The sequence below is a fragment of the Nicotiana tabacum genome, chromosome 24 (genome assembly GCF_000715075.1).
Source record: "Nicotiana tabacum cultivar K326 chromosome 24, ASM71507v2, whole genome shotgun sequence".
In the NCBI taxonomy this organism is placed as follows: domain Eukaryota; kingdom Viridiplantae; phylum Streptophyta; class Magnoliopsida; order Solanales; family Solanaceae; genus Nicotiana; species Nicotiana tabacum.
In genome coordinates this window covers 36,581,979-36,654,067 of record NC_134103.1, presented here as the reverse complement: position 1 = coordinate 36,654,067, position 72,089 = coordinate 36,581,979, and the positions used below count along the sequence as shown (strand labels likewise).

The 72,089-nt window shown below is 37.0% G+C and overlaps 2 protein-coding genes across 4 annotated transcripts; one reads left to right on the top strand and one right to left on the bottom strand.

The window, feature by feature from the left end:
* The first annotated feature begins 20,735 nt into the window (after nt 1-20,735).
* Nucleotides 20,736-32,250, top strand: LOC107767284 (ubiquitin-like-specific protease 1D). Of its 3 annotated transcripts, XM_075248239.1 has the most exons (15): nt 20,736-21,098; nt 22,054-22,099; nt 22,464-22,558; nt 22,658-22,902; nt 24,429-24,477; nt 25,530-25,606; nt 25,705-25,737; nt 25,839-25,934; nt 27,675-27,777; nt 29,220-29,317; nt 29,747-29,869; nt 30,339-30,450; nt 31,419-31,526; nt 31,618-31,661; nt 31,744-32,250. In XM_075248239.1, the coding sequence occupies exons 1-15, from the start codon at nt 20,784-20,786 to the stop codon at nt 31,745-31,747; spliced, it is 1,548 nt and encodes a 515-aa protein (XP_075104340.1). In that variant the 5' UTR covers nt 20,736-20,783; the 3' UTR covers nt 31,748-32,250. The 3 variants fall into 3 exon arrangements, with proteins under 3 accessions (XP_075104340.1, XP_075104339.1, XP_075104338.1); XM_075248238.1 differs by having other exon boundaries at nt 20,737-21,098; nt 29,223-29,317; nt 31,618-32,250; XM_075248237.1 differs by having other exon boundaries at nt 20,737-21,098; nt 31,618-32,250.
* A 2,666-nt stretch (nt 32,251-34,916) lies between these two features.
* Nucleotides 34,917-56,516, bottom strand: LOC107767283 (methyl-CpG-binding domain-containing protein 9-like). The gene is made up of 10 exons (XM_016586219.2): nt 55,662-56,516; nt 45,394-46,027; nt 44,187-45,248; nt 43,496-44,089; nt 41,769-42,059; nt 41,343-41,678; nt 40,980-41,078; nt 39,907-40,341; nt 36,481-38,811; nt 34,917-35,799 (listed from the first exon to the last, which is right to left on the bottom strand). The coding sequence occupies exons 1-10, from the start codon at nt 56,111-56,113 to the stop codon at nt 35,458-35,460; spliced, it is 6,576 nt and encodes a 2,191-aa protein (XP_016441705.2). The 5' UTR covers nt 56,114-56,516; the 3' UTR covers nt 34,917-35,457.
* Between the last annotated feature and the right edge of the window lie 15,573 nt (nt 56,517-72,089).

The window sequence follows — 72,089 nt, the reverse complement described above, 5'->3', positions numbered from 1 at the left end:
TACATAAACAGAATTTAGGATTTAAAACTACCAAGGACCAGTGGTAGCTATATTCAGAAAGTATGTACATCTTCAATGCCATCTCCCGTCATACACAGCAGCATCAGCACCAAGATCTGCACACAATGTGCAGAAATATAGTATGAGTACAACTAACCTCATGGACTCAATAAGTAACAAACATAACCTCAGGGTGAAAGCAGTGACGAGCTCGGAAGATAGTCAGAATCCAACATCAAATAATTGATAATAACATGAGATATATAATGCAGGAAACAGTAACAACTCAGAAAAATATTATGCTCAACTCGATCATAATTATGGGAAAATAGACATGTTTTTCAAGTATGACAGTCAAAGTCCAAACCTTACCACCGAAATCAACTAAACATGAGTTTATCAAAAGAATTATATATTTTCAATTCACAATACCAGATAAGAATTTTTGTTTATCAATTAGCATGAGCAAAGTACATCTTTATGCCTACATGCCAGTATACATGTCAAGTCATTAATTATCATATGCCGTCTAGCATGAGAAATATACTTCTTTATGCCTATATGTTAAATATACATGTCAAATCCTCAAATATCATATTACTGTCTAGCATGAGAAATATACATCTCTATACCTACATGTCAATATACATGCCAAGTCATCAAATGTCATAAACTGTCTAGTATGAGAAAAATATATCTTTATACCTACATGTCAACTATACATATCAACTAAATATCATCACAGTGAAACCACCAAGAATAACCACACTTAGCACACTCACGGTGCCTGGCCCAAGGCCCTCACCATCACACACAACAACATTTATCATTGTATGGGTGCCTGGCATAAATGTCCATCACTAAAGTATGTATATAAAACATCGTGCCTGTGCCCACTGCTGGAATATCAGACACCGGAGGGGCGGATTCTGCCCAAGCGCTAATCATAAGCTAATATGGCATGGTGCACGCGTAGCATCAAAGTCAGTAATACTTAGCCCAATGTGGAGCCTAGTGTACGCGTCACCTCAATATCAATATAATCATTGCGGCGTGCAACCCGATCCAACATAACTCACAACACGGCTCTACGGCTCACATCAGTCATCAATCCTCTCAAGTCTCCATACATCAACATATCACAAAAACATAATCCAATCATATAACACGGAATACCACAATGTGCCTCAATTACAGCTCAACTCGTGTCATGTACAAAGACACCAATAACAAGTGAGATAGCATATCAAAAATACACAGAGGCAAAGATATAACATGCGGATATAACTATCATAACTAAAACCACTGTTTTAAAAGGCGTTTTCGGGGCGAGCCCCGGGGCAAGACGTACCAAAAATGCCTCAGGGCAATGGTGTGGGGCGAGAGTCTCAAGAGGCGTACGCCCGGCAATTTGGGGCGTACGTCCGGACAATTGGGGCATACGCCTGGGCGTTCGGAGGCGTACGCCCGGGCGTTCGAGGTACGTTTTTTTATTGAGGAGTAAGCCCGAGAGAATTTTTCAAATTAAAATAAAATTTGTTGAATAAGTCCTTCATATAATACCCAAATTCTCAAGAGTCAGTTTGATAATTACTCAAAAGGTTTAAAAAGGAACTCAAAAGTATTAAATTTAAAAGTCAAGACCTTTTTTATTGATTGAAGCCCTAATTCATAGTCTTTTCTAATTTTTTATCTTGTCCGCTAGTCTGCTAATATCTCCTAAAAGCAACGAATATTTAATTTTTTTTTACAAATACAAAGAGAACTACATTCTCCTTCATAGCAGCAAGTTCAAAGTTCAAATTGCACGTTAATAATCCTTTTTGTTCCTCCATGTAGAAAACCTTATTCTTTTTTACTCAAATTACTTGTGTTTATAAGTAGCGTATAATAGATTGTTTTGATTACTTTTTTGTGGGGATGGAGCATATATATATATATATATATATATATTTATAGTTTTCTTTAATTTTTATGCAATTTTACCTGTTTATAAATATTTACTGTCATTATATTATTTTATAAAATATTAAAAATTAAATACCTATGGGGATTACGCCCCGTGCCTCGAGGCTTACGCCTCGCTGAGGTATATGTAAAACGCTTCGCCTTACGCCCACGCTTTTTAAAACACTAACTGAAACAGTATGACTACGGCTAAGGCAATTAGTTTAACATGGAAAAATAGCTCTATCATGTCTCAACAATTAAGCAGGTGGCCTAGAAATGACTTCAAACATGAATAATATCTCATGTAGTCATATAAATGGAGAAAACATGATATTAAAGAAGCATGATAACAAAATAAGGCACATAATTGCCTAAGAACTACCCAGATCATGAATACCTCGGTGCAAGCACACACGCCCATCACCTAACACATGCATCACCCCCAACCCATCTCAAATATCATAGTTCTCAGGGATAATTACCCTCAAATCCAAGTTTAGATATGTTACTTACCTCGAACAAGCCAAATCAAATACTAAGCAAGCCAAACAATACTCTAGAAATGCCATCCCGCGCAATCGATCTCCAAACAGCTCGAAACTAGCCAAAAGCAACTCAAAATCGTCAATTAATGCCAAAAGAAACAAACCCAAACGAAAAAGGTCAAATATTTAATCAAATACTCAAAGTGAACCAAAATGTTAACTCGGGCCGCATCCCGGAACCCGGCAAAAATTCTGATAACCCATTCAATTATGAGTCCAATCATACTAATTTCACTCAAATTCAACCCTGAATCGATGTTCAAAACTCAATTAATCACTTTAGAGAAGTTTAGACAACCCCCCCCCCCCCATTTCTCTTTTAAATTCATCAATCAAATGCCAAAATCAAAGATGTAATCATGGAATATAATAAAAATCGAGTAGAAAATACTTACCCCAATCCATGTGGTAAAAATTCTCTCCAAAATTGCTCAAATCAAAGCTCCATAACTCAAAATGTGATAAAATGAGCTCAAGGTACGAAATAGAGTACTTATATACTCTATCAGTGATACCTCACGCGATTGCAGTTGTTCCCTAACGATCGCGATGCACAAAATATACTGCCACAAAATAACGCTACGCATTCGCGGAACAACCCTCGCGAACGCGAAGAACACAACTGCTAGACCATCGCAAATGCATAGACGCCAGCGCGAAGGCGAAGAGGAATCCGTCATAACCTACCTAGCCCAGTTCAACACTATGTGAATGCGAAGTCAGGGATGCGTACACGAAGAAGACCACCCCTAACACTGCGCAAACGCAAAAACAGGGACGCGAACGCAAAGAAGAAATGAAGCACCAGAAATCAGCATAACTAACATGGCCCAAAATGGTCAGAAACCCGTTCGAAACTCACTCGATCCCCTCGGGACCCCATCCGAACATACCAACAAGTCCCAAAATATAACACGGACCTACACAAGGCATCAAATTACACATAACAACATCAAAATCACGAATCGCACCTCAAATCAAACTTGATAAAATTTTAAACTTTTCACTTTCAAAACTCATGCTGAACCTCATCAAATCAACTCGAAATGACCACAAAATTTGCACACAAGTTCCAAATGACAACCTAGTCCAACTCCCGGAACAATAATCCGAGGCCGATAACATCCAAGTCAACTCCCGATCAATCTTATGAACATTCCAAACCTTCAAATTACCAACGTTCGCCAATTATGGCCAAAAACTTCTAGAAGTCTCCAAATACAAATTCGGGCAAATGTCCAAGTCCAGAATTACCATCCGGATCTAACGGAATCATCAAAACTCTGATCTGAGGTCAAATATACCAAAGCCAAACTTGGGCAACTCTTCCAACTTAGAGCTTCCAAAATAAAAATCATTCTTACAAATCAATCCTGAATCACTCAAAAACCAAAACCGATGATACGCGCAAGTCATAATACACAATATGAAGCTACTCATGACCTCAAACCACTAACTGAATGCAAAATCTTAAAATAACTGGTCGGGTCGTTACACCCCCCCCCCCCACTTAAACATACGTCTGTCCTCGAACATGCCAAGAGTCATTCCAAAGCCATCAAATCACTGTATAAACTCACCATGTGTATACACATAGGTGATCCCATGTCATTCCAATCCATATAAGTCTAACAACACAAACTAACTGAAGATCCTAACTACGACCTTAGTCCATAAGCCTTATAATCAAATCCTCAACATCCGAAACTCATTATAAGACCTAATTCGTGTATCTATATATTGTGCAAGTCTGGACAAGTTGTATCAAGCCATAACCATAACTCAAGATATAATCACATGCTATACCGCATAACTCAGGTACCCATAGCAATAACGTCCGACCATAATAACTGCTCAATAACAAACCTGATACCGTTAACAAACCTCATATTAAGTAAAACCTTGTTCTGAACCTTTGCACACTGCCAATGATGAATAAAACAAGAAAAAACTCATAATCACCCATCAGATCAACCAGCCATGGAGCATTCTCGCCCGATAAGAACCATTGCCAAATTATAAACTAACTTCTAATATTATTCTTCCAAACATACCTTAACCAAATCCGATAGTACTAATTCCAGATCCAATAACCTTATCTCGTCTAGTACGAGCTGCTAAATCTATATGCCACACCAATACCATTTATAGCCCCATACCGTGCAATCCGTGCACCAGACAAGCAACAACTCGAATATACCCAATGATGGAAAAAGAATTCAAATGAGAGAACCGTCCCGCAAGCTCAACATATACCACCACAAGCACACTGCTATAAACAGATCACACAAAGGAGAACCAAACCACACGAGATAAACATAAAAGGTCATATCCCAACATAACTCTGATGTGATGCGTGACCCAATTCAAACATCGGTCCATATGAAATACCTCGAGCCATGATGCTCATAATTAATAACTATATACATAACAACAACAAACATGTGAAGTGCACGATCATGACCATAGAGAAACGGATTACATAATATACCATAACAGGTAGGCCATAACCCAGGCGCAATCAATCATTCAACACCCCAATAACCATCTCGCCCAATTTTCGCCACAAGGCCAAAACAGAACCACGTCATATGTGCAACTAACCAAAATATCACAACCCATCATAGCATAGAAGAGTAACACGTAAAATATATCAGAACACGAACAAGCTCAACTCTAACCGAAAGACACAAACCTCGATAATAGCAGTGTTGGGTCAACAAATCCAACCCGGTGTAGAATACACATCCTCATTAGGCCTACTCATGGGTCCCCGAATCAACTCCGATCATCCACAAATAGATAAATAACCCTCCAAAATCCACAATAACCTATCCATAACATATATAATTAGCTATCTAACTTTGGTCATACCTTCACAGTCTGCAACCAAGAAACAATCTGCCTCCGAGAACTCCAGTCTCCAAATTCCTAGAATATACCAGAATGACGATATCTAATCCCAACTAGATCACTCAAGTGACAGACACGTCCCTCATACAGAATTATCCCACAAGAATTACTTCCATAATTCTTCCATGCCACAAAGAAAAATCTGAACATCAGTAGTCGATCAACCAGGCGATTAACGTAATACCAATCAAGCATCGACAAGTCAAAGCACAGTGCGCCTTCCTGAAATACATGCTCTTCTCAAGTGATACCAGATAGTGCCAGCATCATTCTACACATCAGAAACTGTTAATACTGTCTAGAACTCATTACTTTCTCTTCGAAACTGAAACGCAAACTTGCACATGCAAATCTCAATCGCGACTCACCGCCTCTAACATACAATCATATGAAAGCACGAGAATCCCATTATCAACTCTGAGTCACAAGTAGAATCCATACTCAATCAGCCATAAATCTTCCACTGGATCTCCTCCAAGAGAAAATCACTATGCACAACAAACTCCCCATGGATGTAGAAATATCCATCCCAAACCGTGGTCAACACTATCGAAAACTCTTCGAAACCATATGCACATATTCAGGCTATCAGAACTGAATTTCTCTTAATTCAACCAAGTCACGCGGGTCACCAAACCAAATAGTATTGCCACAAAACATCGGTAGAGGCCCACCACATCAAAATAATCAAAATAACCGATTATTTCTATTATCATGCTGATCCAACCTACTACCAAGTTGTCTTATTTCTCTGAGTTCTTTCTGAATTGCCTTCAAGATAACTCTTCTCATTGCCTGTACACTACGATCCCTAACCCAACGCTCACCTCAAGAGATCCTAGCATGAAGCCACGTCATCCTAAAGCCATAAGCCACTGTATTCTCTCTTAAACACCCCGTAGTACCGTAATCGAAATGCCCACTCTGAAGAGACCTTCTATAAATCTAATGTTGTTTCTCCAATCTCTTTGATGGTGAAATATAGAATCACAAATGATACAGAAATACCGCAAGTCCTGACACCGTCCAATGCAAATTTTAGATCTTAGCCATTTACAAATCCGAAAATTTCTCAAATACCACATATGATTCTTGAACCAATTAGAACCTTCTCGAGAGCCATCCACCCAATCCAAATCTCAAATGCACCGCCCAAACGAGCCGAACGACATATTCCCCATTAGCACAGCAACACCCAAAGAAGTAATTTCACCTTAATGCAACAAAGTGACTCTCTTTTCTTAGCACATTACATCCATCACGAATAACAAACCTAAACCATTCCAAGATCTCTATATATCCATAAAGTGTAATACATCAGGCATCCAAAAATTTTCTTGCTCAAGTCATCCTCAAAATCAACCTCTTCAAGTTATAATTGATCCACAAACCTGCCTCAGGCCGAAACTAATGTAGTACATAATCATGCAACCTAATCGTTGATAGAAAACTTCCCCACTTAGTTCAAAGCCATAGAACACAACATCTGATAACACACAATACCCTTACTTGATTAATGCCACAATCTCGTACTAGAATTCAACAAAACCCCTTCATACACTCACGTAGCTCTAATCATAAAATACCTCAAATCACCATCTAAGCACATATCCAACCTCGTGATAGTCGTGCAAATTCCTCAAGTGATCCAAACTCAAATTGTAACACATGTAACCCACCGATAGAAAGAAACTCTCCACGAAATCATCATAAGAATCACAAAACCTTAGAACATCCCGCAGGAGATAACCTACCTGCTTAGCCTCAAACCGATATTTCTCAATGCCCTTTCATGGCCACAACCACTATGCAATCACTAAATCTTCCAGAGTCTGAACTCGTCAACAAGACACAAAAATCTGCTTCATCTCACAAATGAACAACATGAAAGATCCTTCAACACACTCATAACTTGAGTTTGTACAACACATCAAGACAGAAATCAAGCAGCCATATTCCCTTTGCATCCCAAGCAAAAAATTTCTCGTTACATCTAAACCATCTAAGCACATTCTACATTCACATAATACTCATCATATAGCTATCCAACCACTCACCGAGCCATAAATCCCACTCCTAGGGGACACTGCCGGATATATAAGTCCAAAAGCATATACTTACACCACTGAAACTATCGAGTCCAAGTTGCGGTCTAAACCTGGCCTCAAGTCGTCCAGACTGGCACATCACCAAAATACGGAAAACACATTTTGCACCTCATCTATGTAATCATAAACCGTTGACGCATAGCTGATACCGAGCGCTCACATAACATACGAGTGAATGGAAGAAATTCAAGAGATACGCTTCAACCTGATAAGGAAAGAAAGATGGGAAAATTTCCTAAATGCCATATAGCCTCTCGAAGATAGGTATGAACGTCATCATACCGACCCGCAAGACTCTATTAGACACTTACTCATAACTCGTAGAACTTATGAACCTATAGCTCTAATGCAAACTTGTCATGGTCTAAACATCCACTAGTCATGATGGAACCTAACTCAACCTGCAAGGTAAGCCAAACAATAATTCCACAATTTCAAAGAAGATAAATAAAAACTCATTAAATGTATAACTGAAGTTCTATGCATTAACCCCAAGGATTGGTAGTACAAGTCACGAGTCACAAAGACTTAGATTTACAAAGCTGGTATAAAATAATATAACATCTATTTGGAATATACATAAATAGAATTTAAGATTTAAAACTACCAAGAACAAGTGGTAGCTATATCCGGAAAGCGGGTACATCTTCAATGCCAGCTCCCGCCATACACAACAGCATCAATATCAAGATTTACATGCAAGGTGCAGAAGTGTAGTATGAGTACAACTAACCCCACGTACTCAATAAGTAACAAACCTAACCTCGTGTTGAAATCAGTGACGAACTCAGAAGATAGTCGGAGTCCAACATCAAATAATCGATAATAACATGAGATATGATAATGCCGTAAACAGTAACAACTCAGAAAAATATTATGCTCAACTCGATCATAGTTATGGGAAAAAATAGACATGATTTTCAAGTATGACAGTCAAAGTCCAAACCTTACCACCGAAATCAACTAAACATGAGTTTATCAAAAGAATTGTATATTTCCAATTCAAAATACCAGATAAGAATTTTCTTTTATCAATTAGCATGAGAAAAGTACATATCCATGCCTACATGTGAATATACATGTCAAGTCATTAATTATCATTTGCCGCCTAGCATGAGGAATATATATTTCTATGCATATATGTCAAATATAAATGTCAAATCCTCAAATATTATATTATCATCTAGCATGAGGAATATAAATCTCTATACCTACATGTCAATGTACATGCCAAGTCATCAAATGTCATAAATTGTCTAGCATGAGGAAAATGCATCTCTATGCCTACATGTAAAATATACATATCAACTAAATAACATCATAGTGAAACAACCAAGAATAACCACACTTAGCACACTCACGGTGCCTGGTCCAAGGCCCTCACCATCACACACAACAACACTTAGCAGTGTACGTGTGCTTGCCATAAATGCCCCTTACTAAAGCACGTGTATAAAATAATGTGCTTGCGCCCATTCCTGGTATGTCAGACTGGAGAGGCAGATCCTGCCCAAGTGCTAGTCATTAGTCAATATGGTTTGGTGCACACGTAGAATCAAAATCAGTAATACTTATCCCAATATGGGGCCTGACGTACATGTCACCTTAATATTAATATAATTATTGCGATGTGCAATCCGATCCAACATAAGTCACAACACGGCTCTACTGCCCACATCAGTCATCAATCCGCCAAAGTCTCCATATGTCAATATATCACAGAAATATAATACAATCATATAACACAGAATATCACAATGTGCCTTAAGTATAAATCAACCTGTGTCACGTACTAAGACACCAATAACAAGTGAGATAGCATATAAAAAATGCACAGAGGTAGAGATATAACATGCGGATATAACTATCTTGACTGAAACATTACAACTGTAGCTAAGGTAATTAGCTCAACATGGAAAAATAGTCCTATCGTGTCTCAACAATTAAGCATATGGCCTAGATATGATTTCTAGCATGAATAATATCTCATGTAGTCATATAAATGGAGAAAAAATGAAATCAAAGGAGCATGATAGCAAAACAAGGAACATAATAGAATAAGAACTACCCAGATCATGAATACCTCGGTGCACACACACAGGGGCGGAGCTAGCCCATGGAGTACGGGTTCGGCCGAACCCAGTCATTTTGGTCCAATCCATATATTTGTCTTAAAAGATTCATGAATATGTACAAATTATTTATTTAGAGCCCAGTAACTTAAAAGGAGTAGAACCCCGAACCCACAAGATTTAAATCCTGGCTCCGCCTCTGCACGCACACATGCCCGTCACCTAGCACGTGCGTCACCCCAACCCATCTCAAATATCATAGTTCTCAGGGATGATTACCCTCAAATCCAAGTTTAGATATGTTACTTACCTTGAACAAGCCAAATCAAGTTCCCAAGCAAGCCAAACAATACTATAGAAATGACATCCCATACGAATCAATCTCCGAACGGCTCGAAACTAGCCAAACGCAACTCAAAATCATCAATTAATGCCAAAGGAAATAAACCTAAACGAAAAAGGTCGAATCTTTAATCAAATACTCAAAGTCAACCAAAAAGCCAACCCGGGCCCGCATCCCAAAATCGAAAAACTCACAAATTCTGACAACCCATTCAATTATGAGTCAAACCATACTAATTATTCAAATATGACTTCGAATCGATGTTCAAAACTCAATTAATCACTTTAGAGAAGTTTATACAAAAAAAACCCCAATTTCTCTTTTAAATCATCAATCCAATACCAAAATCGAAGATTGAATCACGGAATATAATCAAAACCAAGTAGAAAATACTTACCATAATCCATATGGTGAAAATCCTCTCCAAAATCGCCCAAATCCGAGCTCCATAACTCAAAATGTGATAAAATAAGCTCAAGGTCCGAAATAGAATACTTATATGCTCTGCCTAGTGGTACCCTACGTGATCGCGATGCACAAAATACACTGCCACGAAATAACGCTACGCGTTCACGGAAGAACTCTCGCAACACGAATACATAGTTGCAAGACAATCGCGAACGCGTAGACGCCAGCGCGAACGCGAAGAGGAATACATCATGACCTGCCCAACCCAGCTCAACACTACGCGAACGCGAAGAAAGGGACGCAAATGTGAAGAAGACCACCCCTAACAATGCGCGAACGTGAAGATAGGGACGCGAACTCAAAGAAGAAATGAAGCGCCATAAATCAGCACAAACCAACATAACTAACATGGCCCAAAATGGTCTGGAACCCATCCAAAACTCACCCGAGCCCATTGGGACCCCGTCCAAACATGCCAACAAGTCCCAAAATATAACACGGACCTATGTGAGGCCTCAAATTACACATAACAACATCAAAATCATGAATCACACTTTAAATCAAACTTGATAAACTTTTGAACTTTCAACTTCCAAAACTCGTGCCGAACCTCATCAAATCAACGCAAAATGACCTCAAATTTTGTACACAAGTTCCAAATGACATAACAAACTTATTCCAACTCATGCAACAACAATTCGAGGGCGATAACATCAAAGTGAACTCCCGGTCAAATTTATGAATATTCCAAACCTTCAAATTGCCAACTTTCGCCAATTATGGCCAAAACCTTCTAAAAGTCTCCAAATGAAAATCCAGGCATACACCCAAGTCCAAAATCACCATCTAGACCTAGTGGAATCATCAAAACTCCAATCCAAGGTCAAATACACCAAAGTCAAACTAGGTCAACTCTTCCAACTTAAAGCTTCCAAAATGAGAATCATTCTTCCAAATCAATCCTGAATCACTCGAAAATCAAAACCGACGATACACGTAAGTCATAATAAACCATATGAAGCTACTAATGATCTCAAACTACCGAACTGAATGCAAAAGCTCAAAACGACATGTCGGGTCATTACAAATCTCCCCCTACTTTCCTATCAGCTGCCTGGTATATAAGATTCTTCCATGATCAAATTCCTCTAATACCCCTCCAGCTCTTGGTATTTACCCTCTTTCAGCTCAATCTTATCTCTTTAGGAGAGTGGTTCAAGGGCTTGGGTCAAATCCAATAGACCACCTACAAGGTCAAAACCTAGTAAAATACAAGTTGGGGCATGTTAGTGACCCAACTGATAGGCTCGTATACCTCAAATACTCGAACCAAAAGTTCAAATCTCAACTAATTAAACAGACCCCAAACTGCAACATGCATATTAACAAGTTAAATGAAATCAAAACATAAAACGTTTATAGTTAACCATGTTTTTAACAATAAAGAGAAATCAACTACTTTAATTAACAATGTTGAATTGAATAATGCAATCAATTTTAAGCAACTAAATATCTTAATCGTTCTAACATGCAATCACAGGAAGACACAGAAAACCTAATAAAACAAAATTGGAGGACTAATGTTGACATACGAGAACAAATAAGGGTAGAAGAAATTAAATAGGAAAATGATCTAAGTGTTACATGTGGATGTTCAAACTAACCGGCAAAGAAAATTTCAGCCAACAGTGGTTATCGTTACATGACCACTGGCTTGGAATCTTTACGGTTTAGTCAGTGGTATATATCATGATAACCACTGTGAACCGGATGTATAGAAGAAAGAGAAATTCCAGCGACTCCTGGCTAGTCAACGGAGGTTTTACCGAGCTTCGGCCACCGCGAAATAACATGAATCCTTCTTCAATAGATAGACCTCAAAGAGATCTATCGATTGACGTAGGTTTTAAGGTTAATTAGTGGCCAATTTCATTCAAAATCAAAAGGGGAGAAGACATGCTAAGTTTTCCATTTGGGGTTCGATTTGGTGTAAAGGGGCAAATTTGAAGCTTGATTCTCATAGGATGGGGTAGAGGAGAGGGGAAAGAGTCAAACAAAGGTGGTTTGTAACGGAAAGGGTGGCGTAAAGGGTCTCTGATTGCTCAATCTCCTCTCAAATTCGGCGGAGACAAAAGAGATTTAGGGTTGAAGGTGTAAAAACACGATATTTAATATGTTCTTTTATTAAATAGAGGTCTTGTAACGACCTGGCCGATCGTTTTGAGTGTATTAGCCCCGATCCCCTATTTACTGTTTACCCAATATATGTTTCTGCTTATGTGACTTGTCGGGAGGTCTTATTTTTGGTTTCTGAGTGTTTTGGGACACTTAGTCCCTAAAACATAAGCTTAAGTCTTAGGAGTTTGACCGTAATTGGAATTATATGAAGACGACTCCGGATTGGAGTTATGTCGGTTTCTTAGCTCCGTTAGGTGATTTTGGACTTATGAGCGTGTCCAGACTGTGATTTGGAGGTTTGTAGTAGAAGTAGGCTTGAATTGGCGAAAGTTGGAATTTTGGCTATTTTGGCCGGCAATGGAAATTTTGATATCGGGGTTAAATTTGATTTCTGGGAATTGGAGTAGGTTCGTGGTGTCATTTATGACCCGTGTGTAAATTTTGAGGTCAATCGGATGTGGTTTGATAGGTTTCGGCGTTGTTTGTGGAATTTGAAAGTTTAGAAGTTCTTTAGGCTTGAATCCGGGTGTAATCAGTGTTTTGATGTTGTTTTGGGTGGAGTTCGTATTGATTCATATGACTAGTTAGTATGTTTGGTTGAGGTCCCGGGGACCTCAACCAATTTCGAGTGGTTAACGGACTTGATTTTGAGTTGATGAAGCAGCTGAAGTGATGCTGCTACTGGTGTGACCGCACTTGCAGAGTGGGCACCGCAGGTGCGAGCCCGCAGAAGCGGCCAAAATGAGTTGAGCAGAGGTCGCAGGTGCGAAGATTTTCCCGCACCTGCGATGGTCGCAAAAGCGGACAACTGGGCGCAGGTGCGAGTTTTAGCCGCATGTGCGATGGGTTTTCGCACCTGCGATAGGCGAAGATGTGGTCTTATAGCCGCAGGAGCGGAATCTGAGATTTCAAGTGGAATCTGCACCTGCGATGGATTTTCCGCAGGTGCGGCGTCGCAGATGCGATAATGGGTCTGCAGATGCGAAAAGTCTGGGCAGAAGGTTTAAAAGCAAGGGTTCACAATTTTAGTCTTATTTCACCATTTGAGACTCGGACTTAGGCGATTTTGGAGATATTTTGAAGTGAAAGTTGGGGGTTTAGGGCTTGAGAATTGGAGAATGGATTTTGGGGATTTGGAGGATCAAATGATGTCGGATTTTGATGAATTTAGTATGGTTAGACTCGCGAGTGAATGGGCTTTCAGGTTTTGTGAATTTTGTCGGATTTGAGGCGTGGGTTCGGGGGCCGGGTTGATCCTATTTCGGATTTTGGCTTACAATTTCGTGTTTTTCTTGTGGAATTGATTCTTTTAGCCTATATTAAGTATATCGTGTTACTTGTGGCTTAATTTGGGGAGTTAGGAGATCGATTCGAGGGGCAAAGACATTGTAAAGTAGGATTTTGCGCGGTTTGAGGTAAGTAATAGTTTTAGATCTGGTCCTGAGGGTATAAAACCCCGAATTATTTAATTATGTGAATATTTTGGAGGTGACACACATGCCAGGTGACAAGCGTGTAGGCGTGCACCGTAGAAATTGGGACTTGGTCCGTTTCATGAAATTGTAAAGTTGAATAACTTGTTGCTAGCTATATTCTCTCCATGTGTTATAGATATTTTGACTGCAAATCATGTTAGAAATCATGCTTGTGTGACTTGTCGGGAGGTTTTGTTTTTGGTTTCGGAGTGTTTTGGGACACTTAGTCCCTAAAACGGAAGCTTAAGTTTTAGGAGTTTGACCGTAGTCGGAATTGTGTGAAGACGACTCCGGAATGGAGTTATGTCGGTTCCGTTAGCTCCGTTGGGTAATTTTGGACTTAGGAGCGTGTCCGGACTGTGATTTAGAGGTCTGTAGTAGAAGTATGCTTGAATTGGTGAAAGTTGGAATTTTGGCTATTTTGGCCGGCAGTGAAAATTTTGATATCGGGGTCGAATTTGATTTCCGGGAATTGGAGTAAGTTCGTGGTGTCATTTATGACCCGTATGCAAATTTTGAGGTTAATCGGATGTGGTTTGGTAGGTTTTGGCGTTGTTTGTGGAATTTGGAAGTTTAGAAGTTCTTTAGGCTTGAATCCGGGTATAATTAGTGTTTTGATGTTGTTTTGGGTGATTTGAAGGTTCGACTAAGTTTGTATTGAGTCATATGACTAGTTAGTATATTTGGTTGAGGTCCCGGGGGCCTCAGGTTAATTTCGAGTGGTTAACGGACTTGATTTTGAGTTGATGAAGCAGCTAAAGTGTTGTTGCTACTGGTGTGACCGCACCTGCGGAGTGGGCACCGCAGGTGCGAGCCTGCAGAAGCGGGGAAGGAGCAGCAGAAGCGGCCAAAGATGAGTTGAGCAGAGGTCATTGGTGCGAAGATTTTTCCGCACTTGCGATGGTCGCAAAAGCGGGTAGCTGGGCGCAGGTGCGAGTTTTAGCCGCATGTGCGATGGGTTTCCGCACCTGCGATAGGCGCAGATGCGGTCTTGTATCCGCAGGAGCGGAATATGGGATTTCAAGTGGAATCCGCACCTGCAATAGATTTTCCACAGATGCGACAGTGGGTCTGCAGATGCGAAAAGTCTGGGCAGAACATCTAAAAGCAAGGGTTCGCGATTTTAGTCTTATTTCACCATTCGAGACTCGGACTTAGGCGATTTTGGAGAAGATTTTCGAGGGTATTATTGAGGTAAGCTTCTTGAACTCGTTTTTTTTTAATCATAAATCTTGATTCCCCACTGATTTCCCCACCTAATTAGCGAGATTTTGAAGTAAAATTTGGGTGTTTAGGTCTTGAGAATTGGAGAGTGGATTTTGGAGATTTGGAGGATCAAATGATGTCGGATTTTGATGAATTTAGTATGGTTAGACTCGCGAGTGAATGGGCTTTCGGGTTTTGTGACTTTTGTCGGATTTTGAAGCATGGGCCCTGGGGGCGGGTTGATCCTATTTCGGATTTTAGCTTATAATTTCGTATTTTTCTTGTGGAATTGATTCTTTTAGCCTATATTAATTATATCGTGTTGCTTGTGGCTTGATTCGGAGCGTTGGGAGATTGACTCGAGGGGCAAAGGCATTGCATAGTAGGATTTTGCGCGGTTTGAGATAACTAACAGTTTTAAATATGGTCATGAGGGTATGAAACCCCAGATTATTGGATTATGTGAGTATTTTGGAGGTAACGCACATGCTAGGTGACGAGCGTGTGGGCGTGCACCATAGGAATTGGGACTTGGTCCATTCCGTGAAACTGTAAAGTTCAATAACTTATTTCTAGCTATATTCTTTTCTTGTGTTATAGAAATGTTGACTGCAAATCATGTTAGAAATCATGCTTAGACTATGTGATGGTACTGTTGGGACCCACAGAGGTCGCGTACTTGTTGAATTACTTGCTAATTGTTGTCTTGTACTCAGTCATGGTTTTACTTGAGTATCATATCTCAGCCTCTTCTTGATTCTTGTTGATATACTATGTTATCTTTGTTGGGCCGATTTTTGTGATTTCCGAGAGCCCGAAAGACTAGAGAGGTTGATGATTGAGTGAGGTCGAGGGCCTGTCTATGAGGTATTGTTACTATGGCACGTGAGTTGTCTGTGCAGCGCGTGAGTTGTCCGTGCGGATCCGTATATTGATACTATAGCACGTGAGTTGTCCATGCAATATATAAATTATCCGTGCGGATATAATGCTTGGGCTGAAAAGAGCCCCTCCGGAGTCTGCACACCCCCAGTAAGCGCATGTACCTATTGAGTGTGAGTAGTGAGGGCTAAGAGCCGAGTGATTTGAGTTGTTGTGATGAGTTGAGTGACTGTTGCCCTGAGAGGCTGTACTTGTTTTTTCATTTGTTGATGCACTTAGTTGCTATCTGTCATTGCTGTGAAATTTCTGAAAGATTCTATATCTGGATTACCTGAACTTGAACTGTATAAAACTGAGTTGACTTAAACTGTCGGGTTTGAAAGCATGTCTATTCTTTGCTGGAACTATTGAAAATGAACTGTATTTGTATAACTCGTCACTACCTTCTCAATTCCTTATTTATTTTGTTACTTCCTGAGTTGGTTGTACTCGCGCTACACCCTGCACTTCGTGTGCAGATCCAGGAGTTCCCGGTCATAGCGGGTATTGATATTTGAGTAGCTGATTCCGGAGACTATCGAGGTAGCTGCATGGCGTTCGCAGGCCTTGGTTCTCCTTCATTATCTTATTCTCATTTCAGTTCTTATTCCTTAGATGTTGTATTAGACTGCTCCTGGTATAGATGCTCATGTACTCAGTGGCATCCCGATGTCGGGCTATTTTACTTCCGCACTTATGCTTTGGGTTTTACCCTATTTTTATGAAAGACTCCGGTTATTTTAAATATATTAATTCATTTCTGTTAAATATTGAAAGTGTTTTGGAGATATCGGCTTGCCTAGTATCACGATAGGCGCTATCACGATAGGTTAGATTTTGGGTCGTGACAGGTCTAGACTAAAACGATGTAGTTTAGAAGTCAACTACATCGTTTTAATCCTCTAAAAGTAATCTTTAGCAGACGGGTTCTGAATTGAACTGGGCTGAAACGAAATAGGCTGAGTCTTTGAACGAAGGCAAACCTCTTTCTCTTTCTCTTTTCTTTTACCCAATCAGCCACATTCCAACTTGAATTCCAATTAACACATTTTTTGCACTTTTAACCTATTTACCTAATAGACTACCTAATTAATGATTAAATCGTCACTTAACCTAACAAATTATCTAATTATGCAATTAACAATTCTTATGATGCAGAATGAAAGACTACTACATTTTTTGGTAATTTTATGATTTATAATGCACTTAAATGCCACTAAATGCCAAAATACAATTAATTATGCAGAACAAATAAATAAAAATTCATAAAAATCCCATAAAACTAAAAATAACTAAAAGACTAATCTAGAGTATTTTTAGGAGTAATTTTAAATAGGGCAAAATTTATATGCTCAAAGTTGTGTATGCATCTTCAAACCTACGGGTAAAGGTCATAAACCCCTTAGACGAGCAAAGGCACAAAGTTGGTCCCCCACGTCACACTCCGCCATTTCCGTAGTTCTACCGCCAAACCATTGGCTCTAATACCCGTTATTGGGTTAAAACGACCCAAAAGTACTCTTAATATGATGTGATATTGTTCGCTTTGGGCCAAACTCGCACGATTTTCTCCAAAAGGGCTCACACCATTAGAGTATCTAGCTCCTTATAAGCGACTTCTTTTTCTTTTCTACTTCCATGTGTGACTTTGTTCACACATACCAAATAACTTTTTGTATAATTTTTAAATGTTTGAATTTTAATTTTAAAATATTGAGTTAATTTGTTCCAATTTACCTTCGTTGACTCTTGATAAAGCGAAAAATACCATATAAATTGGGACATAAAGGAGTAAAAATTTAAAAATTACGACAACTGTGATTGAAGTATTATAAGTTATGATGACTTCAATATTTTCTTGTTTAGCATGTTGGCCCATGCTAGCACCCATACCCCAACCTAGTTTTGTTAAAAAAGCGAGGACGTTTGGTAGGGGAACAAGTTATCCCGAGATTATAATAATAAGATTATAATATAAGGAGTAAATGATGATAAAATTATATAGTGAATATATTTTTATTGGAAGATGTTTGATTTATTGGACTAGATATGGAATATACAAGGTATAATATAAATATGTGTTTGGCGTATAATAGATAAGTTGTGATAAACTTTAGTTTTAATTTTAACCTTGAATTGTCTAAAGACTTTGGGGAAGAGCCTTGAAGAAGTGCATCTTTGTTATTTTAGTGTTTATCTCGAAATTAATTAATTCCAAAATTATTATCCCGAAATTATTATCAATGTGGGATGAATAATACCCAACTGTAGGATTAACTAATCTTGAAATTACTACTCCTAAATTTAAAATTCAATGGAATGTGAGATAAAATAATTCTACATCTAATCCCGATATTATTTCCAATCCCACGTACCAAAAGACCCTGAGAGTTAAAGGATTGGTTTTGGCAAAACGGTACAAGTCCAATCTAAGGGTGTCAATTTGAACCCAAACCCATTCAACCCGCCCAACTCGCCAAGAGATTAATGGGTTGGGCTATAACATTTTAGCTCATGGGTCTATTTGGGCTGAGCTCAAGTTAACCCATTATTTTTTATAGCTCATTCTGACCCATGAAGTAGCCCAAATATAACCCATGAAGCTCACCCCAAAACAAAGAATCTCAACCGAACTTATCTAGAAATTTACTTAGTTGCCAAATCATTAATTTTTGTGTCTAAGTTTAAAAATGAGAATCAAAAAATTTAAGTTTTAGGGTGTGTTTGGTATGACGAAAAATATTTTTCGAAAAATATTTTTCCATTTTCCATTGTTTGGTTGCACAAAATCTCTGGAGATGCCTGGAGGCAAAAGGTGTGTCGGTTCCCTACATTATGGCGATTAAGGACATGTATGATGGGGCTAAGACTCGAGTTAGGACAGTAGGAGGCGGCTCTGAGCATTTTTCGGTTGTAATGGGGTTACACCAAGGTTCTGCGCTCAGTCCGTTCTTATTCGCCCTGGTGATGGACGCGTTAACACACCATATTCAAGGGGATGTGCCATGGTGCATGATATTCGCCGATGGCATAGTTCTGATTGATGAGTCGCGAGCCGATGTTAACGAGAGGTTGGAGGTTTGGAGACAGGCTCTCGAGTCTAAGGGTTTCAAGCTGAGCAGGACGAAGACGGAATACCTGGAGTGTAAGTTCAGCGCTGAGCCAGGGGAAGAGGGCGTAGATGTGAGGTTTGATTCGCAGGTCATCCCGAGTAGAGGCAGCTTCAAGTACCTTGGTTCGGTTATCCAGGGGGGATGCGAGATCGATGAGGATGTCACACACCGTATTGGGGTAGGATGGATGAAGTGGAGGTTAGCATCTAGAGTCTTGTGTGACAAGAGAGTGCCACTGATACTCAAAGGTAAGTTTTATAAAGCGGTGGTTAGACCGACCATGATGTATGGGGCTGAGTGTTGGCCCGTTAAGAACTCACATATCCAGAAGATGAAAGTAGAAGAAATGAGGATGTTGCGGTGGATGTGCGGGCACACTAGGATATATAAGATTAGGAATGATGATATCCGGGAGAAGGTGCATGTGGCTCCCATTGATGACAAGATGCGGGAAGTAAGGCTCAGATGATTCGGACATGTTCAGAGGAGAAGCCCAGATGCTTCGGTACGGAGGTATGGGCAGCTAGTTGTGGATGGCACGAGAAAAGGTAGAGGGCGACCTAAGAAGTATTGGGGAAAGGTGATCAAGCAGGATATGGCGAGACTCCAGATTTACGAGGACACGACACTTGATAAGAAGATGTGGAGGTCGAGTATTAGGGTTGTAGGTTAGGAGGTAGTTGAGTCATGCCTTACTTCGTACCATTGTGGGACTAGCCATATAGGGTTTTTGTCTAAGATAGCTAGTGGCAATGTTGTGGCTTACTATTTCGCTTTTCAGTGCATGTCCTATTTACTAGCTGTCATTTTTGCTTTGCATCTTTCTTCTAGATTTCATGGTGTTCCTATTTTTCTTATGATTGTTGTGTTGATACTAATATTTACTAATATTGTCTCCCTTTGCTTTGCATCTTTCTTCTGGATTTCATGGTGTTCCTATTTATCCTATGATTGTTGTTGTGATACTAATATTGTCTCCTTTTTGTCATTTTGTCTTTTTATTTTATTGAGCCGAGGGTTTTTCGAAAACAGCCTCTCTACTCCTTCGGGGTATGAGTAAGGTCTGCGTACACACTACCCTCCCCAGACCCCATTAGTGGAATTTTAGTGGGTTGTTGTTGTTGTTGTTTGTTGCACAAAATAGTTTGGAATTTTTTTTTCGTTTTTCTGCACCCTTTTTTTTTTTTGTATTTTCCGTTTTCTGTTTTTTCGTTTTTTCTGCATCACCCACCCACCCCACCAATTGTTTTTTTTTTTTTTGTATTTTCAATTTAAATACTAATTTGTTATTTAAGAAAATATATTTTGATTTTCAAAATATTAAGTATTTATTTATCTTTTACACATAGGTGTATAAATGATAAAATAATTTATTTATGCAAGATGAACATGATTCTAAAACATGGGTCATATTATACGGGTTGGGTTATGACAACCGTTTTGCAAAACGATACAAGTTGAGGTGTCATTTTAGGTATCAAACCTATTAATCAACATAGATACACACACTCGCTTAAAAATTGTAAATGTGTCACCTTAATCACATGCATCATGAAAAAAGGGTTACTTATTGACTGGAATAAGCTGATCAACGACGCCGATGACGAGCCTCCAGCAGAGCTCGTGGTCACCACTAAAGCACCGCCGGCGGCAGCGGCGGAGATACACCAACCGACGATTGCCGTTGACGGAGAAGAACAAAGTGACGAACTTTCGATATTAACGAATGCTGAACTAACCGACAAAATAGCCAGGCTCAAGAAGTTGCTTGGCTCCAGAGGCGCTATGTTACCTGATGGCGGTGAGAAGTTGAAGGCAAATATTAAAAAGCACGAGGATGAATTGGAGCGGAGAAAATCCGATAAGGTGAGACTCTGAGTTCTAACTAGTTTGGGACTTATTACTGTTGGTCGTACATTCACTGGATTTTGTTGATTTTCGAAGAAGAGAGTAAAATTTTGAAGAACCCTACATATAAGAGTGTTGCGGAGTAGTTGAATTATGGACTAATTTCTAAATTAAATTTTGCTTTAGAACTAGTACAAAAATGTAGTGGGAAATGTGTGCATTTGTTTTTCACGTGTACTTTGGCTCATGCATTTGCTGCATTTATTGGATTTTTGGTGAATAGGGTGACCATCTATAAACTTTATTAAAAAGAGTCCTTGCACCATTAACATGTTGTATTATTTGATCATTATCATTTTCTTATGACGGTGGTCCGGGGCCAACTTGTGCACGCACCTTGACTATTTCGTCGGGTACCTACTACCTCCCACTAGCACAAGTAACCGGTAACTCTACGCATCAAGGCTTGGGCAAATGAGAAAATGTTTTTTGCCTCCACTGGGATTTGAATCTGAGACCTCATGGGTCTCCTCCCACTTCATCGACCACTACCGCATTATCAACTTGAGGTAGTGTGATTTGCTTTTCCCAAATAAACCTGATTGTGAGTTATGTTGACCCACAATTCTTATATGAAAAGGTAAAAATTGTTGACCCACATTCGCATAGCAAATGGTGGGCTTTATGTTACTCTGGTATTGGTTGATAAGTGAAAGCTGCTTATAAGTATGTTTTAACTAATATGGCATCAGTGTCATAATTTGAGAGAGGGATTACAATACTCTAATGAAAAATCTATCACGAATAAAAGAGAGAAAAACTTTTTTCAATAACTTGTGTATAATCATAATGGTGCTGTCAATCATGCATAGTGATAGATCCATGTTTGGAATATGTTCTCTCGAACAAATGTGTCTTTTTCCTCTTTGATTGGTTATGTAATTGAGCATTATTGCTTACACCATTTTGACAGGAAAATGGATGTGCCTCATGGGGGAGGCACAAGTCTGGTTCTATTGGTAAGTCAATATTTTCTTTATGCATTTTTGGGACTATGTTAAGCCTTTCTCTGTTTTAAAAGAACAATTTAAGCTTTTCTTTTGTTACAAGTTCTTGTCTATACGAATTAAGGGAAGTTCCTTAGTGGGGAGAACAGATATATGCAAAAGAACTTCTAGCATACCAAGTGTACCCATGGTCCAGCTTGGAGAGGTCTACTGCTGACTTAGGCACTTTATGAGTTCATTACACGAGCATGAGTGCGACTCTGGTTTTATGTAAATGTATGCATGCAGCTACATGGGAATTAGATGGGCAAAAGATTTGAGTTGCTTTACAAAATATTTGTTTGAAAGAGAAGTAAAGGCAGGTGGAATTTTGTAGGTGCACTTGATGGCCTTGGGCAACGGTCAACACAATCAGCATCCCCTTCGCAATCTGCGTTTGCTGCGTGCTTTTCAAACAAGCTGGAGGAAAAAGTATAGCCCTACTTTAATAATAAATCTTATCTGAAAATAGTAAATGTTATTCTGCACTTACGGCAACATATATGTATTTTTTTTCTTACTGATTAACAGGCAGACACTAAGCCAGAAAATGCTTTCCAAAATGAATTACATGCTCTAAATCCATGTGGCCGCAAAAGGACATTAAACAGGCAGTTTCCTACAAGACAAAGACATAAGATAGCATTGTCTTCACGAGAAGAACCTTTTAAATTCCGTGTAAACATAGATGAACAAGATTTTTATGCTGACCGAAAGAGAAGAAACATTTCTACTCGTTATTCTGAAGAAAGTTTCTCTAGCTGTTTCCCAGAAAAGTATGTGATTTTTCTGTCTCCCTCCTTATTTTACCTAACGCTCCCAGAAGATTTTATTTTATAGCACTTTATTGTTGCCGTTGTTTTTCTGATATTACTGGAATACTTTGCTGTTGCTCTTATTTTCTTGATTAATGGAGTTAAACAAAATCTGGGGGTGCAACAACAACAACAACCCAGTATAATCCCACAAATGGAGTTTGGGGAGGGTAGTGCGTATGCAAATCTTACCCCTACCCTGGTGGGGATATCTTGTGTGCATTTTACTAAAAAAAGAATATTTTGTAAGATGAAATTTTTTAGATACACTGAAAGCTGAGACCTCTTTTATGATGAAGTACATTAGTTTCTTTAGAATTGATGGTCAAGCAATAAGAAGAGTAAGAAATATCATGCATTCCCATTAACCCTGTTCTCGCTGATCTTTCCGTGTGTATATTTCTTTCAGCTACTATCTTTTTGGACTATGCACCTTCTAGTTCCAAGTTTGATTTTATGAACATGTTCATACTTCAAAGATATTACTCAACAACAACAACAACAATGACCGAACTAGAATTAAATTGTCAAAGGGACAAATCTGAGGGGTTGTTTTGTTCTGTCAATGCTTTCATGGCCAAGACAAAGGTGGATTATATATTACCTACCTGCTTAGAGGGAGCGTTGTCACTTGTCAGCTAGTAAGGTGATTGTGAATGGGATAATACTTGGGGGAATTGGAATTATGATTGGTAAATTTTCGCAGCACATTTCTTTATGGATTAGGTGCGGAAATTTACGTGGGATTAACTTTACCTTTTTTAATCACATTTCTGTATCTACGACTAACCATATAAAGGATAAAGTAATAAAAATATATGGAGGGCTTGATTGGGGAAGATGTGCTGCTATGAGGATGGGTGTGTAAGGGGAAGAGTGTAAAATAGTATCTTTGTGCCTTGCTAGGAGTGACGGTATTAGATTAAAAATCCCCTGTTCCGCGGCACCCCAACAGATACACAAATGTAAATGTTAATCCCCTCATTGTAAGCCTAATGAATTGTTAGGTTGAGCTACCAATGCTGGACGTGAATCTGGATTATAATTTCTCCCTAACGAATTGAACCAAACTACAGTTCCGAAGGAGGATTTATAATCCCCACAATATTCTATTCCTTATGTGGCAACCACCCGCGGTGAGAGAAGTGCAGTTCCAGTGATGACATTTTGAAGATCCAGTCGTTTCCACATTCTAGTTCCAACACTACGCGGAAAATCAGTCTATTTCATGCTCTAAAACAGCACATCTGTACTCACAATGTATCTTTGTGTGTTCATTTGGGTAAAAAGCCGGAAGATTGCATCATTATATGTTCAACCGAAACCCATCTTTGTGCAAACGAGCCATGAATTTGAATTTGCTGACCATTCATTTGCTTCTCCCGCATCCCCTTAGTCTAACTTTCAACTTGTTGTTGGAGCTTTGTTATGAAATAAAGGAACAAAAGGAAAATGTGTTTGATTATGATTTGCTGCTACTTTCTCAGGTGGAAAGCTTCTCAAGCCCAATCTTCATGTACTTTGAGGCATGTGAATGTAAGATTTCCCTGTATCTTTCTTTCCTTTTGGTTTCCTCGTGTACATTCTTCATTGAGTAGAAAAATTGCGTGCGTTTTTGTTCCTATGTATGGATTAAGGGATGATAATGGCTACTTTATCCTTGATAGAGGAAACAATCATTAGTCATTTCCACTGCCTCTTTTCTTTTCTCCCTTTGGCGGTGGCGATGGTTAGTAGCATCGTGTATGCATGGATTCATTAGCTTATTCGAACTTCTACTTTATTTGAAGTGGTAAGTATTATTGATGTAAAAAAAACAGCACAAAGAAAGTGCTGATTACATCTGAAAGTACAGGCAAAAAACAGAAAAAAACTAGCAAAAAGAGCTAGTAACAAAGGGGAGGAGTGCCCAGTCTATGCTTTACAAAAGATTCTATGAACTGTAGCAAGGGCTCAGCCTCATTTACGCATTCCAATTTACACCAAAAGCCAAAAGTAGACAATCATAGGTCTTTAGTATGGGGTTGTTGTAGCCTTCAAAGCCTCTTCTGTTTCTCTCTTTCCATATACGCCACCAAATACAAGCAGGTATGGCATTTCCAATTTTTTTCTTTCCTTTAGGCAGTCCCTTCAGCATTGAATGAGATCTGCAGCTGACCTTGGCATGGTCCATTTTTTACCCAAAATATTCAGAAACATCTGCCAAAAGTTCTGCAGTGTAAAGACAATGCAAAAAGATGATTGCTGGATTCAGTCTCTTTTCCACACAAGTAACAGATTGTTGACAAGTTGGAAGCCCCTTCTTTATAAATTGTCTTGAGTTAAGCACACTTCTCTGATTACCAGCCATACAAAACACATTACCTTTGTTGGAGCCTTAGAATTCCACACTATGATAAATCTGGTACACCTTCTTGTCAATAAACAGTAACAAGACTTTACAGTGAATTGTTGTAGCCTCTCCCCCTTATTCAAGATAAAAATTTCTATCTTCAGTATGGTTCATGTTCGAGGTTAGAAGTGTGTCAGTCTTGTATTTACTCCTAATATGGTCCCGGGTCTCATTATGACGTTCTTTATTTTCTTAGGATGAGGCTGTTGTTCTAGTGGATGAGGAGGAACCTGATGTTGTTGAGATAAGGCAGCAAGTTCATGTGGTTGAAAGGTATTGAACTGATATATTTGTCTTTTCATGTGACACGTAAGCAAGCACCTAGTTTTAGTTCTGGTAGCAATTATTGATTACTCTTATACCTCATTCAGCACAATGGCAACCAAGATATACTATCCGTCGAGGTATGTCCTGAATGAGCATTTTTTATCAGCATCACTTATTACCTTGGGCACTATCTCTCATTTTTTATTATGATATCTGTACCATCTTTTACATTGATTAGGGATGATCCTGAATCAGTCGAAATCTGTTATTCAGACATGGAATCTCTTGCTCCTGAAGCATATCTGTCATCTACTATAATGAACTTTTACATCCGGTAAGTGAAAGAGATTCTGATCGACTAGTTACTGAATTGATTAGAAAACATAGAAGTTATATGTCTGGCATAGATAGATAATATGCACATCTAGCTGTCAGTCACAAAGTACAGATCCATTTTTGAATAGAAAGGTGTTCTTCAAACTGCTTTTTCAGCAATACCTACCATAATATATAAAATACGAACTGTAGCTGATTGAATAATTTGTTGTGACAGATTCTTATGTTTAGATATTACTATGTTAATGTTCTGTGGATATCTCAGATATTTTTGTACTCTATATCCTTCCCAGACAAGCAGATCGCATGTTATTCTACTCAGCTGCCTGTGAAAACAAACTAAGGGGTCGTTTGGTTGGCCACATAAGAAAAATAGTACAGGCATAAAATTCTGCTTACTAATACAACATTTGGCCTACAAGATAAAACTCTGCATTATGAATTTAATCTTTGCATAACTAATACAATGTTCAGTTTCCGGTATGAAACTCTCTTTAAACAATGCAACTTTGGTTTGTGGTATTGAACTCTGTATTGCTAATATTGGCATAATATGCAGCAATTAACTACTATTTATACAGGAAAAAAAATGTGAAACACAGATAAACGTATTAGCAACATGAATAAAGGTATCACGCCAACTTATAAAAAAAAAAAGGTATCACGCCAACTTATAAAAAAAAAAGGTATCACGCCCAGACTTCGATCTAAGTGGTAAGACCTATTTCTGGCCGCAAACAAAAACCCGGTATTTAAGTGGAGAAAGGTAGAGTGGTGGTTCCAATATCCACCGAGTTTTGAACCATGTGCCTGTTGGCCTTGGGGAATTTCTTGGTTATAAAAAACACGAATATGAGTATCTCAAGAAAAAATGCCCTTAAAGAAGGCAATCCATGCTTAATCATTCCTGTATTATTGTTCACCCCATAGCAGTCCTTACATATTTTTCACCGCATAACCATCCATCCATTATTTTTCACTGCATAACTATTCATGTATTATAATTCTTGCATAATTAATCCGTGAATGAAACAAAACTTCTGACTAACCTACTAAACAGTGTTGGATGACAACTTAATTTTTAGCAGCTTCTTTTAGATTGTTTCCTCCGTCCGTCTTTATGGAATTAAAGTAATGATACCTTTTGAATGCATGAACTTGATCAAATCTTAAGTTATCATTGTTTATGTTTTTGTCTTTCACAGCATTTTAATATCACAAAAACCACTAAATACAAAAAATATCTTTTCTTGAAACTTTTTAGTCCTCAGTGGCACTGATGCTGATGCAGGTATGCGATACTCTTTTAACCTTGATCAATGTTGACTCTGTGGAAAAGAATGATAATATTTTCTATCAAGTGATTAAACATAATTACTTATGTATGTATAGAAGTTCTTTACTAATCCTTCCTACGCGATGTATTGGTGGCTTCCCATTGACTACTTATGCTTCTTCAATTTGTTAGCATCATGAAATAATCACTCGAGAGATAATATTTGGATTAATTGGCGTTTAGATGATCATGGTAGCTTGATATCTTGGGAGTGTGAGAACTGGACCTTTTTGCCTATGAGACATACTCCTTGAGTTTGTGTGACACGACAACCTTGTTTTAGTAATCTAAGTTAGATATTGTTGTTCTATTGATTCCAAAGTCATCTGGTAGAGGATAGAGGATGCTAGACAATGACTTATTAAATCTGTTATTCCCTAATTGCCTTCTCTTGTTGGATAGGTACCTCCAGCAGACAAAGTCTCTTGCAGATGGTGAAAGGTGCGCATATCACTTTTTCAATACATATTTTTACAACAAGCTCAAAGAGTCTGTTTTCAGTAAGGTAATATTTCTTCTCTGCTAAATCCTTACTGTAAACTTAACTAACTGGTTTGTGTAATATAATGAATCCTGGTAGAACGGATCATAAGGAGAAGAAAACTTAAGCACTTAATCTCCATAGCAGCTTTTTTACTTATTGGACAAATATGGAGTTGGATTTTACATTTTTTAACAGTAAATTGATACACACGTGCATGAAAATGATTTAAGTTAAGAAGCACCTGTAATTGCTTGTAGACTCCATTTGATTCTCAGGTAGATGTTGTTTCTCTCGTCTTACTTGTGTGCTTTTATTGTCTGTTTGGATACCCTTATGAGAAACAAATATAGAGTTGCTATGGGATGGGTGGTGCAGGATAACTCTGTGCTTTGTACTTGTATTATGATCATGCAAATAAAATATACCAAATACTCCCCCATTTTATGTGACGGTGTTCGATTGGGCATGGAATTTAAGAAAGAAAGACTTTTGAAGACAGGCCATAAACTTTTGTGCGGCTATAAAATCATGTCATTAAGGGTAAAATGAAAATTTTAAAGTTAAAATGTTTCCAAAATGTAGAAGGCGTCATTCTTTTGGGGACAGACTAAACAAGAAAGTGTCACATAAAATGGGATAGAGGGAGTACTGTTTATTTATAGAAACCAAAATGAATTCTGAGGATTGCTTCTCTCTCTCTCTCTCTCTCTCTCTCTCTCTCTCTCTCTCTCTCTCTCTCTCTCTCTTCTTTTCCTTGCTCTTGCACTTATTCAACTATATCAACGACTTAATCAACTAAATCTTAATTCTAAATTAGTACCAGATGCCTATATGAATTCTCCGTATCATTTTGCTCTATTCAGGTTCATTTCATTCAAAAATCTTAAAGTTTCTCCTTAAGGCAAAATAGGGGTACTCCAAAACCAGTGGTTCTCTAAATCTTGCGCTTAGCCTAGTCACACATATAGTTCTCTAATCAAAATTAAAAGACTACTGACTAATACACCCTAATGTTAGTGTAACAAATAACTACTAAGCCTGTATCCTGCCTAATTGCCATTGCTTGGATGGATCCTTTGCTTTCATTGTGTTGTGTGCTTAGCTAAGTCTGCAGTGATTACAAGAGATTGTAAGCTTCTCAAGAGAAGTTTATAATGTGTGATTTTAGGTTTACCTCATCACTTTTTATCACTTTCAATCATCGGCACACCTGCTGTCTGGAGGTCTATATTAGATATGGCATTATCATTTCAAGCGACCCCTTATTTCATCCTTCGTGTGTACTATGTTCACTCCTTGTTAGGTGTGTTCGTTTCTAATTTTGTCTAATCTTGTATGACATCACACCCATCTTAACTTCCATTTTACATCCATCCTTTTTTTATCGGTAAATAAGAAATTCTTTTAGCATCCATCTTATATATGTAAATCTGAATAATTTTTGGTTTCCTAATTTTTAACAGCAGAATGACAAGGAAGCTTCGTTTGTCAAATTAAGGAGGTGGTGGAAGGGGGTGAATATATTTGAGAAAGCCTATATATTTCTTCCCATACATGAAAAGTAAGTTTTCGAGGTTGCATTTGCCATTTCATTGGTTCATGAGGATTCAGTACTTGGGTCAATTATGCTGTCCGCCGAGCTTTTATACTTGGCCTAGTTTAGCAGTTTTAATCAATTTATGAAACTACATTATTTAGGTCAAATTTGATGCTTGTTCAATGTGGATCATATATTGGGACTTGTTTACTTTTTCCGCATTTTGCTAAGTAATTGAAAAGATTTGAGTTTTTAATAGCCTCACTGGCTTTGCTCAGATTCTTTTTATTTTCTTTTATTTCTCCCTCTCTTCTCTCTCTCTCTCTCTCTCTCTCTCTCTCTCTCTCTCTCTCTCTCTCTCTCTCTATAATCTAAGATAGCTATTTGTTCTTTCCCACTAAGTTTCCTGGAGCTTGCTGCTCATATCCTCTTGTTTCTTTTTCTTTTCTGTAGGCTTCACTGGAGCTTGGTGATAATTTGCATACCAGATAAGGAAGACCAATTGGGGCCAATTTTACTTCACTTGGATTCATTGGGGCTCCACTGCAGCAGGTCTCTATTTGATACCATGAAAAAGTAAGCTTAGCTCTGTCATCGGCTGTTAAATAATAGGCATGCATGCATGCTACACGATTTACTTCTTGTGAAGTTCTAGTCTTTGCTTAATTATTATTAGCTTGTTCGGGACTGCAACTATTATTAGGGGTGTATATGAGCAAATTTTGGCAGATTTAAAGAAAAATCAAGTTAAAACCATATCTAGTGGTCTTTTAGAATTCAAGACCAAAATTACCCATCTGTAATGAAAACCATTTTTTTTGGTTTAAATAACTTCTGGGCAGTTGGTGCGCACCCTCGGTTCTTTACTTTTTATATACTACTTGTATATGGGGAGTTTCTCCCACATTAGTAAATTATTACTTCATAGAAAAGATTCTCAAGTCCTGGTGTAACATGATCATGAATGTTAGTCTAATATGACCGATGGAAACATCATTTACTCTCAGGAGGTTCATTTTCATTCAAAGTTTTAATTTTGGACCAGATTTTTGGTGGAAGAATGGAAATTCTTGAGACAAGGAGAAGTGGAAGATGTTCCTATTGCCGACAAAATATGGGATGATTTTCCACGGAGAATAGATGATATTATTATTCAGGTATCCTTCTTTTAGAGTTTTCTCGTCTCTTATTTCTAATCAATCTTGTGAACTTTTTTCATGCATATATTATATATATATATATAAGGTAGCAGAATTGGTTTCGGCATCAGATGGAATGCGAAATTTTATTTTCTGATTCATTGTGGCAAGGCCGGAAGGGGAGCCTTGGCGTAACTGGTAAAGTTGTTGCCATGTGACCAGGAGGTCGCGGGTTCGAGCCGTGGAAACAGTCTCTTGCAGAAATGCAAGGCAAGACTGCATACAATAGACCCTTGTGATCCGACCCTTCCCCGGACCCCGCGCATAGCGGGAGCTTAGTGCACCGAACTGCCCTTTTATTGTGGCAAGGCCGTTCAGCTGCACAGCTGGACATCTCTCTAAGAATTCATTTGTCTTATAAAACAAGATTCATTTGTCCTATATTTTCGAGAGCTTTAGCAGTGAATATATGCGGGCTTAAAAACTTTTCATACCTTACAACATTGCAATCAAGAACCACCATGTTACCGTTCAGTTGGTAGGTTAAACTTTTTCAGCAACATTCGATGTATACAACCATTTTAAACTGATATTGTTACAAAGAGAGCGGTTTTCACACTACACTGAAAATGCAAGTGGTTGTGTTCCATTGCAATGACCTCCAGTTTTATGTGTCTAGTTGTCTCAAGACTTGTGAAATTCTCTGCTAGATTGGCTCAGTCCAGCTTTTATTTTATTTTCCCTCTCTTTTTTGCTTTTATTCCCCTTATTCATTTTCTTTGCCTTTCTTTTTGGTTGTCTGAAAAGAGATCCTCCGAACACATACTAGGCCGAATTGGGGGCGGGGGGGTTGGAGTCGAAAATATTGGCTCAGTTTGTCAACTTGTACTTGAGTATTTTCTGCAATCGAAATAAGTAAACTTGTAAATACTTCATGATCACGTCTCTTCATGGTAATCTGCTTGTTCTGTCAACTTCTCTGACAGGTCCCACAACAAAGAAATGAGTATGACTGTGGACTCTTTGTGCTTTTCTTTATCGAACGCTTCATAGTTAAAGTTCATGAAAGGCTTAAAGAGAAGGATCTGGCAATGGTATTATTTCTTTTTCAATTATAGAATTTTCCATCTTTCTCTCCGATAATGCATCGGTTTCTTTGTTTGTAATGTTTTGTCCCATTTTCAGTTTGGAAGGAAGTTGTTCGAACCTGAAGAAGCGTCTAGTCTGAGGTGGAAAATCCGTAACATACTTAAGGAAAAATTTAAGAATTCTAGTGACAAATAATGTTTCTTGGTCACCTACCATCTGTAGATAACTGCTGCTCTTGACAAGCATTTCTTAACCGGATCAGGCATCAATGGAGCAACTGCTTATTACCACCACTCCTGAAGTGCCCGACTCTGTATAGCTTAACTGTTAGATATTGCTGTTGCTCACATGCCCCGATTCATTAGAGATTCTGGAACTTCTCTCTGCATTCTCTGTTTAGCAAAGTTTCTCACCAAACGCTGTGAAGCATAAGAGATAAATTGTAGAGATCCCTTTGGTAGAAGCTACATTTTACAGGAATCAGAAGATGTAGGAGAATTTCATATTATCTGACTATTTTCTTTCGAAAAAAGAAGCTGCAACAAGTACATTTGCCAAGATAATAGGACTTGGGATATTTCTGCTGATCAACATTCTTTTTTGCCTGCCCTTCTGTTTGGGTATAGTTGTTGAGGAAGTTGTGGGGTGGGGGGCGAATTTGTTCCCTTCCTGGAGCTTATACCGTTCATGTAAATGATTTCCTTCTAATGAGATGAAAGATCAAAGTTATATATGTGTTTCTTAATGCAGCATGATCTCATTACTTCTGCGAAATAATTACCCATTAATAAATAAATCAAAACCACCCACTGTATACATTCTACTATATGCTAAAGTGAATGCGACTAAATCCCTATAACCTGCTATGAGACTAGCTAAAGCCTCTTGAGTATAAATTTTATTCAGTCCAAGAAATTGATGAGCACAACCATTTTAAATTGATGGTAAATGTTTTGTACGTTGTGATGGTCTCTGGCCTCTTTTTCGTTCCAACATTGTCGATACTTTATAATATCATTTGATTTGTAATAAGTATCTCCTATAATAATGGGTTTACTTTTTATGTGCGTTGCCTTACCAAAATATTGAAAAGGACAATAATATCATAAATAACAAGGTAAAGCAAACTGAAAATCACTAGTATAATTACTTGAATTACAAGAAACACTTGGTTAGTTTAAGAGATTAAACATTTAGGAAACAAGTAATTACACCTACTTGAAGAAACTAGGTTTGCATTAAATAGAGTTGAAAGTTTCCATATTTGATCCATATTTAATGTTCCCTATATATTTCACAATATAATGCATTCAGTAAATTTTGCTACTCACCTTTCATACGCAGACGCAGAGTTTAGGGTTTTCTTCTTAAGGTTTTAGTAAACATGATGCTTTGTTCTCAGCCAAAACTTGCCGTCTGCTGCTGCCGTTGAATATTTAACTGTATAATGATGGTATAAGTCAAGTACCAATAAACATTTCAAATATAAATATATTACAAGTATGTATTTCTAATTATTAACTACATATCAATGGGAGGTCTTATATATTGTATAATGCTAGTATAATTAATAATGGTATTTTGATGAATGTGTTGTTATATAGTTGCTATGAATAACTAGTGACCGATACGTATGACCTTAATGAATGAAATTATATATTGGCAACGATGAATCGCAACGATGTAATTAACATGAATCGCAACGATGTAATTAACATAATTTGCAAGAAATATTGAATGTAAATTTTTTTTTTTATTTATGTCATAAATAATCATGGCAATAGTTTGCTTAATAACTATAATTATTTGTTATGATAAGATAATATAGCCACAAAATTCGAAGAGACAATAAACTCCGCTAGCATATAGTACTTTTTGTCATGCATTTACCATATCAATAGTATTATTTAACTACAATAAATAGTTAAATAAATATTATTCTTTGATTACCAAAGTCATTACAAGAGCTAGTCCAAAAAGAAAATAGAGATATTTTAGGAATAATGAATTTTAAATATAAAAGTTAGATTTTTCTAAAATATAAACTATTTAGTAATTGTATTTAATCAAAGAATTTACTAATTCTCAAATAACAAATTGTAAAATATAAAAATTAATCTTAAGCAATAGATCAGTATACTTAAGGCCTCAAAGCTTATCAACTGACTCCTTGACTTATCATATATATATATATATATATATATATATATATATATATTATCAACTGACTCCTTGACTTATCAAGCTCATATGTGCGTGTATGTAAGTTTGGTCCTTTAATATTTTTAAATAAGTATTTAGAGTAATTTCTTATATCTAAACTCTTATTTTATTAAATAAGTATTTGGAGTGCCTTTTTTTATATTTAAACTCTTAATTTAAGTATTTATATGGTGAAGACTTTATATATTTATTTATGTATATGTGGTCCTGAATTATTTTGAATAAGTACTTAAAATAATTTCATATATCTAAACACTTATTTTAAATAAGTACTCATATATTAAAGTTTTAGTGCAAGAAAAACTAATTTTAGTGGCTGATGACGTTTCCTAACTAATTATCTATGAAATAATGTTATATTTATGATTTCGTCACTAAATAAAAAGAAAATATATTAATTTAAATATGGATTTTTTTACAAAAAAAAAGTGAAATTCATCGCTAATATAGTGGCGCTAACATTTAGCAATGAAATATCGAAGCTAACAATATCTTATTATTCAACTTAATTTTTAATAACTATCTTTTTATTATTATATCAAATATAAAAATATATTTTCTTTACACTAAAAATTAAGAAGTATTATAACTCTCTTTTCTAAAAAGAAGTATTTTCTCTAAAAAAAAAATTTATATATATATAGATGAATATATTCAAAATATATACGTGTATACTACAAAAAAAGGATGAAAAAAATACATAAAAAGATTTTAAAAAAAAAAGGTTTATGGGAAAGAGGGTTTGCATGCTTGATATTTTCCATTGGGAAGACAAGCATTAATTGGGTGAGAGAGAATCATGGAGAGAAATTCAAACCTAGTGGTAAGGGCATTTTCGATATAAAGTTTGTCCATAAACCCTAATTTGGATATGATTTTACTTTAATAACCCCATTTGAGTCATTGTGGCCAAAAGTGGTGTGGCCCAAAGGAATTTTCCTTTGCTATAATACATTAGAATGATAATGATACGTTATATATATACCCGTCTATTTGTTTCTAAATCACTTAACATTACTGTAGAAGACAGTTACCTAAAATGAAATCAAATTGGACCTTCGAAAAGTAAAACACACAGGGGGAAATTAAGAAGCAGCACTTATCCATTTGCAGAATAACACTTCCAAAAAACTTCCTCTCTTTTTGCTAAGTCGAGATATATGATAGTATGATATCAGAAGACTTGTTGCCTTTTCATTTATCAGGAAGGTATCTGATGAACAACATCACTTGTCTATATAAAAAGCTTATTTACAAAATGGACTAACAACTGCTCAAACTTGCTTTTCTATGTACATCAGGTGGAACTGTTTAACACCCCCTCCCCCCAATCTGTATCTCAAGAGTATGATAATGCCCAAATGCACAATTTTATCAGCATAAAGGCCTTGTACATGTATACGAGGAGAGAGGCTGTGTGTCAAAAGAAGTCTCTGTTCCTCCTTCAAAGCAAGAATTTGGTCTCCCAAATCAAGAGCAAAACAGCATCTTTCGAGTTGCCAAACAATAGATAGAGTTAGTGTACAGCTGCTCCCGCATTTTTGGATAGAATTGCTACACCCCTTATGCAAGTCCTTTCTGCTTAAATCGTTTCAACTGCTGTACAGGCATTGGCCTGGCTGGTATAGATAAGGGTACAGTGAATTCCTTGGTAAAACTGCAGATCACAATGTTCTGCTTCATTTCCTGCAAACCTGAAGCCTGTTTCCAGTTTTACCCACCTGAATCTTTTCTCCTCTTGCTTGTCCTGGTGCCCTTGGGTCTCGAAGTCTCAGCAGGCTCTGAGTCGAGCAGCTTTTGCCTTGAAGGGCTGCCTGTGTTTGTGGGGACAGAATTATGAGGAGGTTCTCTTTCTTCTTTGCAATCTGTCTCTGAAGCATCTTGACATGAAAGTTTCTCGTACAAAACAGCAGAGTCCAAGACATGCATGCGGAGAGCGAGGCCTGAGAGTGTGGAGATTCTTGCTGCAGCTGAAGGTGATGACCAATACCACCATTCATTTCTCAAATACTCAGTTTTGATGGCGTCCTCTAGAATTATTGTGGCTTGGACCATCTGAAGGACATAAATGAGCAATCTTAAGTATGAGATTTTTGGGACCAAAAAGAAGAAAACAGAGAAATTCCCTGAATGAGATTTTTGGAACCAAAAAGAAGAAAACAGAGAAATTCGCTGAGAGGTTTATCTAACAAAGAAATTATTATGTGATTTAGCACAAGAAATATATTCTGTTTATATCTAGGAACACAACTTTTCTTCTTCTTCTTCTTCTTCTTCTTCTTCTTCTTCTTCTTCTTTGATAATCAAGAAATCTTCTGCTTCCAGCTTCGAAATACGGTTTGTAATGCTCCCTCTCTATCCATTTCTTTTAAATACAGAGAATCCAAACTAGTGACATATGCCTACCCCACATCCCATGCTGTATTACCTTTGCAATTGAATGGAACCAAAGTCCAGGGGGTCTATGTAGGAACGCATAGACTTAATGCTCAGAAAGCCTAAGAAAGGCAGTTGGGAGGGAGTTGAACTGCAAAATATAAGATAAATAAACTGTATATGCACACAGATTGCAGAATTATGACCTCATGAACTAGCACAGCTGAACATAACTTTCAAAAGGCTCACAAGTCTGAGAAAGCATTTTAGAGCACAAGAGCATCCTTCAAAGAAAAAGAATACGCACATACTCAATCTTATCGTACAATCTAATTTCAGTAGAAAGAGTGAAACATTTACCTCATAAATTGTAGCTGCAGATTTCACAAAAGCACGCCATGCACGTCTTCTCTCTGATTGTGACCTTGACACTCTCAAAGCTTCTACAGGTAAAGCCGCATCCATGTCAAGCAAGTTGATTTTAAGACACTGTAAAATTTCAGAAGCCCGACCTACTAAAGGATGTAGAGAGAATTCCGGAATAACAAAGTACTTATTAGCCCCAAAATCAAATATTTTATCCTTTGTAAAAGAAAACTGATCTCCCCCCCTCTTGGTTGCAGAATTTAGTCTCTCGGACATTGGTCCCACCTCAGCTAAGCCATTTCTAGTACAATTTGGATTGTCTGAGATATTTAAGTTATTAGTGCGAGAAATATTGGCTCCATTTTGTGATTCCTGCTCTGAAGACAGCAAATCTGCAGAATATCCTGCACATACCTGATCTTCCCTTTGGGAGATCAATCCAAGGGCAGGATCACTGAGATATAGGGATGCACATGGAACAAATGATGGTGTACCATTACATCCAATGAGTCCTATGTCCTTTACCAGCTCCTTCAGTGACCTCTGAGTGATGAACTGTCCTTTGATCTCCTCAAACTTAAATGGACAATCTTGTTTGGTTTGATTCTCAGCAGGAGCCGGTGCATTAACATGCTTGTCCCTCCTAGATGCTTCATCATTACCAAGCTTCTTGCTCTTGAAAGCTTGAGAAACATCAATATTGCTCAAAGAATCATCCTGCAGCGTTTCATTTTTTGCTATTCTTTTCCGCTTGGTGGGTCGTTCATTTGTTTCCCCCCTACCCTGAATGGTTGAACCAATCCTGCACTTGTCATTTGCATGCTTCAGGCGTTCTTCAGCAGTGGAAAACGTTTGGTGGCATGAGAGACAATGAGGTCTAGACGGCCATAATGGTTCTAGACACTCGCACCTGTACAATCCACCATCACAGGAGACTCTCACTTTGACACCCATATCCTTACAGATATCCATTTCCTCCTCTGCTAAACAACCACTAATTTTCAATTTAATTGCAGCAACGGCTCTGCTGACGAGAGAATCAGAATTGAAACAGGAACCAGAATCTTCAGAGGGCACAGAAGTGCTCTCTCTTACCTTGTTATGCATATGACTTTCCGAATAGCTGGATTCCTTGGTTCTATTGCTCCGCCACTGCAAAATATACTCTTTCAATTCTCTTTCTCTCACATCATTATCTCTTAGCCATCGAAGAAGTTTTTCAATCTCAGCATCAGATTGATAAGATGTCCACTGACCAAGATTAGGCACGCCCATATTCTCCCAAGGAGCAGATGAATCTAAAATACCACTTTGTCTTGAACTTTCTACACCATAAGACCACAAATGTCGAGAGGACTCTGGCTGGGTACTTGTACTTGCATTAGCTACTAACTGTGAAGAACTAGACCTGCCAAAAGTCCAGTAGAGTCTGCCCTCAGAATCCTGTCCCATGTATTTCTTCCTAACAGAAACCTCCTGAAGTTCTAATTCTTTGGCAGCAATTGAGTCCTCCAAAGCACGAATCTCATTCTTCAGAGCGGATATCTCAAGAAGGTACGCTTGGGCCAAATTTGGGTCAGCTTGTATGGAACACTGACGGCTATATTTTGTAGTAGGTGTGTGCTCAACCATATGGTTGCTGATGGAGCCTGACAAAGTATTGCCAGACACAAAGTGAGCAGCAGACGGCACCAGGCCGTTTGAACTATTTTGAGCCGACTCCAAACAATTGCCAGGAATTTGGTCATTTTCTTGTTGGGGGTTAGATATGAACAAGTCATTTTGCAAACTAGCTTCAGTGGCACCACATTTTGCATGGGATGAAGTATTCTTAGACCCAGTATTCTCCTTCACAGACTGCTGTTGATGTAAATGGTTGATCGAATCAGGAGAGTTTCTAATTTGATTGCTGCCACTTGCACAAGTTTTGTCCTGAATACTTTTTGAACCGTACAAGCAGGGTTGTTTGCTGTAATCATTACACTCATTTTGTTGAGTGCCACTATCCAGCTGTTTGCAACCACCAGAGATGGACGAGTTATGGCTGCCACTGTCAGGCTCCTGCACCTTCAGTTTACAGTCATTGGACCGTAGAGACGCTAATGCGTCTGATCCTGTGTCTCCACTGTTCCGAGCATTACTACTCAGTTTTGCAAGGCTTGCAGTCAAAATTTCCTGCCTGCATTTTAGAAGGTTCAGTTCAGCACCGAGGCTACGCAGTTTCTGCTGCAACTCAGCCGACAGAGAGGCGCTTTGGTCAATGTGATCACGAAGAATGGCTGAATTCAGCACCTCATCACACAAGAATTTAAGAAGGAAAATTCTCTGCATCATTGAGAAAAATTGTACATGTCAAATTAGGTTAGGAAAAGCTGCACATAATTCATGTACTACTTCGTTGTTAGGCTTAGTACGCAATCCTAGAATTTAACAAAATATTCATGCATGAGGCAGAATTCTCATCACACAGATAAATTAGAAGACTAGCATTTGCACATAAATTCATCAAATGAAAATTGAACATTAAACATGTATGTACGTACAAAGCTCAGTGGTCTAAGCAGAGATCAGAAGAGGCTAGGGAAGAACCTAAAGCAACTGGGAACAAAACAGGAGTGGCGAAGGACAAGCATGCATATGGTGTTACTTACATTGAAAATGAAGACTGCAAGGGAAATCATTTATTTAGTAGCCCTTCCTTCCGCCAAAACCCAAAAGCTGAATGCACGAGTGCCAGCAAGATTAAATGGAGAAGCTTTGAGCATACAGGAATAGCAGTGGAAAAATGTTCCTAAAATTGTTTGAGGGAGGCCTTTAAAGTTGTCCGAAGTATTATTCGGTGGTCATTATGCGACAAAAATTTTTTACTCCGCAGATCTTACACTTACGACTTCTCAAATGGACACCATCACCTCTTTGCACAAATTAGCTTAACTTGCTTTGTGGTGGAGACATCATTTAGGTTGAAGCCTTCTATCAGCATGCCAAGAAACAGTGCAAGCAAGTAAAATGTGCACAAGTTCCAGTGCAAACTGGACTTATGTAGACAAACCCATACAATTGTTTATGACACATGAATTTCAGATATCTACAAATCCTTCAGCACTTGTTTAACAATTCCATGCATTTTCTCATGTTATACAAATTTAACGAGTGACATGTCAACGGTCGAATACATTTTGAGACAAACTCCAATAATTACTTTAAGAAATTCTTCTACTACTACCAATATAATCTACGGGTCAATTAAATTTGGAAGACGTTTCAGAAACAAAAAGGAAGACATGTGAGACAAATGCTAATCCTTTCAAGGATCAAGCAATAATATTATTTCATACATCTTCCAACTGCAAACAGGGTAAGATAAAACTAACATTATGATGTCAACATATAAATACAGAAGAAAGTAGAAGAACGTACATCCTCCAGTGAAAGCTCCCAATATTCCTTCAACTCCATGGTTCTCGATAATTGAGAAAGTTCCTCCATAAACTTGTGAGTTAGTTTCCTGTGCAACCTCCTTTTAACGCATTGACGAAGAATCTGAAAACCTGAAGCATTCCGGGACTGTGATTCCTTCGTTTCACAAGATGGGCAATACCACTCCCCATCAGGAACTTTAATAAGTGGAGGATCTAAGCAATATGTATGGTACTCCGAATCACAACCATCACAAAGAAGAACATTGACATCATCTTTATCCATGCCACATACTTTGCAGAGTCCTTCCTCCCAAGGAGCTTTAGGAAGTAAGCTCTCATTCACATGAGCGAGGAGTTCATCTCTCACTTTTGCATCTTCACTGCTTAAACTACCGTCATTTGAACACTCAATTTTCTGGATTAAGGGAAGAACCTGGGGAGAAATGAGCAAGCCAAAGCTTAGTTAAACAACAAGAATGACAACACGACTACTAGTATAACCAAAGAAGAAGTTGAATCACACACTCAATGGAGCAAGGCTCAACTGCTCAACCAAAATAATAGGTTATAAAAAAACTGCACTGCATTGGATAACTTTCAAAATCAAATATCCCCAAAAACAATATCATATTCTATAGGTTTTTGAATCAAAGCGCGGAAAAAGCAAATGGACCAACTCTAGTACCATATGGCTCATCTTTTGCGGCTATCTCAAGAAGCATTAATCATTCATGCTAGGATATAAAGAAGACTAGCGAGAGGATCTTAACATATCGGGGACTGCCTCAACTGCCTTTCCTTTCGAACTGAACTACCACGACACTTTCAAACTGCATCAGATTTTTATGATAAAAGAAGATTAACTCTTGGAGCGGACTCCTTTCCTAAACTAAAGATTTGAATTACCTTCAGGCAGTATCATTTCGCTACTTATCTTAATGGGAACAAACATCATGCTTATCTAAAAGGGAACAAACATTATAAAAAAGTTTAAATGCAAAGCGATTCCTTACTGTGGCTTAAAATAATAGGATAACACAAGCCTAAGGAAAGGCTAGAAGACCAACAAACCTCATTTTCATAATCTTCCTCGAATTTCTGCAATAAGGATCCGGCTAACTCAAGCAAATTGGACTTATTGCAGTATGCAGTCCGTATATTATGCCAAACCTAAAAGAAACAAAGAATAAGCAATTTTGAAATATTGAAGGAAAACGAAAAGGATTGAACGAAAATCTGCAGAAACACTTGGGCTAATCATGCATCTTTCTAAGTAAAATGATCCAGCAAATCCCAGACATCAAAGAACATGGATGCCAACAATTACACAAAATTTCAAACTGCAACTAAAATCTTATTTGAGAAACCAGAATTGGATCTTCATATTCTCCTTAACGCATCATTGAGACCACACATATATGTTAAAAGCATTACCTCCCGCACATCATCGATGAAAGATTCATGTGATCCCCCATAGGATCCAGCAGCCAACTTTAGATCAATGGTCCTGAAGTCTAAAGGCCGAGATACCATTGCCGGATGCCCAAGAAGCCCCTCATCGTCATTATCATTAGGGTTCAGAACTGTTCTCCCCAAAAGATTGCAGAAGACTTTATCTTTATCTTCTTTAACAGCTCGCCGTAGTATAATCCGGCATTGTTTCATAATGATATCAGACACAGAGCTAGCACTCTTTACCTTTTCTTCCTTCTCAGGTTTGGGCGAAGTATTTTCGCGGTTAACATCAGCCAGGACAGAAATTACTGCTCTCTGCATTCAGTTAATATTGATTTAAAAAAATAAGTCGTTTAACAAAGCTGACACATTCAGTATATATTCAAGATATTCATCATGCAGCACCTTGGTTGGCCCTGATGCATTTCCCTTGTAAACTTCCTTACTGATAGAGTGCACCAATATTTTTCTTGCCCATTCAGGTGGATCTTTTTCCAAAGCCTCATTGATACATTTTCTAATTCGAGCCCCGACATTTGTAGGTAGCTTCCTTACTGGCTCCAGCGCCTTTGCCCACTCTGGGACTCCATCATCAGCACCAACTCCTTTGGCATCAGACTCTTTCTCATCAATGGCAACAAAAATGCTACCACTCTTAAGTGATCCAAATATTTTCTTTGTAGCCTCTGCAAGAAGCTGAAATCACGCACTTCAGAATATCTTAATTTTGACAGACCTCAGATAACAGGAGAAGCAAGTGTATTTAGTAAAGAAGAGACAGCACAGCCAAATGGGCTCGAAAATGGACACAACAAAGGCACTCTTCAAGTAGGGTATGAAACACAAAGCAGGTATGACAAGAACAAACGCATCAATTTAACATTGGCAAGAAGCTTAAACTATTAAGTTGACTGTAGTAAACCCTCAAGACTGCAGAAATAACTTTTGAGAGATCTCCTCTTTAGAGTTTTTCCATATGGATTAAAGTACCAACAGAATAATCTCAACTAAAGGATATATGTATTAACAACACTTACTAAAAGATTTATAAATCAATAGTATGCAACAGTTCAAGTTACAGATCACAACCGAAAAACAAACATTTGTAGAGGATATTATTGGCACACTACTGTTTCCCATACACTTTGGAACAAATATGATAACTGATATTGATGATTGGATGCTCTTTCCGGAGAATCACGTTTTCCCACGTCTTTTTTTTTCTGTAAGACTATATTTTCTGTATGCACCTTGTATGTGGGTGATTTTCCCCAACACTTCAATCAACTATCAATTTTTGTTTGATAAGCACACTTCAATAAACTATCATAGACAATACTTTCAGTATAGAGAATGAGAATGCTACAGCCTACATGCGACAGGCATAAACTTTAGCATTGCGGCTTAAAAGAGACATATTCTCATATATTACGGTTACTACATCACGTCAGAGATTGCACCATATAACAAGTATCTACTTCACAGAATGAGCTTATATTTGTTATTAACTTGTTAAACATGTAATAGCAATGCACATGAAATGGTAGATGTTTCTGACATACTTGCATGTTCTTAATGCACCATAATCAACTACTACTTCCACCTTTTTTGGGGGGGAACTTGGTTACTGTTTAGTGAGTCAAACAGATTCTTCTTTGACCAAGCTTTTTAATAACTTGAAATATTTTGTAATTCTAAACTGGTGGTTAGTAGTATTTCGCATTAAGTTTTCCAAGTTAAGATGTTTTTTTATTTTTGAAAAGTTAATTACTTGGTGTCCTTCACAAGTAAGAAAACCGACACCCTAAACACTTTTAAAGACTGACTTATGTTAGATTTTGCCTCACAAAATAGTTCATTTGCATTTCTTAAAAATTAATTACATCTTGAGATTCTGATAAGTCCAAAATACGGGCCTTAATCGTATCATGTGAAATCAATTAGAGGTTTTGGCAACACATGCCATAGCATCATCAAGAATTGTGATGGAAGATAAACTACTTTGATGACATGAAAACAAGGAAAAAAACAGCAAAAAGTTCTTATTTAAATTTCAGTTGACAAAAACTTTAGCTCATCAAATCAAGAGAGGAACCATGTGCTATAACAAACAGCACATGAATCGATCTTACCATTGCATCCGCCTCTAATGCAGCAACTCCCGTAAGAGAGCCGCAAAGTATCCCACCATCACCTTGTAAGCAATGGAAAACCTTCCCACTCTCTCGGCAAGCAATTTCTGCAGACTCAAGGTTAACTTCCATGGATAACAACGCTAACATGTACCTCCGAGCAATTTCAGGCCATGTAATTTCATTAATGGGAAGCATATCAAGTCTAGTTTTCTTAAGACTAGCTAAATTGTCAGCATCTTTTTTCCTGCCTCTTTTAGATTTGAATCCTCCTGCACCGAAATTCGGATCTACATAGACAGCAACTTTTGAGAGCAGCTCGGTGACAAGAGCTTTGAGCAGTAGACCATGAAGTTTTGCCAAAAGAAGACCAGTAAATCGGCTATATTGATGAAAACCCAATCTACCAGACAGAGAGTCCATTTCACCTCTTAATAAGGTGATCTCTCTGACATCTTGGATCTCAAATCCAGGCATTTCCATTGAACTTGTTTTGTCTATCCATGGACTAACTAATTCCTCCTCAATTTCTTCAAATGAAAATGGAGCTTCCAGCCCCAAGACCTCTGAAAACCTCAACAAGAATTCCCAAACCTAAACACATTTGATTTTGAAAAAACAATAAAAAGATAGTAAGTATATGGAATATCCAATTCCTTTGTAGACAACAAACTCGAAAGTCTCAAAATACCTGGAGCGCGTCACCTATCAAAAAATTTGGAATCTTTGCGCTAAATGGCTTTCCTGAAGGACAGGGACCTCTGATGTCAGAGTCTTCCAGATGCTTTTTGCGTGTTCCAGAAATTCTGAAAGATTCAACAGCTTCCGTCTCATCCTGCATGTGATTCTTTCTTTTAGCCTGCAGGAACCCACTTCCGACTGTCTGCAGAGTTGTGTTGTGCTTTCTTTTAGTAACAATTCTATAATTTGAGCAAGAACACACACCAGGAAGCTGTTCAATAATTTCTTGCACAAAGTCTGCCTCTAGTCCAAATCTGTCTTGCTCTAACCACTTCATCAACATCTCACAAGCAATTTTAAACTCAAAGTTGCTCTGCGCTAGTCTTGGGAAATTGAAGGGACCACCTAAGTAAGAGAACTTGGATAATGAACCAATTTCACTCGGCTCTTTTTCATCCATTTTATATACATCATGACTACAGCAGAATTGAATTACACCTTTTTGCTTATAAGCATCAATGTATGCATGCAGAAGAGTCTGGGAAACCATTTCCCACACAGATGATGATGATCTCCCTTCCACAAGAAATTCCCCTACACTATCCCCTTGACCAATAATACCAGGACATATATTTCCGAAGTTTCCAGGTAATGAATTCACCCTCTGCAGATTCTCAGCAGCATGAGTGTCATTATTCAGATCTGGTGGGCTGCATTCTTCCAGCATCACCTGGATAGAAATACTCTCCTCATCAACAAGCCTAGAAGTTGCTGAATTACAATTTTCCACATTATCTTCACCAATATGTGAATCCCCTTTAGATGTTAAAAGGACCGTCGAACCAATTGGGATAGACTGCAGGGTGCATGGGTACCTCCTGACCTTGAAAACTGGGCCAGGATCACCTCCATCTGCAACCTCACAAACAAAAAAAGATCCTGTAATTCTATCGTGCCAGCTAGATATGTAACCCACAGGCCATATCTCGCTAGTGCTGTGATATGATGGTCGGGGGTCAATATTTCCAGCTGAAATAAGAAAGAAGTCCTGAAACTGAACTGGAAAGACATCCTGAAAGAACAGTCAAATGTTAGTCAGTAAGACTGCCAAGTACTTAAGACAGAACAAACTAACTGATTCTTCCAACAATAAGGAGATTAGAATTACAAAAACTAGCAGGGCAGTATAAACCAAATAAGTAATAGGATGAACATACACTTGGATATATACACTTGAAGATAGAGCTACCATTACGGAAGAAGCTGCTCCCAGGAGAACTTCGACTCTGTCCACTCTTGCGAGCTTTAGCAGAACCTGAAGCTTCTTTACTCCTTGGGATATTTGATAATCCCTCATGAACAAAAGTAAATCCATTACCTCCATTCTCAACCTCCATGGAGTGATCCAACCCCAAATGTCGAGCAACATCATCAAGCAACTCAAAGGGACTTCCGTCTGGTCCAACATATACTGCATATGTCTTGCATCTTTTGTCGCAATACTTAAACTCCACATGCCAACCATCACCTAAAGAACCTCCCATCCCAGCAATATATTCTCTAAGGCCTTGAAGATAAACTTGACTCGCACTTTGGGGAACACAGTTCTTTGCAGTAAAATGACATGCCCGATACCTTGAATCATACATCAATACTGGATCAGTCATGCTTAGGTTTATTTGGTCAGAATGAGGTCTATGGAGTACTGCGTCCTCTATTTGTGACTTATGAATATCCCCTGTAAGAGAAGTCTTCTGAAAATTAAATACATTCTCCCTATATACCAAAAAAGAGCTTGTTGGGGCATTGAAGGAATGGCCAGTAGAAAAGGAACTTTTCATAGCTTGAACTCTGTGAACACCAACAATATTCATAATATCAATTAAAATGTCCCAGTTACTCCTAAAGCAGCACGCCCAGGAAAAAAAAATTGAATTCAAAGCATTAGATAAACCTGCTCTACCGCATTTCGATATTATGAAAGAAAATCGCACTTAAATATCCAAATACATTACCAATCCAACTAGATTTAAGATAGGAAGACTAATGCAAACAGAATTTAAATGTTACTTTATGCAGCCAAGTCATTAAAGTTGGAGAAAGAAGACAGGAGTACATTTACATGATAAATAAAAAAAGAAGACAGAAGGAGTAGCGTCAAGGAAGACATTTACTTCTTCATGGTTTGCCAAAAATATCCGTGCAGAAAAAATCAATATTCTCTAAAACACAGCTGAACCTCTTGGTAGTAAGAATAAAAGAATGGACCTGCTTGTGCCTCCATACAGCAAATCTGGGAAATGTTAATGACGTGGATTATTGTACAATAACATACTGAGGAACCTTTATTTTGTTCCATGTTCTTTTAATTAGATCAATCTCACATTTAGTAATTCTCCAAAGTTACTGAAACCATCCAAAAAGAATATCTGACAAAAACTTTACATCTATAAGCAAATGGAAGTAAATACTATTTTCGCACATCCAAAAGCAGAAGAAGGAATTCAATTGATACCATAACAAAGAGTTACTCTCCAACAAATAGAAAGAATTTCAATTAAACATGATAATAAAGGTGGTATGCATATGGAAGAAAGGTGCATTATGTGCATGTACAAAGGATGAGTCTAGATCAATCTGCAAGCATATTGGTCATTGACTCGTACTTTCACCAACTCCACCACTACCTATATAAGGTATAACTTTGTTTTATAACAGTGGTGTCCGAGCTAGTATGCTTAGGGCTTAGGCAGATGGCAAGAAATTGCCCAGCACTTTTGACTCTTTAAACCCCTGATGTCTCATGGTTTTAACCCACTTGATTGACGCCTAAGCCACACCTTTAGGTACAACCTATATAAGGTATAACTTCGTAAAGGTTTCTGATCTGAAGGTCATAGAAATACATATCAAAATTAAAAGCATCGAACAATTTCAAAGCCAAGTAGTAATGACCCACTCAATCACATGTAAGAATAAGAAGAGATTACAATTTTCACTACCTAAAGAACTAAATTTTGAAGAAAAGTACAGGTTTTTTGCAATCAGCCACAAAAAGCTTATTTGAAAAGTATATTAACTTACCATTTTACAAAAAGGGAAAAACCTTGCATACGGGATTATACACATAACTAAAGGAGCTATAGAACGATATCGCTCTCCACAAATGTAACTCAATCAACCAAATAGAAAAATGCTAGGGGAGAGAATGTCAATGAGCTCTAGGCAAGACAAAAGAATCTATTGAGGAGATAAAAGAAAAGAGTACAAGAGAAGGTATAGCATCTACTGCTTGCTTACCCTACAGTATGCACAAACAAAATAGTTATAAAATTGCTCTGGGTCCCAGGTTCAAATCTTAGGTGCGACATTATGGTAAGATCATAGCGAGTGATGCGTTGATTAGGCACTCGTTATGGGTTCAAACCGAGTTGCAGACAAAAGCCCAGTATATAAGTGGAGAAGTAGAAGGCAGGCTCATTATGCACCGAGTTTCGAAACGTGCACCACTTGTCCTCGGGGAACTCTCGATTATCAAAAAATGGAAAGAAATTAAAAGATATGGAACTGCATAAGTTAAGCAACCCACGTATAACAGATTAAGCTACAATTTCTTAAACCAAAGCACAACTGTGCACCTTGTCTGTTAGAAATTTAAGGAAAAGCCTTCAAGAACGATATCATTTATAGTAAGATATACTATTACCATATACTATTCTTTTTCTTTTTTCCTTTTCTGTTTTTGATAAATGTAAGTTACCAATTAATAGGACTTCTAAGTCTGTGTTCCGCTTTTAATGGAAGAAAGTGTAAGGAATCAAGCAATACAAGTAATTTTCTTCTTCAAAAAGGAAATAAAATGTTAATTCCTTTTACTCGTGTTTCAGTAGAGGCACTTTTATGTGCCAATTGCCTTAAGCCAACAAGCAAGCAAAACAAGTAAAAACTCCATGTACTTTATATAGGACAGATTCACTGATAAAAGCATGCTTTTGTCCTCATTGCCACATGGATACGCCTAGTCCTCATTCAACATTAGAGCTCACTTTTCTCTCGAAAGGAACACATGGAAATAAATAAAGCTCAAGTATATAGATTCATTCTGGTGCCCTTTAACCCTTCGAGGCAAAGGAAAAGAAAGAACAGAATAACTTAGTAAATATTAGACATCAACTTCGTATTTTTGAAACATAGATAAAATGATAAATATTGAAGTCTGTAAAAATTCCAACCCCCCACCCCCAGAAAAAGAAGGTAAGACAACGATTTAAAATACCAAACCTGGAAACACAGCTTGCTCGTTTTCTTGATAAGTATGGCATAGAGCATGAGTCTCAGATTCTATGTCTCATGTTACTGAAATGTTTTATATCTTTTTCTTAATCGGCTACACAAATGTTTTATATCCATTCTTTCATGAGCAAATTCTTTTTGATCAACAATTTTTCATAAGCAAAGTTGTCTTTGAAAGGGTTGTAGCAGAGTCCAATCTGTCCTAGGTGAAATGTGACTTTGCCTTAAGAATTTGAACCACCAACAATAAAGTTCGCATGGTTCAATCATTAGCATTGCACAATGACAATAAATAGAATACCTTATACAGCAAGAGTTAATATGATTTATGGCAAAATAGCAAAGAAGACAACAGCAGAATGAGTCAAATTTCTGTATAACAGCTTGTACACAATCATAACGAAAGAATAACACCCTCAAACCTTGTTGAAAACCGTCAAGGAATATTACATATATAGCCGTATTATACCGAACACATTGAGATTAAAATAAATTACTGCTAAAGGATTTGTAAGCATAACTTTCATTTTACAGAACACTAGATTTAAAGAAATAAGCTAACACAGTTATTTCACAACTAAATGTTATGTCAAGCAGAATAAGTAGATAAATCTATAAGATCTGCATTATGATTTGCAAGATGCTCAAATGCATGATTGCTCCCTCGTCTATATTAGTCAGAGTAAGTTCATTGCTATTTTGCAAAGGAGATGGGAAAGAAAGAATTCTTTTTCTTAGGGAAAAAAAAAAAAAAAGGCGGCAAGGCGCTGCCTTTCTTTTGCAACCCCATTGTATAACTTAGTAAATGGGCTGGACACCACGATGGTGTCTCATTAATGTATTTCTGTGACCTATAAGAAAAACAGAATTAGGAAGAGAAAATATTGCAGCCCCTTCATAAAATCAAGACATTTATATGTTCAAATCGATCCAATTTGCTATTCCCTTAATCTCGGCGTTAGGTAATAACATCATTTATTAGATTTAAATAGAAATGAATTAAAAGTGGAGACAAAGATACTTTTGATACATGCATGTCCTATAGTATAAAAGGAGATACCATTTTTTCCATGAGTTTCGAGCAAGCATTGATGAGTGTCAAAAGAAAAGTTTTATCTTTTAAAAGGTGGACAAAATTTTGGACAGCACAAAAAAGGAATGGATGTTAAGAATGTAGGGAGTATATACATGTTGCTAACCTATCTTAAAAGAAAATTGAAGTAGCTTATTTCCTTTTAATTTGCATCCCTATTATGAACCTATTCAACTCAACCCTAAACCAGTTGATTCTCATCAGCCAGCCATAATCAATATGCCAGTTGATTCTCATCAGCCAGCCATAATCAATATGCGCATCCAAAATTTGCATTTCCTGGATCCTCAGCCTAGGGCAGTAACTTCACCTTTTTGTTTGAAAATGAAGGGCAGTAACTTCACCTTTGCAACACTCTCTGCAACGATCAAAGCTGGAAAGCCCGTTAAACTATATAATTGTCCATGTACTGATAAAAGATCCGTAGAATATATTGTGTCTCTGTGTTGATGGTCTACTAGTGATTCAAATTTTGGATGATTTAACCCTATTTAACTAGTGATAAGATCAATTAAGCAGGCGCAGAGGTAGATTATAAACTTCATTTCTCTTCTCGAAGTTTCTCCTCACGAAATTATTCCATAGCTGAATTGTGCGCGCAAAGAGAACCAAGCTATGTAGTGGCATATAATATTATCGGACCACTTCCAGTGAAAGATGTTTCCAGCATTCCAATACCAATAAACCGAAAAAATACAACCTCTTTGAGATAAACCATATGTGCAGAAAAGGTGTGTAGTTGAACCACTCCAGAAACAATGGGCAATTGGTTTACACCGGACGCAAATGTAGTAGTTTCACATGGGAAATAAAGAAACCAGCTATTCTCATTTCTCTCCTTTTATCTTTTTCCAGTTCCCAAGGCACCTACGATACTTCTAATAAATAACTTGCTTAGTGGACAAATTCATGGATGAGAAAAAGAGCGCCCATCCAAAACAATCTCCTCCAAAGAAGAAATGTAACTAAGCCTAAGCAAATGGAATTCTCTCTAGTAAATAAGGGAATGGAACTTTTGTGCTACCATGTCCAGAATACAACAACAAAAAACCCAGCTTAATCCCATACGTGTGGGTCTGGGGAGGTTAGTGTGTACGCATGGCCAGAATCTTTAAATAAAAGATGCTTTTCCTGAATCCAAGCTTAATTACTTGCGAAGCTTACTTACATTTTGGCTTTCATGGCTGAAGATAAAAATAACTAGTTGCAAATGGATCAAATGATCAACAATCCGAAGCTAAAATATTATCCATATGATTTTTCAGACATCAATGAAAAAGGGACAATATCATCCATCATCTTAGATTTTTAATTCTCGACCAAATAAAGTTAATTAACAAAAAAGGAATAGGAATAAGAGGAGAAGATACAGTAGGAATTTTCATGTAAATGGAAGATGGAGATTCCCATTGAGTGAAATTGAGATAATTCAAATTACTACCAAGTGAACGGAAGGTATCTAGACAACCCAACAACTTTGTATAGTCCTGAAGGCTAATAAAGATATCCAGATCATCAATATATGATCAAAGATAAAGCTCAAAGACGCAGTTAAGGTCGTTTTTCTCCATTGAAGGCATGACCTTCTTGCTCGAAGCAGCAACAAGAATGGACAAAGAAAACCTGTCCATAAGAAGAACTACCAGAATCACCTATCCAGAAGAAGAACGACCAGAATCACCTTCACTAAAGTACCAAAGCAAACATGGTCAAGGATAGGTCCTAGAAGTAAACAAAAAAAGTCATCCGAGATGAGCCACTCCATATTTATCCAAATAAGAATATTTTGAGATGCTACCAAAAGCTAACAAATAACTTCTTTTTTGATAAGGTAAAGGTTCATTATTTTAGTACCAAGATGGTACCAAAAAGTAACAAAACACCACTGGGAATATCCATGCAGTTAGTTACAACATTTTTCTAACTGCTCCAGAAAGTCCAGGTAGTGATCAATATTATCAATTAGACTACTACACCAAAGAAACAAATTATGCAAGCATTTTCTTTTAACTCTAACAATCTAATCTCTCTGCCCATCAAAACAAGCTCTATTCCTGTCTAGCCAGATAGTCCAGAAGATACACAAGGGAATGGTTCTCTAAATCTGCTTCAATGCTTTGTGTTCTTTGCTGTTGCTAACACTACAATAAAGCCTTAACACTTTGAGGCATGATCTATGAGATCCCACATATACGGAAGAATAATTCCCAACACTGTCTAGCAAAACTGCAGTGCAATAGAAGGTGGTTCACAGTCTCCATCTCTTCCTCACACAGATAGCACCTATTACACAGTGAAAAACATCTCCTCTGAAGACTGCGTTTGAGGCAAGCTTCTCAAGCAGCAGTCCATCCAAAATATGCAACTTTAATAGCAGCTTTGTTTCTCCAAATCACTTTCCAAGGCCAATCTGTTTCCTAATGATTTGTTCTCTTCATTAACAGGTTGTAATAATTATTGGCTAAGAATTTCCTAGCTTTGCTGGCTGTCCAAACTAATGAATCGTGTTCTTTGCTGGCTGTCCAAACTAATGAATCATTTTTATTTTGATCAATATGAGTTGAACCAAAAGCTAACAAATAATAATTTTCATGTGACAAATAGGAGACCTCTTTTCTTTTCTTTTCTTTTTTCATTTTTCATCTTTTTGGGGTGATAGATACAAATATATTTACCTCTTATAAATAGAGAACACATAGACTAAATTTATCTTGGATAAGTAGTCAACGAATAGATTAAACTACTAACCATACTTTTTTAACCACTGTGAGGTTTGGGCCAGCCTATGCCACCACGACTATTCAACCGGGTACCGACATCCTCCCACAAGTACAGCCCGTGTAGGAATCAAGTAACCCTACCCTTTAATCCTTAGACAATGGGGGGGAAATCATGTTAGTTTTAGTTTTGAACCCTGGTCTTCCGTAGTCTTCATTCCAACATCATAGATCACTATGTTGCACCCCAGATGCTAAACTACTAATCCATACTTGAAACATAATATAGATCTAATAGGTTTTTTCCCTTAGACAATGTGTAAAATCTTCTACCTTGACCTTCATGGTTAGTTGCTAAATTACTAATCTATACTTGGAACAAAATATAGATCTCATGTTCTTTCTTCCCTTTGACAATATATGAAATCTTATATCTTGACCTTCATGGTCTATTGCTTACATGCAACAACTCTCTATGGTTCCTCCCATCCATGCCAGCTAGCACACAGAACCAGGGACTGTTCTCATAATTTCCTCAGTTATTTTCTACATCCTATACAGGCAGCAAAAATATTCCTGCATAGTCATTGGCGCATTACCCATCGCAGCCCAAAACATATTTGATATTGTTCCACAATTGTCTAGGACAATGCAAAAAAAGGTGCTTGCTATTTTTCTCAATTTCTTCTGCACAGAAAAAGCATCTTCTACAGATCTACATCTACATTCACCTTTTCTGCATTGTTTTGAGTAAGACATGCATAAGAGCCAACACCCAACAAAAACATGCAACCTTCTCAAGCTTTGGCTCACCAAATCATTTTCTAAGGCCATTGTCGGACATCGCCGGTTCCCCAATCTAGATTTTCTATAGCATGACTGCACTGAGAATCCGCCAGTACAATGTGCGATCTATGACAATGATTCATCGACAAAATCCACCTGAACTAACTTCTGAATTCAAAGAGGCCAGCATCTCAATTTCCCAGTCAAACAAACAATCAATTCCTTCTAAAATATTAGTCCCACCCAGTCCCACCCATTTCTGAACTACACTGAGCAGTGGTCGCCTCCATGATGTTCAAAGTAAACCTAATAACTTGCTCTGTAGGAGGTATGGCCTAGCCAGGAATTATGCCACCAACTTAACTGTCCTTCCATCCACAACATCAAAATGCACGATAATGAAAAAATACATGTCATATATTTCTAATACGTTCCCTGATCCCTACCCCATGTGAGCTACTCCCTCTGTCGCATTTTATGGACGGTTTTGACTTAGAAGTTAGCACAGAGAAAGATGTTTGGAACTCGTGGTGTAAAACAGACCATGAGATTTTTGTGGCTATAAAAGCATGCCATTAAGGGTAAATAGGAAGTATTAACTTTCTGGTACAACAAGGACTTATTCACCATACTTTAATTAATTAACTTCTTCACAAATCATCTCTTCCTCTCTGTTGTACCTCCATAACCATTTAATAAGCAAGCTTTCGGGGTCAAGTTTGAAATCCTCGATTACTTATCCCAAAAAGAAGTTCCACGTTCCTCATCGTCCTTCGTGCTTAACACTACTATATCTCATTCTTCCAAGTGGTATGATTTCTTTCGTTATTACCATCCAACAATTGATTTTAAAAGTTTAACGCAAAGAAGAGACAAGGTCTATCAAGCTGAAAGCGAAAAGTGAGAAACGAAGCGCACGTTTCGTTAAAGTGAAATACACAAGCTACGGAAAATTAAAAACTACCAAACACATGAATTTAGCAATATAATGATAAAAGTGCAACTAAAATAACTCTGGTTAGCATCTAATATAAAATAGCATTGATGTTAATCCCAACTCCTCAAAGTTGAGAATCAAGGACTAGACTGCTTCACGACATGATCACTTTTTTCATAAGGATTCATGTCAGGATCACTTTGCACCACGTTGTTTGAAGCGCACACATTTCTAAAGCGCATGGCTTCCCCAATACAGCGATAACCCCTCGCTTTGCATCATGAGGCGATGACATTTAATAACATTGTCATCCAAAAGAAATTTCTCTTGTTTTTATCTAGCTTTCTGACTACCTTTGCAAGTACCTGAAAGATACCTCATACATGTAGGTAGGGAGACCCTTAAATAGTTAGGAAGCGAGAGAGAAAAGAAAAAATACATTTTGGGACTAAATATCCAAATTTCCACGGCTCCATTCTAGACGTCCCAAAACATTTGCACCATTCTATTAATAATATCACTCTATAAAAGTTCCATAATTATCAACAATTCAGATTCATGTAAATACTGAAATTTAAAACTTAGATATAATTTTTACTTTATCAAACCAACTTTCCAACAATGCTTTCATATTTTACTCCGCTACCACTAATATATAATATTAAGCCAAATTAACATCTTAAACTCCTAATTCAGTCAAATAACACTATACAAAATAGGACGAAGGGACTACGATGGTGTCTAAAAAATGTGAGGCACCATCAGGGATCTTCTAACTTAAGTTGAAGGCACAGTGAATTGGTCTGATATCAAAGCTCCGATAGGCATATATCTTGCATTTAGTACGGAAGAAGTCAATACATTGGCAGTCAAGTAATTGGTTTCCCTCTTCATGTTTTTTGGTCAAGGTGACACCCTCGAATAATTAAAACATATGACAATTTACATATGGTAGGGACTTTTTATCAACAAAAAAAAACATATAGTAGGGACATCGACAGGGAATCATCAAGAGGAATCTTATTCCCTGTTTCTATAAGACTCATAAGACAAACCAATGAAAACCTAGCTAAGAAAGCTACAAGAACTTAACTTTTGGAACCAAAAAGAGTTTGAATTCTAATGTGGTCATTAGATCTTAATATAAATCTTTGCCTTGTTCATACTTTCTAAAATTCCAGTTAAAAATATAGAAGAATCAACAGAAAGTAAAGACTTTCAAGTCATTGAACCGTCGATCCACACTTCAATTACAAATTTCAGTTTCAGTGAATTCCTTTAGAAGCTCGTAGAATGGATGTCCAAAGACTACTCCTGCACTATCAAATCCCATAAGTGATTTCTCCCCAGATAGAATAGGCGAGGTGCACACAAGCTGGCCCGAACACCACCATCGTTTAAAAAAGAAGAATACTCCACTATTTATCAATGCACCACACAGTATGCAATTATTCTATTAAGAAACCTAACAAAGATTTAGAACTAAAGAACGTATCAATCAAATACAAGAAAAATCACAGTCTAACATCAAGATACACAAGTCAAAATCACAAAGTTTGAACCTTTCATGTATATATACAACATGCATTGCTAAAATAAACCCGTAATTTGCGTTTTTAAACGGAAAAGAAAGGATAAATAAAGAAGTAAAATTCATACTTGGCCCCATGGTTTTGCTCCTCCACTTCTCGTCCTGCAACAACCAAATCTTCATTTAAGTCCACAAACACACGTTCCCGTTCCCCCTCCGGTTCCCGCGGAGGCGAAGCATTAATATCCAACAGCCCCACTCCGCTGCCACCTCCTCCTCTACTGCCGCCGCCATCTCTCACTCTTTCTCCACCGCCGCCGCTGCTGTTACCTAGCAAACACTTAAAGCATTTCCACTCCTCCTCTTGGTGGTCGTCCCTACTACTTCTACGACTAGAACCCAACTCACATGAAGAACAAACCCGAACAACATTTCTTTGACCCGGTTCAACCGATTCCTTCTTGACCCGGGCCGGTTCAGGATATTCCAAGAAGGGGCCTCTTTCGGTTTCCCTAGGTGAAGGAAGAGGAGCTTCGTTAAGATCGATGTGAAACGGCAAAGCCCTGCTATTCACATCCATTTTTTGAAGAACAGGTACAAATAAATTTGTTTGGAGTGAAATTTTTCAAAGACATCAACAAGCATTATATGCGTGTGTGTGTGTGTGTGTGTGTGTGTGTGTTTTATATGAGAAAAAAATGGGGGTGATGGGGTTTTAGACCACCGACTGGATTTTGGGAATCGAAGAAGAAAACAGTGTGTTTTTGTAACGTAAATTGGGAGAGGGGCAGAAAGGGCCAAAATTGGAAGATGGGATTAGAGGAGTTTTGTACTTGTTGTCCGAAGAAAGAAGGGCGAATGAGAAGGAGAAAGAGAGTCGAAAGTAAAAGAGTGGGTTTGGGTTTTCTTTTTTCTTTTTTCTCGAGAATGGAGAAAAGGGGGTCGACGAGATGCTGGAGTGGAGATGGTGTGAGAGGTGTACTAGGAAAGTTAATTTACAATGTCAAATTTCTTAAATATGAGGTACGTCTATAAATATATATGTTGAACATGAGGAGTTTAACTTATGTACATTAATAGTATACTTTTATACCATAAATAAATAATAATTAATAACATATAATTATCAGCATCTTTAAAATAACAATAAATATAGTAAATAATATGTTAAAAAATTATTATAATATTAGTAATGTATATTCACATTGTTACATGTATATATTAAATAAATAACTGAATTATTACTTGTCTAAACAAGTAGTATTTATTAGTGTACACCCCTTGAATTGTTAATATATTTAATGGTTGTAATACTTGAAACCCCTTAAATTTTTTATTATGTTTTGGCTGGATGGTCTTATTTTTTATGAGTTTAGATAGTTGTTATATATGAGGAATCTTATTATGAAATCCACTAATAAGAGAATTTTTTTTTTCTTTTTGATTTGTATATTTTCTTGAGATTACGAATTTATTTTGAATACTATATTATAAAAATCTATAACATAAGAAGTAAGAAAAACTCTTGTGAGATGAATGGACACTAACAAGGATATATCGTATACGTAAATCATACATGTATGACGCACATCAAGTATTCAGATTTGGTAAATCCCTACTATGAGGTCGGATGGATTTCATTCACTTCTAATTAAGAAAAAGACCAAAGACAGAATAGTAATAAAGAAAAGTCAACAAAACTTGCAATTATTTTTTTACTTTAAATTGTATCAAAAGAAGTGTTCAAGAAGAGTTGAATTCAAAATTGTAAAGTTATATTTTCATTAACATAGAAAACATTATGCGCATGAAATAGGATAAGTATTGTATACGGGTAAAACCGAGCCCGTTGTATGACTTGTCTTCCCGGTGAGCCAATCGGAACAGGAACATGATCGTATTGTATCAGAGTCAGAACGAACAACCCCTCGTATTAGGGCTCGGGCAAGGCACCTACCCTCGGGGATATCAGGGCCATATCCTTGAGGGCCGACCTGAAAATTGAAGACTTCGGAGAACATTACCAAATAGCTGCGCATGACTAACAAAGGGTCGTGATGTTCGTGCCTAACCGAATATCACGACACGAATTTCGACTCGTATCGGTGATCGGCGAAACGGAAGATTTTTCCTTTTTTAGAATTGTACTTAGGGTAAAACTCCCATACTATATAAAAGGGAAAGATTATTATTCATAACGACACATTGTAACACGCATATCAAGGCAATATACTCTTATTTTCTATATATTCAAAGTTCTTACTTTTGTTCATCAGTTATTCATTAGTGTGAGCCCGGGATCGAAGGCAGGCATTTCATTAAGACGTTACTGAGTCCGCGATCACTCTCCTTATTGGTTTGATAGTTTATTACGTCTTTTATCTGTTTAATCCAACGCAATTTATCATTTGTATTGAATTAATCCGCATATCCTTAAAACACATATAAATTTAATTGTTATCCACTTTTTAGGGTAAACAAGTATATACATGTTAGCGTTGATTGCTAATTAATCTGTAGATATGAATACATAACATCCTATAAATTGTTATGGCTAGAAGTTGAGTTGGAATGTTGTTGTTCCTACGAGTGAAACTATTCAATAATTTTATTTAGAACTACATTGATCTCATAAGCGGTGAACATGATCCATCCCTTTCACTATGCTTTCGTGTATTGTTTTCTAAATATGAAAAAAGCTAAACGTTTGAAAAGGAAAAAAATAAAGTTAAATTAATATCTATTGCTCAATGATAATTTATTTTCTTAAATTGACCAAAGTAATTAACGTAATAAATTAATCTAAAGCACAAATTCAATTATTTCTTACGGTTTTATAAAAGCTTATACAATTTGGATAAAATTATAATTAAATCACCATAGTTCGAATATGTCTCTCGCAAGCTGTGAAAATATGAGAGGTTTATTACTCTAACTATCAATACAAGTGGCAGAAGCATTAAGCATGTTAATATATAGTAATTGAAAAGATCACATTTTCCTTTTAAATGAGCAAATTAATTGCAATTGAAGTAATATATAACTTGCTAATCTAATCAAAATTTATTGTTAAGTGTATAATTCAACTATAAGTCTATACACACATATGTATTGGAAAAATAAAAGGCACAAACTTAATTTACTCAAAGTAGATAAATGAATAATTTCGATATCACAAGTAAATTAGCTCGTCATAATCTCTCTAGGCAGGAAAGGGCTAAAAAATTCATGCAATTTCAACAACTTTCTAATTACTCTTCTTCCCAACTTATAGACCATGTTTTAATTTGATAAATACCACAATATATAGATGTGTTCACCGTCCACTAGATGATAAAACATTATTTAAATTTAATTTAATCATAAAACAAAGAGTGAAGGGTTAAAATAGTAAAATGAGAGAAAGGGGGGTCCAAAATGCCAGGGGGTGGGTTTGTTGTTGTGACCTGTGAGAGTGACAACAACAATGGGTAATGTGGGTCCCGCAGCACGTATGATCAATGAAGAGTGTTTCTGTCTACTCTCTTTCCCCGTGAACTATAAGTTAACAGTTTGAGATGCCTCTGCACCTCCTTCCCAATTCCCACGCTCGCCTCGCTCTGGGTTTGTCCTAACCACGGATTTAATTTTTTTGTTTCGTCACCCGATTTTCAATTGGGAAACTCCGTAACTTATTATAAAAATTAGTCAAATTTTATGAATAGATCGGGTACATCTTAACAAGCTTGAATCTCATTTTTAGAATGATTTGGTAGAATTTTGAGATGGTTTGAATTGAAAATTCAATGGAGAAGATGAACATGAAAAAAAAATATGTGTATCACATGTATATCCATGTATACCTGTGTGTAAGATACATGTGTGATTAGGTGTGTTCATGATTTGGTTTGGATCGGCTTTTCCCCAAAAAGAATGTCACGACCCAAACCGATGAGCCGCGACGGACACCCGGTACCTTACTCAACCGAGTACCACAGTAACATATCTTTCTTTACTATCATCATATACACGTGACATACGGGCCTAATAGGCCAACATCATCATTTATAAACTCAAAACATAAGCCGACAAGGCCGTACAATCTTTCACGTACACGACATATGTCTACAAGCCTCTAAGAGTACATAATTGTCATAAAGGTCGGGACAGAGCCCCGCCATACCAAACCATACACATCTAAATCATACTGACCAAACAAGCAACTCCGGAGCAAATGGAGTGCACCAATATCTTCTGCTAAGCAGATCGCCTACTTGGAGGACTCTCAACCTGTTTATCGAGATCTGCGGGCATGAAACACAACGTCCCCAAGCAAAAGGGACGTCAGTACAAATAATGTACCGAATATGTAAGGAATGAAAATCAGTAAATAATAGACATGCGAGAAACATGGAGTAAAAGACTCGACATGTACGTGTGCATAGCTTTATGAGTCATTTCAATTTTTTTATAATGTCATGCATATGCGTATAAATATCATACCATGCATAGGTATATGCGTTCATAGTATCATCAAGCCTCTGAGGGCATCTCATCATATCATTTCAGCCACTGTGGACAAATCATCAACGTATACCAACTGATCCGGTGGTGGTGTGTATATAATGCCGTAACCTTTTTTCATATCCCATATATATATAACGCCATAACCTTTTTCCATATTTCATATACATATAATATACATATATACGCATATATAACGCCATCTGGTCATGGGTCAATGTATATGTATAAATGCATGAAATGCATAAGAAATACGTTAATAATATTTTCTCGGAATGTCATAAAAATAATATGCCTTAAAAAATACGTTAATAAGATTTTCTCGAAATGTCATAAAAATAATATGTATGTCGGATAAATTTTATCAAATACGTATTTTTCTGAGAACCATGAAAAGAAGATATAATAATAATTCACATGGAGAATCAAGAATATAGACACCCCTAATATTTCTATGAATAGAGTCATTTATGGAAATTATGCATTTGCTCGTTTCGTTTGTATCATATTGATCATGCCAAAAAGAAAGAAGGAATAGCCTTAACATACTTGGAGAAGGGAAAAAATTATACCGTACTCCTTTAGAATCGCAAAATTTACGTTGAGAATCGCAAAATTTACGTTGCTAACAATTCTCCTTGGATTTCTTTTGGTTGCAAGAATTCACGTCTTTGTTGAAAACTTGAAGAATGGTTAATGTTCTATAGTGCTTATTCATGGCTATTGTTTCTAATTGTAAGAATGGCATATATTCATATTGTAGGAATGGCTAATGTCCAAATGAACCAAACTTGTATAAGATAAAACCAAACTTGAATGTCTTTACTTTACACGTTAAAGTCTTGTTACCCTAGGTAGCCACCTAAGCCAATTTGACCCTTAGTCATTTTGTTTGGTTAGCCCCTTGCTGCCACGTTATTTTTTTGAGAGGGTTTTTTAGTCTTATCTCATAATTTATTAATTAACTAGGTAACGTTCCGTTATCCGATAATTAACCAATTATCCGTATAATTAAAAATTATCTCAAATTACTTAAAATACTATTCCTTTTTAATACACTTTATACATCATGCTATCATGGCCATATGGTACCTTGTATGACACTAATCCATAAATATCGGGTATTATAGCTCGAACCATATTTTATCCCAAATTGTCAAATTTCGAGGAATTTTATTTTCTTCAATTTGCTTACCCTCTCTCCTTCATGAATATTCTCATCACTTGTTTGGAATAGCATAATTCTTAAAATCCCAAAATAATCTCGTTCCTGAGCTTACGTCGATAAACTTACGACGAATTATTAGCGTACAAAAAAAATACGGGATGTAACATCTCATTTTCGAGCTCTCATCAATTTATTTATGGCGTGCTTTCATATACGAAAATGTAGGGTGTAATATCATTCCCCCCTTTGAAACATTCGTCCTGGAATATTGACTGGTGCACTGATCAGTTTCATAGCCTATGTCTTCTGAATACTTTATTACTCTCCTTGCCATCTAGGCAACTGTTCTGTGAATAAATCCAAAGGCCATGGCATCCCCTCCCTTTAGGCCTCTTTCTCACACCATGACTTGTGGTCGGAATCCTTCCAATCTCGTAACTGTTGCTACTTTCTATCATGCAGCTTGTACGACTCTGACCTTGTAAATGCGCCTATGCGACTCTTTCCTTCGGCTTTTAGCCAATCTCTAGGCCTCACTTTGTGAACATGTACAGAACTAAAGATGTCCCTCTGGGCATTTATAGGTATACTGAAGTCCTTCCCTCGATACTTTGTCGAACTTACTACTATTGCTATATCTTGTTTCGTAGCCCCGATTATCCATCTGTGTGACTTTACTGCATCTAGGTAGGTCATAATATACCATAACACTTACTTCGATTTATCGTTACTGAGGCCTGCTACCAAATTCCAGGTTATTCCCATTGTTTATCCCATATGTATAAATCTAAGTTCTTTAATGCTTCTTCATTACTGTTCATCTTAAGAAAGACAGTCTAATCTCATCTCGTACTTTGTGACTTTTGTCCATCCATTATTGATTCACCTCAATATTGATCTACAATATACCACTGATAACTTGAAACTTCTTACGTAAAACCTTGCTACTAGGGCTTACGTTACATCAAGGAATATTTGAAGTGATTTCTGTAATCGTATTTCATAGTATCTCGATGTGATTCTCCTTATGAGGGTATTCTGATCTCGTGCCGTTCGCGAAATCTTTTCTCATTCTCCCCTTTATTTTTCTTTCTTCAAATCATTATTCAGTCGAAGGCCCAACCGTTATCTTTTATCTGTCACAATTACACTTTCATTTCACTACCAGGGCATCATTCCATCTCTTCTAAATGCTACTAGTTTTAGACTCCTTTGAGTTCATTTCGGCTATACTGAGCCTTCTATAACTTAGAGAACCCATCGGCTCTCATGTTTTCATGGGCTTAATCCCGAGAACTGACCCATTCTCTTCACTTTCTTACTCGTCCTTTCTCATTCTTACTCCTGTCATAAAATCTTGTCGTTTTACTATACTTTAGCTTGCGACCTCTACGTATCTATTTATATTATTCACAACCTTCCTTTAACTTGCTTGCACTATTGATTCCCTTATGTTATTCTGGAACATTAAGCAAGACATCACATCGTCTCTAACTTTTCTTTATTCTCTTGACTAGATCTCTCGGTACTTAGAAACCATAGGCTGGAAGGTACGCCATTGACGACGCTGCTATCGTTCTTGGATATTGAATCCCAGTGCTTCTAGCCTTCTATCCAAAGCATGTACTATTCACGACCTTCTGGATTTGAGTATCTTGTACGTTATTCACTTTTACCTTACTTACCTTAAAATCTCGCATCGTATCTTCTCTCTCTTTCATGACCTCCCTTCCCCATAGGTATAATTCACGTCCATAGCTTGAAGCTCTATTATAATACTTGCACCTCTGGTGCATACACAATCCGATGGGAGTTTCGTACTGACTTCTTATGAGGCTGGTACTTTTCTAACCGGCTTTATCGTAGGGCCGTTATAGAATATGATTGTTGTACTATCCCTCTAGTACCTCTGATATTAAGAGTGATCCTGTAATACTCTCAATCACGATTTCTATAATTTTGTGGATCCAATAATCAGATTCTTGAATTACTTTGTTGATATAACTCTTTAGTTTCCTCCTTCTTCTGATCAGTCTTTATGTAGGCTTAAGCTATCTCTTGATCAGCGGCTCATGGTATTAGTTATTACGTTTAGCCTTTCATAAGCGCTGAGGAATGTCCATGATACAATCCTTTAATAATTCAATCCTTCATCTATGACCTGGGCTCAATTCTTTCTTTTAACTTATACCAGAATCTTCTACGGCTGTATATGCTGCATGTATAAAAACTTCCAAACTCTTAAGTGCGTTCATAACATAACTAACTATGGATCATGAATCTAATAATTCTTTTTGTTCCATCTCAGCTTTCTTCAAACGTAAGCAATTACTTTTCCTGGTCTTTCTACCCCCTTTTTGCGTGCATACTTAGCTTATCTTCATGCGCATGCATATTGGAATTCCATACAACTCATATGATCTTGAATATCACTTCTGATTTTACTTCACGTTCATTAGCCACAATAGGTGCCATTCTCTTATGGAGTGCATACAATGTTGTTGTGAGACTGTTGTTATAAGACCATTTCCTCCTTAGGTCTTCTTCCTTACTTTCTCAGCCAGTCTTTCATTGTAGTATTTAGGGAGGATTCTCTAGAGTAAAGCTGCGAGCTAATTATGCTGAATACTTAATGTCCTTTCTCTCCTATAATTATTCGTAGTTTACGCTCGTGTGCTTGTAGGGTTGCTTTTGAACTTAAATTTTGACTGTTTCTAGTGGCATCTTCTTTTATTTTCGTAACACTTATACGTCACCTTTAACTACCCCAACTTCTATCTGAATATTTCTCAAGGGTTCCGAGGTCGGCGAGACTGAATTCCCTATATTGGGTTTTACTATGTTCATCTTGTACGATCTGCTACCTCGTCTGTAACCCCATGTTTAGCTATAACTAGGCTCTTCCTGAATCAACTACTAACTACTCGTTGGCCCCTTCTCATATCAATATTCCGCGTAATCTTTCTTGGGTCATTGCCTTTATCTTAACTTATGTCTCGCACATGCTCCTTATTTATCAATAACATCTCGGGCAGGAATCCTTACTTCCTCTCCTTGACGTTGTGCTTGCATAATATTCTGGAATCGTAGCACATCTGTAGGATTTGAATATGTGCAATCTCATCCCCTTTTTATTTTTGTCGCACTCTTCCTTTACCATTCCAAAGTTACTAGAATTACTTAATTCCGACTTAATGCCACGTAACTCCATATTCACACCTTTAGGGGAGTGCTAAGAGCTGAAGCCACGCGGATCTACCTATAGATGTTTTACCTCTTCATCTTTGGCATCGTTTCACAACATCAATGACCCTTACTCGTCTTGCGGTAATCCTTCTGTACCCAGGATAAAAAATTCCCTTACTCGCAATGGTGATACTTAGTGCAACTGGCACATACAATCCCTTAAGCTTAACTTTGCTCATATTGCTTGCTTTAGGGAAGCGTCTTCCTAAATGACCATTTTATGAATTTCTCATGAATCGTCTTCTGTTGTCCATTCTATTATCGTCGGAACCCAAATATGAAATTCTCGTGATGCTGACTATTATCAAGTCACTCAGTCCCTAATTCATGTTTAATTTATCTTGTTCACTAGCCCATACTAATTTCTATTATTCTGGGGTCTAACTTTTCCTTCCGGTAATTGCGTTGGAGTCACGAACTTATTTTTCGAAGTGAGGATATAACTTTATGGCCTATACTCTTTTATTGCCTCAAGGCCTGTCGCCTCTCGTATTTTCCTTTCCCTGACTATTGACTCTATAATACTGCCTTTTTGTTATGATCTATCGTTGTCATCCATGTTGACATCTTACTCATAATGCTTTATTAACTCTCTTCTTATTTCCCTGCTAACATCTCTGTCTATCACCTTATTCTGAAAATTTCAACAAGACATTCTCTTGCTTTTAGCTCCCCTTGCTTCATCTACTGGCTTTTCGGGTTGCCTAACATTCTTTCTCTACTAGGGACGGGAGCCACACTACTATTCTAGAGTGCTTTTCAGGCTTCCAGTGCTTATCTTTATAGTACTCATATCTAGCTGTACTATTTTAGTGTGCACCATTGAGGTGTCTCACCAGGAGATCCATTACCACGTTTGCACTATCCTTCGGAAATGTCAACCAACTTAAATATTCCATCCACCCTTTTTGGGTCACTCTAACCCCCGCCGGACCTTGATATTCGTCCTTCTCTTATACTACTTCTGTTAGCTTCCATATGGCATAAATGAGATGGGTGTGGCCAGTTTTACATACATCTACTACCATTGAAGGTAACTTAAAATGCTTATATCTCCCGTCATGAATGGTAAATAATGATAGTCTTCATTAACTGGGCGCCTCGTACCCTTCTTCACCTTGCTTTATTTACTTGTTGATACTTGTACTATCTTCTGAATTCTCATTGCCTTTCACCATAGGGGTGGATAAATATCCTTACCTTAAGGCTCCTTATCAAGAGGCTTACACGTTTTAGTACACACATGATTTACTAAAGACCTTACATTTTCTCATCATAAGCATTATGAAAAATTGAGTTCCTCTGACTCAACTCTTCCATATCCGTATACAATCTTTTACCAACTGGAGGTATCGTCATATTATGGATAAAATAGAAGCTAAGAGTTTGATTTCTTATAAATGAGCTCTACCACACGACCTAGAGTAAGAAGAAAGAGTGATAGTCCTAAATACCCTGTAGTCTCTTGCTTATAAGTGTGGTGCACGACACACCCATAAACAAGACTCTACTAGACACGGCTTGTAGACTTCCTAGGACAGAACTGCTCTGATACCACTTTTGTCACGACCCAAACCGATGGGCCGCGACGGGCACCTAGTACCTTACTCAACCGAGTACCAACGTAATGTATCTTTCTTATTACATCATCATATACACATGACATACGGGCCTAATAGGCCAACATCATCATTTATAAACTCAAAACATAGGCCGACAAGGCCGTACAATCTTTCACATACACGACATATGTCTACAAGCCTCTAAGAGTACATAAATGTAATAAAGGTCGGGACAGAGTCCCGCCATACCAAACCATACACATCTAAATCATATTGACCAAACAAGCAACTACGGAGCAAATGGAGTGTACCAATATCTTCTGCTGAGCTGATCGCCTACTTGGAGGACTCTCGACCTGTCTATCGAGACCTGCGGGCATGAAACGCAGTGTCCCCAGGCAAAAGGGATGCCAGTACAAATAATGTACCGAGTATGTAAGGAATGAAAATCAGTAAATAATAGACATGCGAGAAACATGGAGTAAAAGACTCGACATGTACGTGTGCATAGCTCTGTGAGTCATTTTATTTTTTATAATGTCATGCATATGCGTATAAATATCATACCATGCATAAGGTATATATGTTCATAACATCAACAAGCCTCTGAGGGCATCCCATTATATCATTTCAGCCACTGTGGGCAAATCATCAACGTATACCAACTGATCAGGTGGTGGTGCGTATATAACGCCATAACCTTTCCCATATCCCATATACATATATATACATATATATATATATGCGTATATAACTTCATCTGGTCATGGGTCAATGTACATGAATGCAATGCATGAAAAGTACGTTAATAAAATCTTCACCTATATATATATACACACACACATACATATATACGTATATATAACGCCATCTGGTCATGGGTCAATGTATATATATAAATGCATGAAATGCATAAGAAATACGTTAATAATATTTTCTCGGAATGTCATAAAAATAATATGCCTTAAAAAATACGTTAATAAGATTTTCTCGAAATGTCATAAAAATAATATGTATGTCGGATAAATTTTATCAAATACGTATTTTTCTGAGAACCATGAAAAGAAGATATAATAATAATTCACATGGAGAATCAAGAATATAGACACCCCTAATATTTCTATGAATAGAGTCATTTATGGAAATTATGCATTTGCTCGTTTCGTTTGTATCATATTGATCATGCCAAAAAGAAAGAAGGAATAGCCTTAACATACTTGGAGAAGGGAAAAAATTATACCGTACTCCTTTAGAATCGCAAAATTTACGTTGCTAACAATTCTCGTTGGATTTCTTTTGGTTGCAAGAATTCACGTCTTTGTTGAAAACTTGAAGAATGGTTAATGCTCTGTAGTGCTTATTCATGGCTATTGTTTCTAATTGTAAGAATGACATATATTCATATTGTAGGAATGGCTAATGTCCAAATGAACCAAACTTGTATAAGATAAAACCAAACTTGAATGTCTTTACTTTACGCGTTAAAGTCTTGTTACCCTAGGTAGCCACCTAAGTCAATTTGACCCTTAGTCATTTTGTTTGGTTAGCCCCTTTCTGCCACGTTGTTTTTTTGGGAGGGGTTTTAGTCTTATCTCATAATTTATTAATTAACTAGGTAACGTCCCGTTATCCGATAATTAACCAATTACCCATATAATTAAGAATTATATCAAATTACTTAAAATACTACTCCTTTTTAATACACTTTATACATCATACTATCATGGCCATATGGTACCTTATATGACACTAATCCATAAATAACAAGTATTATAGCCCAGACCGTATTTTATCCCAAATTGTCAAACTTCGAGAAATTTTATTTTCTTCGATTTGCTTACCCTCTCTCCTTCATGAATATTCTCATCACTTGTTTGGAATAGCATAATACTTATAATCCCAAAATAATCTCGTTCCTGAGTTTACGTCGATTAACTTACGACGAAATATTAGCGTACAAAAAAAAATACGGGATGTAACATCTCATTTTCGAGCTCTCATCAATTTATTTATGGCGTGCTTTCATATACGAAAATGTGGGGTGTAACAAAAAAAACCAAACCAAGTAAGTCGGTTCTACAAATATTGGAACCAAACCAAACCAAACCAATTCAGTCGGTTTTTTATCGATTCGGTTTTGGTCGGTTTGGTTTTCGGTTATTTATCGATTTTTAATATAAGACATACACTATCAAGCACATATTCTGGAGACTACCTTTTCAACGTAACACTATCAAACCAATTGCTCTTTGAGAAATCTATTATTTACCAAGATATATTGATGATAATTGAATCAAATAGTGATGAATAATTTAGGTACTCAATTAAAAATCGATTATTTTTAACATGAAATAAATTCATGTACTTAGCAAAAGAAAACTATCAACCAAACTAGAATGTAAAGGCAAAGAATTAGATTATTATAATAGCAAAAAACTAGATTAAAAATATAAACGATTAATATGTACTATAAAATTTTAGAAACTTTATATAAAAATATACATATGTACAGGTGTATGTGTGTGTAATAATAAATTTAAATAGCTACTTTTATAGTCGGTTTGGTTCGATTTTTTCATAGTCGGTTTGGTTCGATTTTTTTCGGTTTTATTTTTATTAAAACCATACCAAATTTGATCGATTTTTAAAATTCAAAACCAAAACCAAACCAAACCTAAAAAGTATCGTTTTTTTGGTCGATTTGGTTCACTTTTTCGGGTTTTTATGAACACTCCTATGTGTTATACATGTGTTGCAGAAAAAGTTTTTGAACTCGATTTTAACTACAAATTTTGATACCAAATCAGTCCAAATCACCTCCAATCTTCTTCAAATTTTATATATTGACTCGTTTATGTATTTTCAATGAATTTCAACCATACTCATCGAAAAAGTTCTTTTTTTGCTTAGATTTTTGGAATCTTCTATATATAATTTTTTGTATTTCACCTTGTTTGCTACCTCATCCATAAAATTTCCTTTCCGTCTTGCATCTAATATTGTTGATCACGCTTAAAAATATAGAAGGAGATATTTGCGTGTGATTTTTGGAGAGAAAGAAGCTTATTTATTTAGGTTTTTAATTTTTATATGTGCTTTACTAGTTTTGGTAAGTGTATGATTAATGGCTAGGGGTTGGTAAGTTGGAACTTATTTGGAACATTTCTGTAAGATTCCCTTTTCAATATACGCATTGGAGCCCAACTAAATTTAAATTCGTATCCGGAAGTTCAATGTTTTTAGGGTATGGATAAATTGTTCTTTAATAAAGATACCCCATACTTAGGGTTTAAACTCTTAAACTCGTGACTTCGGGTTAATAATGAATGAGTACTTATAACTTCATCATAACTCTCATCAGTGAAGAATTTATTTAAATTGACGTTTCAACAATATTTGATTAAAATTAATATGAAAAATAGCATTTGAAAAATTTAACTTAAGTTTCAATATGAACTTCATAAAAAATTCATGCAATTTAAAAATTTGTGAGTAAGCATTCTTATTTAATTATATTTTTTTCTTAAATTGGTAGTATTTCAAATACTGAAGCACAATGTCTAAAGAAACTTATGATTGAAGCACAATGTCTAAAAAAACTTATGATCAAACCAACATTTACAAATACGTAAATTTTGGTATTTGAAATACTGAACTAATATTTGATGTCCAAATTATAACAGACGGTCAATTTCATTGTGCATAATATATGCTCGTAATAATAATTTGGATATAGCATAAATATAGTATATAGTTTAATAATCTTAATTATATGGCGCATGTAACTCAAGCTAAAGTCAACAAATATACTTTTACTCGCCGTCGGAGGATTGGAAAAGTGAATCTGTCCTATGGACATGACTAGGCGATCACATCTGTAGGGCGGAGCCAAAATCATTAAAAATTTATATATATTTAATAAATTTTCTAATTACAAATACTCCATCTCTGCCCCAAATACTGATCGATCCTATGGCAAAGCTTCATTCCTTCCTCCACTGCTCCTCTCATGTATATATTGCCCAAGAGGCCAAAATATTCTTCACACTTTTTATGCAAAGACATTGTACCTAGTATATATATAATATATAGTTGTATTTGTCATTTCCTACTAACGGTGATGATTGTCCATTTTCATGTTTATTTTGTCTTCCTAAGAGCTCCACTCACCTATATGGCTATATGTAAATGTAGTGAAAGCTGTCATTTCAGTTGCCACATATCTTTCTTATCAATCATCATTAGCTATGCCACTTAAGTACCCTTCCTAAACTAGTAACATACCGAGAATCGCGCTCCCACTACATATACTAACTAATACCGTGTTAGAAGATTGACAGAGAAAGAAGAAATAAAGGAAAATATTGAAAAAAAACAAAGGTCATTGAGTCGTATAGAATGCTTTCTCAAAAATTTGATTGTTATGTGACAATGTTGATAGAATATAACGATCTTTAGCATATAATGGATGTCTTGTTACTATTATCTATACTATATTAAAAGTACGAAGGTCCTTAGCGAAATATCGTTCGCCTTTTTTACCTTTTAAAAAAAATCACATTGGATAAATTTGTAATTTTAAGTTGCTCTCCTAAATTTTAGGACTTTTGTTTGGTAAATAGTAACTTTCTACTCATTCCAAAAAAAACTTTACAAATCAAGTAGATGTTGACCATCTACATCTCTATGTTCTAATTACAGCAAGTCTAATGTTCTATTTACATATCTCCTGCATGGCTATTTTCATCAACTTAAAATATTTTCAGAAGACAATAACATCTACATACTCTCAAAGCCTAAGAAACTAAAGGAAAGTAGTCCAGCTGTTGCAATGCTCCTTTCCATCTCTGTATTGTTCTTCCTATGATATGTATATGCATCACAATCTCTCTACAAATGCTATCATTTTTAAGTACACCCCTTGAAATCTAATCACATTTCTTTCTCTCCATAGTGTGTAAACCAGCATACCAAATACACAGGTTACAATCTCCCAGTGACCAGATTTCTTTTTTGCACCTTTGTTTATCCATTGTACTTTTCCTTGCCAATCCTAAATAGGTCTAGGGTGGCCTAGCCAATTGAGCAGCCTGGTCCATATTCCTTTTACTGTTGGACATTCAAACTATAGGTATTCAAATACTTCATCAGAGTGTTTACAGAATACACACTGTTGAGGTACTTGAATTCCAAATTTGAGAAGTCTGTCCACAGTTGCTAATCTCATCTGTAGTGCCAACCATAGTATGAATTTGTATCTAGGGTGCAGGTGTGGTTACATAGTTATACTCTTCTAAGGTACCCTTTGTAGTTGAGGGAATTGCATGTGATATAACTTGCTTATACTGAAGGCTTCACCTTTTTGTAGTTGGATAAGTCTACTAACTAGTTCCCCTTGAATACCTTGTAGCTCAAGAATAAATTTCCTGGTCTCCAATATCTCCTAACTACCCATGTTGCATTCTTGGGTATTGGAGCATTTTTCACTGTCTTGTTTCTTATGTAGAAGGTATGAATCCATCGGATCCTTAAGCTATCCTTCTTCAGTGCTACTGCCCACAGGTGTTTTGTAACTGTTACCTTGTCCCAATAGTATAAGTTCATTACATTAAGTCCCCCTGCAGCTTCTGGCCAACATACTCTGTCACAAGAAACTAATGCTTTCTTGGTATGTTTGATGTGCCGGACCATAAGAAAGATCTACAAATGGCTTCAATCATCTTCAATACCTTCTTAGATAGCAGAAAGATATGTGCCCAATATGACTCTACCCCAAACAAGACTGATTTGATTAATTATAATCTGCCATCACACGAGAGCAATTTGGATGTCCAACAGTTAATCTTTTGTGTGATCTTCTCTACCAGTGGCCAACATTGGATGATAGACAACTTCTTGGATGCTAATGGTACACTTAGGTATCTAAATGGTAGAGTACCTTCAGTGTATCCCAATTCTTGTATAATGTCTTGCTTTTGGCTGCTTGAGATGCCTGCTAGGTAGATAGAGCTTTTTTCTGCATTTGCCTGGAGTCCAAATGAGATTGAGAACTTGAGAAATGTTTGTTGCAACAATCT

Bases quoted from the DNA above. Each gene is read 5' to 3' on its own strand.
- LOC107767283 (XM_016586219.2), bottom strand. From the start codon at position 56,113: ATGGATGTGAATAGCAGGGCTTTGCCGTTTCACATCGATCTTAACGAA. The intron at 40,342-40,979 runs GTTTGTTGGTCT...ATTTCTCCCCAG, and splicing joins AGGAAGATTATGAAAATGAG to GTTCTTCCCTTAATCCAGAA. The intron at 38,812-39,906 runs GTACGTTCTTCT...TCAATGATGCAG, and splicing joins GGGAGCTTTCACTGGAGGAT to AGAATTTTCCTTCTTAAATT.
- LOC107767284 (XM_075248237.1), top strand. From the start codon at position 20,784: ATGAAAAAAGGGTTACTTATTGACTGGAATAAGCTGATCAACGACGCC. The intron at 22,903-24,428 runs GTATGTGATTTT...CTACTTTCTCAG, and splicing joins TCTAGCTGTTTCCCAGAAAA to GTGGAAAGCTTCTCAAGCCC. The intron at 30,451-31,418 runs GTATCCTTCTTT...CTTCTCTGACAG, and splicing joins TAGATGATATTATTATTCAG to GTCCCACAACAAAGAAATGA.